Genomic DNA, 72089 nt, shown 5'->3' on the forward strand with positions numbered 1-72089 from the left:
CCTGCTAAAATTAATTCTCAACACTGCCTCTAAAAAACTGTTCTAAAAGACCCTAGTGGCCTGTCTACGTAAACTCGGAAATTCAACTTTACGCCAGTTTTGGAACAACATATCTCATCTGCTGTTTTGTTCAGAAATGAGCAAGTAATCAGTCCAAGTGGTTTTTTTTTTGTCTTTAACAGAGCTCTGAATAGTAAAAAATAATCCCTTTTATTTTTTTCAGTTAACCAGTGTATGTGTGTGTGCGTGTGTGAGGCTGAGGTAAGAAAGGGACTTTAAAAGTCGGTTCAGGTAAAAAGGGAACTTTTAAAATTTCCACCTGAGTATTTATACTTTAATTCATGACTAGTTAAATCTTGTTCGATAAGAAACTGATAATTTTGTTGTTCATTAAAGAAACCTGGTCAGTGTCTTCTATTCTGTGAAAAATAGAGTATATGATTGACTCTATCAGTGAGTGGGAAAAGTTAAAATTTTTGTTGTGACCTGTGGAAAAGTGGTATAAGAATAAATAGTAACCACCTCTGATTTCAATTGTTGCACCATTTGTGAACTGGCTCTGTAGCTTAGCTGGTTAAAGCACCTATCTAATAAACAGGCGATTGTGGGTTCAACGGCCAGCCAAGCCTTATTTTGCATTAGTGATGGGCTTTATCAGTTTCCATATCAACATTTACATCAGTGTCACTTGAACTTAGAATTCAAATTTCATGATGAATTTCAGTCACAGGAGAAAACAGCCTATGTGAAGGAAGTGAGTTTGGAATGGCTGTTCCTCCTTGTACAGAAATTCAGTGCTGATAGTCCAAAGGCAACTTCTTTGATACAAATTTGTTCACAGTTGCATTCAACCTGGAAAACAGCTCGACATTAATCTCACTGAAGGAAAGTGTGACCATGTTGTATGTTTCGGAGTGTTTGTGTCATTATGTGTTGCTTGTAACTGAGACTGGGACATGAGGTAAGCAGGAGGATTGATCCAAGGTTTGGAATATTAGTCAATCAGGAACAAGAAAAATAAAAGGAACCAAATAAGAAAACCTATGTCTCGTGGTTACCGAGAGACAGTGAGAAGATATTAAATCTTGTTCTACTCAATACAGCTGTGATTAACTTTGACCTTTTCTGCCTTTTATCAACAGTATTTGAAGGGTCTCGGTAACAATGTTCAGTGTTGATGAGAGTGGGGTCTGGGTGAGCAGCTGCTGAGTGTGACAGGGTCAGGACTGGATGCAGGAAGTTCTCTGACAGTCTCTCTCTCTCTCTCTCTCTCTCTGATGGGATTGAGTTGATTTTTAACTGGCGGCTGTTGATGTTTCAATAAATGAAGGAAGTTCCTTCTAACCATTTTTTTTGACTTACAGTGTAATATAAGGATGTAAAGGGTTAATGTTGAAGACACAGTGGTGCAGTGGTTAACACCGCAGCCTCACAGCTCCATGGACCCGGGTTTGACTCTGGGTACTGCCTGTGTGGAGTTTGCAAGTTCTCCCTGTGACCGTGTGGGTTTTTGCCGGGTGCTCTGGTTTCCTCCCACAGCCCAAGACTTGCAGGTTGATAGATAAATAGGTCATTGTAAATTGCCCCGCGTGTAGGTAGGTGGTAGGGAATATGGGATTATTGCAGGGTTAGTATAAATGGATGGTTGTTGGTCGGCACAGACTTGGTGGGCCGAAGGGCCTGTTTCAGTGCTGTATCTCTGAATAAAAAATAAAATAAACAGTGGAAACAACCCCTCCCACTGTCAGAGTGATGATGCAACAGTCACATGAGATGAGGTTTGGGAGAAGAGAGAGCAGCACCAAGGATGCTAGTTTAGGAGGCTTGATGAGTGTGTAGATAGTATTGTGTAAATTAGAAAAGAGTTCTTAGTTCTTTCAGCAGGAAATGTGTCCAAAAAATATCAAGAAACTCACAATTTTATTATTCAGGATTTGAAACACAGATATTAACACCAAGTGACAGTTCTGGGTTTATTTAACAAAAGAAAAGAAGAGAATAATATTGCTCACTGATTGAAATCCCCTAGTGAGGAGACAGTTAAACAGGTGATCTGTTGGGGCATCCTTCGATCCAAGGTTTCGACAGTATTTAATCTCCCTTTTTGTTGAAATTCTCTGTTATTTGCAATTTTTTTTTATCCAGCATTGATGGGCGAGTGAAAAAACTGAAACAAGTGAACAGTTCCATCCTTTCTTTTCTTCCTTCTTCCCTTCTTTCAATCAGTTTCTCTTTTCTGTCCCAGATCAATATAATGATGAGAATCCCAATTTAACCTGCTGTTTCTGCTGTTTTATCCATTCCAATCAAAATTCAACATTCCAATCAAATCGATTTGTTATTCCACAGTGTCTCTCCATGTGTTTTATTCTGTTGTATTCTCTCACAGTCTGTTTTATGATCAACATTACATCTCACTCTCTGTTCTGGTGAAGATCAGAAGCAGTGATATCCATTTGCACCACCCACCAAGTCAGCCTGAGGCTGTGCCTCACCGGTCATGTGAAGTTAGGAACATAGAAACATAGCTCATCGCCAGAACTTTCAAACAAGCACCAAGATGTAGCTTGGCTGGTGGTGAGAAGGGCCTGCCCTGTCAGATCTTTCCTGCATGCCCAGAATCTCACAGCCTCCACACGCTGCCCTCGAGGTGGCTGTGGTGGGGAAGAGACAGTTGCCCACCTCCTTCTGGAATGTGCCTTTGCAAAGCAGGTGTGGAAAGAGATGCAGTGGTTTTTGTCGAGGTTCATCTCAAGCAGCTCTGTAACACAGGAGTCTGTGCTCTATGGGCTGTTCCCAGACACACACCGAGATAAACATCAACTGCTGCTGAATGACCATCAATTCAGTGAAAGACGCTCTTTGGTCTGCTCGAAACTTGCTCGTCTTCCAGTGGAAAGAGTTGTCCACGACCGAGTGTTGCAGACTGGCACATTCCGAGGTCCAGGACTACGTGCTGTGGGGCGCACTAAAGCTTGGGGCAGCCGCTGAAAAGTCTCAATGGGGAAAGACCTCTGTGTAAGGTCCTCCCACCAAAATGAACTGAGGGGCTGGACCCATGGGAAACCCCTCGGGCTGTATACACCAAATATGGGTTTGCTGTAAAATGTACATGGTATGGAAAATGGGATGGAAGGGTTGTCAAAGTCGAGGAAGGAGAGTTACTCCATCTACATCAACAAAGTGATGAAGCAGGTTCACCCCGACACCACCATCTCCTCCAGGGCCATGAGCATCATGAATTCGTTTGTGAACGATATTTTGAATTTATGGCTTTTAATGTAAAATATTTTTCCGGCAGATTGTGATTCCATTTTTGAATCGTTTTTCTATCCGGTGGTAAGTTTCTGGGAAATGCAGTTTCACTACCCAGCAGAATATTTGTCTCCCGATTCACTGTTGGTGATTTAAACTGAACACTGTTCCCTGATCCTTTGTCATTTTCTGGTCTGACCCGTTCATGTTCCGCCTCTTCCCAGACTATGGTCAGTAAGAGCTGATTTAAAGGGAATGGCTCAGTCTTCAGTCACTCGTTTCTCTTTTTCCAGTTTGTTTACTTATTGGGGAATATTAATTCATTAACCGTAAACCGCTGGGAGTGTAACAACCTTAATGTCACTTTTACTTCTTACACCAGAAGTCTGGGCTCAGGTTTAGCTCCCTTGGCAGCTCCTGTTACCAGCCATCAATCTATAATCTGTGATGTGTTTTCTTTACACAGATTGAGCTGGAATGTGTCCCGTTACAGAATGCTGTGAATGGGGCTTTATACCCGCCCGTTACAGACAGTGTCAAATAGAAGGGTCAATAAACCCGAATACAGACCGGATTTTAAAAGCAAGTCATAGAGTCATGGAGTTATACAGCACAGAAACAGGCCCTTCAGCCCATCGTGTCTGTGCCGGCCATCAAGCACCTAACTATTCTAATCCCATTTTCCAGCACTTGGGATGTAGCCTTGTATCCTATGGCATTTCAAGTGCTCATTGAAATACTTCTTAAATGTTGTGATGGTCCCTGCCTCTACCACCTCTTCAGGTAGTGTTTTCTAGATTCGAACCACCCTCTGAGTGAAAGAAAATGTCCTCAAATCCCCTCTAAACCTCCTGTCCCTTATCTTAAATCTATGCCCCCTGGTTATTGACCCCTCCGCTAAGGGAAAAAGTTTCTTCCTATCTAAACTATCAATGCTCCTCATAATTTTGTATACCTCAATCATGTCCCTCCTCAGCCTTCTCTGCTCTAAGGAAAACAACCCTAGCCTTTTCAGTCTCTCTTCATAGCTGAAATGCTCCAGCCCAGGCAACATCCTGGTGAATCTCCTCTGCACCCTGTCTGGGGCAATCACATCCCTCCTTTAGTGTGGTGCCCAGACCTGTACACAGTACTCCAGCTGTGGCCTAACTAGCATTTTATACAGCTCCATCATAACCTCCCTGCTCTTATATTATATGCCTCGGCTAATAAAGGCAACTATCCCATATGCCTTCCTAACCAGCTTATCGAGCTGTGCTGCTGCCTTCAGTGATCTATGACAAGTACACCAAGGTCCGTCTGACCCTCTGTACTTCCTAGTGTCCTACCATCCATTGTATATTCCCTTGCCTTGTTAGTCCTCCCAAAATGCAAGGCCTCACACTTCTCAGGATTGAATTCCATTTGCCACTGCTCCGCCCATCTTACCAGCCCATCTATATTGTCCTGTAATCGAAGGCTTTCCTCCTTATTATTTATGATACCACCAATTTTCATGTCATCTGCAAACTTACTTATCATACCTGCTGTATTCACTTCTAAATCATTAATGTCCACTAAAAACAGCAAGGGTCCCAGCACCGATCCCTGGTCACAGTCTTCCACTCGCAAAAACAACCCTTGACCATTACCCTCTGCCTCCTGCCACGAAGCTAATTTTGGATCAAATTTGCCCAATTGGCCTGTATCCCATGGGCTCTTATCTTCTTAACCAATCTCCCATGTGAGACTTTATCAAAAGCCTTAGTGAAGTCCATGTAGACTACATCAACTGCTTGACCCTCATCTACACATCTAGTCACCGCCTCGAAAAATTCAATCAAGTTAGTTAGAAACGCGCTCCCCCTGACAGAGCCATGCTGACTATCCCTGATTAATCCCTGCCTCTCCAAGTGGAGATTAATCCTGTCCCTCAGAACTTTTCCCAATACAGTTTCCCTACCACTGATGTTAGACTCACCGGCCTGTAATTACCTGGTTTATCCCTGCTACCCTTCTTGAATAAAGGAACCACATTTGCTGTCCTCCAATCTTCTGGTACCTCTCCTGTGGCCAGAGAGGATTTGAAAATTTGTGTCAGAGCCCCTGCTATTTCCTCCCTTGCCTCACATAACAGCCTGGGATACATCTCATCTGGGCCTGAGGATTTATCCACTTTTAAGCCCACTAAAACAGTTAATACTTCCTCCCTTTTAATGCTAATATGTTCAAGTATATCACAATCCCCCTCCCTGATTGCTACACCTACATCATCCTTCTCCATAGTGAACACAGATGAAAAGAAATCATTTAAAACCTCACCTATGTCCTCCGTTCTCCCACACAGGTCTGCTCCACTCCCGGAAGGTAAGTGACTGGGCCGCGATCCTTGGGCTCAATTTATCAGCTCCACTCTCGGTGTTCTCCCCACAGGTCTGCTCCTCTCCGCTCTGTTCCCGGAAGGAAAGTAAGTCTGGTATCTGTGACGGACAATGAGGAGAAACACAATATCAGGAGAGAGTGAAATACATTTTACTCTTTAGACGATATTATTTATTATATTTCAGCTGTTCCTTGTTTTACAAATATTTTGGCGGGCTTTTCAGATTTGAGAATGGATTTCAGCTCTGACAATTTGTCAATCTCCACCCCATTTTCTCATTGCCCTTTGATGATTGGCGAAATAGCAGCTACCTGATTGGTGACATGAACCAGCCAATGAGATTCAGCAGACAGTAACCAATCAGAAGTAGCCGGACTGCATTCCTCCAGAAGGTAAAGCAGGGAAGTGCGGGAGGAATTCCTCACTCTTTGTGAAAGTATTTGTGAGATTGTGGAAATGTCTGGAAGAGGAGCAGGGGAGAGACCATGATCCTGTCTCAGGTAAGTTTTTGAGTAAAATGGCTGTAACCAATTCTGTAACTTCAGGGCAGGGAGTGTGTAACACCGTTCGGGTGGCAGTGAAGGATAATGATGGAGATGCACCGGTTGATAGTACCTTCTTCATTAAGAAAATCCTTATTGATTGCTGTGGATTCCAAGCTGTAAACATCTTCTGCCTGCAGGACTTCCCCAGCTGTGGATATTTTGACGTGACGTTCAAGTACGTGGCGGATGCATCAAGTTCCTGAAGGTGTTCAAGGAGAAGGGAAACCAGGCGCCGCTGTCGATCCTCACAGTGGAGCCGCTCTTCACACTGCCATCGCAATGTGACCGGGTGGTGAGAATCCACCTCTACAACCCCCATGTTCCTGTCGTGGATGTACTCACCTTCCTCACCAGGTATGTTGAGGTGGCCGGTGGCAGCACTGATGTCAAGGACCCATTTGGATTTGGACCAGCTTGCGGCAGGTCAAGGTGACCTTGAAGGTCAATGCCAATGGAGCCATCATCCATCCTCCCTCCAGCTTCACTTTCGGGGGAAGTCGAGGCTTCATGGTCTATGCGGAGCAGCCCAGAGTTTGTCGTACCTGCGGCAAATCTGGTCACGTGGCAGCTAACTGCAGCACAGTCGTCTGCAAGAACTGCAAGAAGGAAGGCCATCACACCAAGGACTGTAAACAGAGTAAGTACTGCAACCTGTGAGGTGGGGCAGGCCACCTCTACAAAACCTGCCCCAAACACTGCCTCAGTTATGCTCAGGCAGCAAGGACCAATGAAAGACCGGGTTAAGGAACGGTGAACATGTCTGGTGCTGGGAGGGAAACAAGCAATCCTCCCCACAGCGATGAAAGTCTATCTGAGAAAGAGAAGAAAGGGGAGGCAGCTGCAACCAGAGACCCAACACCTACTCTGTGCCTGGAAACTCCTCCTCTACAGACAGAATCAATGGAGGAGGAGGCAGCAGATGGACAAACAGGTCAGTGGCAGGTGGTACAAAGGAAGACCACAAAGAAAAAACCTCCAAAAAAAGAACAGGTCACCACCCAAACCAATGGCAAGAGGAGGCTACCGTCTGAGACAGACTACAGCAGCTCCTCCTCACTGGACGAGGAAGGGCTGGAACGATGGCACCTCCAAAAGAAGCAGCAGAACTCAAAGGAGCTGGAAGATAAAGCCCCCCAGCTCCAGGGCACTGGAAGCTGTGGCACGCCCAGCGCACCCCAAAGCAAAAGCATGGAACCCAAGGAGATGCTCAGTGCACCCCAGCTCCGGGAGACCGAGAGCAGTGAAGTGTCCTGCGCACTCCAGCTCCAGCTCCGGAAGTCAGGAACAGTGATGTCTTCGAGGAGGGACCGAGGGGAAAGACACCAACAGCAGAGGACAACCCAAGCCTTGCTGCCTACAAGACCCGCCCCCCACCCGCCGATGTCACCCCAGTGGAACAAAACCCTCATGAATAACCATGAGGGGTTTCTGGGCTCAACGAATGTGAAACAGCTTGCGGACACGATGGGTATGCAGGAACATACTCAAGGACTGGGACCAGCAAGGACACCTGGTGTGGTAAGCAACACCCAACTTTATAGTGGATATAAAGAATGCTTCGATTAACATGCATTGTGTTAAATCCACCACGTGATGTGTTTCAACCTTGGATGACTTCGCAAAGGTCAAAGCCGGCGTACTGTTTCATCAGGAGTGTGGAATCCTGCACCGCAGCACTTACAGGCAATGGTCCCACGGGCCATCGATCTGGTCCAGAGGAAATGATTCCTGTTCCTCCGGCCTGGGTATTCTGCGGCGGGGAGGCAACTTAACCATCTCTGAAGTTAAGATGCTGTTGGGCGGTCGCCTTCTCATAGCAGATGTAATGTACAACAATGCTCCGCTCCAGTTAAGCAACGTATATGCCCCGGTCCAATGCAGCGAGTGGCTGACCATCCTCCAGCAACTCACACTGCTGCTGGCGACATCCAGGCCGGTCATTCTTGGAGGTGACTTCAACTGCATCATTGATGCAGCTGGACAATCTGGCAGTGACGACAGAAAACTGGACGCTACGCCCAGATTCTTAAATGAAACAGTAAAAAATGCCAAACTGCACAATGTCTTCAGCAAACCTGCAGACAGAGAGCAGCGTAGATACACATGGTCAAGATTGGACGGGTCTGCCCATTCCAGGATTGACTTCCTGTATGTGTCCCCTGCTTTCACGGTCAGATCCACCGACGTCAAGCCGGTGTTCTTCTCCGACCACTGCCTCTTACTGGTTGACTGTCACTTACAGGATGACCAGCGGGTTAGCAGGGGGACATGGAAGCTCAATGCTACACTGCGAACCTCAGAGAACATTGCGCAACTCAAAAGAGATTGAAAAAGTTGGAGAACAGTGAGACCCTCTTTGAGTATCCGGTGAACTGGTGGGAAGCGATCAAGGTGAATATCAAGAGGTTCTTTATCTCCAAAGGTGTTCAGAGGGCGAGAGAGAGACAAAGGGAAATGTCCCAACTCCAGAAAAGTATGCAAAATCTGCTCCGGCTGCAGTCGATGGGGGTCGAGGTCAAGGAGGATCTCCAAGAGGTGAAGAGCCAGCAGGCCTCGCTCTTTGCCACGGAGGCCTCCAAGATCATCTTCCGGTCCAGAGTCCGCTCCATTGAGCAGGATGAGACGTGCTCACGTTTCTTCTTCCAAAAGGTACACAGAGAGAGCTCTGTTATCAGCAGCCTGAAGGAAGAGGATGGCTCGGTCACAACTTCACACTCCGACATACTAAGGATTAGCAAATCCTTGAATGCTCGGCTGGAAGACGTGAAGTCTATGGACAGCATGGCCTCCCAGTCCTTCCTGTCATCGATCACAGAGGTCTTAGATGACAGCATGCAGGAGAATCTGGACAAACCGCTAACTCTGGACAAGCTGACAAAGGCCATCAAGTCTTTTGAGACGAAGAAAACTCCCGGAAGCGACGGCTTACCAGTTGAGTTGTATTCGGCCCTGTGGTACTGGGTCAGCCCAGACCTGCTGGAAGTATACGAGAGTACGCTCCTGGCCGGCAGCATGTCAGAATCCATGAGGAAAGGCATCATCACCCTCATCTACAAGCAGAAGGGAGAGAGGGCAGAAATCAGAAATTGGCGGCCCATCTCACTGCTTAATGTAGACTACAAGATTCTGTCCAAAGTCATCGCCAATCGAGTCAAGTCTGCTCTGGAGTTGGTGATTCACCCTGACCAGACCTGTACTGTACCCAGCAGGAAGATCTCTGATAGTCTCGTGCTACTCAGGGATACGATCGCCTATGTACGGGTCAGGAGGGTGGACACCTGCCTCATCAGCCTGGACCAGGAGAAGGCTTTTGACAGGATATCGCACACATACATGATGGACGTGCTCTCCAAAATGGGGTTTGGGGAGGGAATCTGCAATTGGATCAAACTGCTCTACACAAACATCAGTAGTACAGTCCAAAAAATTGGGTGGGAATCAGAAAGTTTCCAATCAAATCTGGAGTCAGACAGGGCTGTCCTCTTTCCCCTGCCTTGTGTGGTTGCTGTATTGAACCCTTTGCTGAGTCTATTTGGAAGGATGCGGGCATAAGAGGGGTGACAATCACAGGCAGTGGAGTCACTCAGGTCAAAGCCTCCCTGTACATGGATGATATTGCAGTATTCTGATCGGATCCGCTGTCCATTCGCAGACTGATCAGCATCTGCGACCAGTTCGAACTGGATTCGGGAGCCAATGTTAACCATGGCAAGAGCGAGGCCATGTTCCTTGGAAACTGGGCTGACCGATCCTTTGTCCCCTTCACCGTCAGGTCAGACTACCTGAAGGTGCTGGGGATATGGTTTGTAAGGGCCAGGACGTGCACCAAAACCTGGGAGGAGCGAGTAGCCAGGGTACAACATAAACTGAGCAAGTGGGAGCAGCGATCTCTCTCTATTATGGGTAAGAACCTGGTCATCAGGTGCAAGGTGCTCACGTTGTTGCTGTAAGTGGCACAGGTCTGGCCCATACCCCACTCCTGTGCTGTGGCGATCACCCGAGCCATTTCCCGCTTTATCTGAAGACGCAAAATGGACAGGGTCCAGAGGGACACGATGTTCAAACCTCTGGATAAAGGCGAAAAAATGTACTCAACGTCGCCCTCAACCTGATGGCCGCCTTAGTATGTGGCTGCATCAAGCTGTGCGTAGAGCCCCAGTATGCAAACACCAAGTGTCACTACGTGCTGAGGTTCTATCTGACCCCGGTGTTGCGAAGGATGGATCTGGTCACATTGCCACGGAACGCTCCATCCAGTTGGACTGTGCCTTCGTGGAAATGTTTGTGTGGAAAAACACCTTTAACCACCAATCCATCAGGCAGTGGTCTGCACGGAATGTCCTCAAGTATATTTTTGGAAAAGAAATGTCTGGAAGAGGAAAGACCGGCGGGAAAGCTCGGTCCAAGGCCAAGTCTCGCTCCTCCCGGGCTGGACTGCAGTTCCCGGTGGGCCGTGTTCACAGGCTCCTGAGAAAGGGCAACTATGCTGAGCGTGTGGGTGCCGGAGCCCCGGTCTATCTGGCTGCTGTGCTCGAGTATCTGACCGCTGAAATCCTCGAGTTGGCCAGTAACACGGCCCAGGACAACAAGAAGACCCACAACATCCTCAGACACCTACAGCTGGCTGTCCAGAATGACGAGGAGCTCACCAAGCTGCTGGGAGGGGTGACCATCACTCAGGGCTGGGTGCTGCCTAATATCTAGGCCATGCTGCTGCCCAAGAAAACCAGCGCTCCGGGCACCAAAACCAAGGCAATCTGCCAGGATTTTATCAAATACCCAAAGGTTCTTTTCAGAGCCACCCACAGTATCATTCTTGTAAATCTCCTCTGTACTCTCTCCACAGCAATTATGTCCTTTCTGTAATGTGATGACCAGAACTGTACGCAATACTCCAGCTGTGGCCAAACCACCGTTTTAAACAGTTCTCGCATTACATCCCTGCTTTTGTCAACCAAGAAAGGAAAGCATTCTATATGCCTTCTGCACCACTCTATCTACCTATCCTGTCACTTTCAGGGACCTGTGGACATGCACTCCAAAGTCTCTCACTTTTTCTACCCCTCTCAATATCTTCCCGTTTATTGTGTATCCCCTTGCTTTGTTTGCCCTCCCCAAATGCATTACCTCACACTTCTCCAGATTGAATTCCATTTGCCACTTTTCCGCCCACTCAACTAATCCATTCTTAAGTCTACAGCCATCCTCCTCACTATCAATTACACGGCCAATTTTTGTGTCATCAGCAAATTTCCCAATCATACCTCCCACATTTAATTCCAAATAATTAATTTTTTTTTTAACGAGATACAGCACTGAAACAGGCCCTTTGGCCCACCGAGTCTGTGCCGACCATCAACCATCCATGTTACACTAATCCTACACTAATTCCATATTCCTACCACATCCCCACCTGTCCCTATATTTCTCTACCACCTACCTATACTAGGGACAATTTATAATGGCCAATTAACCTATCAACCAACAAGTCTTTGGCATGTGGGAGGAAACTGGAGCACCCAGAGGAAACCCATGCAGACACAGGGAGAACTTGCATACTCCACACAGGCAGTACCCAGAATTGAACTCGGGTCGCTGGAGCTGTGAGGCTGCGGTGCTAACCGCTGCGCCACTGTGCTGCCCGTGTGGTAATATACACCACAAACAGCAAGGGACCCAACACTGAGCCCTGTGGAACGCCACTGAAAACCGCTTTCCATTCGCAAAAACATCCGTTGACTACTATCCTTTGTTTCCTGCCACTGAGTCAATTTTGGATCCAACCTGCCACATTCCCCTGTATCCCATGGGCTTTCATTTTACTGACCAGACTGCCATGTGGGACCTTATCAAATGCCTTACTAAAATCCATGTAAACCACATCCACCGCACTATCCTCATCAATGTTCCTTGTTACCTCCTCAAAAAACTCAATCAAGTTAGTCAGACATGACCTTCCCTTAACAAATCCATGCTGACTATCCCTGATTAATCCATGTCTTTCCAAGTGGTAGTTTATCCTGTCCCTCAGAATTGATTCGAATAATTTACCCACCACTGAGGTCAGACTTACCACATCCTTTTAAAATAATAGTACAATGTTCGCAGAACTCCAATCCTCCGGCACCTCCCCCATATCCAGTGAGGATTTGAAGATGATCCTCAGCGCATCCACTATTTACTCCTTGGCTTCCTTTAACAACCTCAGATGCAAACCATCTGGCCCTGGTGATTTATTCATTTTCAAGGATGTCAGACTCTCTAGTACTTCCACTCTCATTATGCTTATCGTATCTAATATTTCACACTCCTCTTCTTTTACTACAATGTCTGCATCATCCCTCTCCTTTGTGAAGGCAGAGACAAAAAACTCATTAAGAACCCCACCCACATCTTCTGGATCCACACAGAAGTTCCCTTGTACATCTCTGATAGGCCATACCCATTCCTTAGTTATCCTCTTGCTCTTAATGGACTGATAAAACATCCTTGGGTTCCCTTCAAGTAGTTGTATCCAGTCCACATCCACCAAATCACCTCTCAGTTTTGTAAAATTTGCCTTCCCCCAATTTCGAACTTTTACTTTTCGAGCTGCCCTGCCGTTACTTAGCTTTACAAACTCATTATTGCTCGTGTAATAAGTGTAATAAGTAGAATAATTTACCAGTTACTCACCGATCAGCTTCTTCCCCTGTATCATGGAGGCTGAAAAGGCAGAAAAGAAAAGAGAGACCAAAGAGCACCTCCTTCCCCTAGTCAGTGAAGTCCCTCACACATCAACTCACAGCTTTACACTCTGTCCAAACAGCACTTTCTAATTAGTAATTATTAATAAATTACACGAACTAAAACATTAGTAACCTGACCAATTACAAGGTAGCTATTTGAGGGTTTTTAAACAAAGAGCTTTTTCCCCTATCCTGATTTCAGGCCCCACTCTGGACACTTGCTTTTGATTCCAGGACACTGAGGACAGGGTGCTGCCGAATATCCAGGCCGTGTTGCTGCCCAAGAAAACCAGCGCTCTGGGCACCAAAACCAAGTCAATCTGCCATGATTTTATCAAATACCCAAAGTCTCTTTTCAGATCCACCCACAGTATCTGAAAGGGCTGATTACTGTCTGAAGTCTGCTGTACCCACACCTCTGTCTATCCCTCTTCATCTAGAACAACCAGCGTCATCTTCCATTCCTTTCACCATCATGTGTTTAACTTGCTTCTCCTTATAGACAGTCAGATATCAATGTAATAATGAAATGATCTGTGTCAGTGCTGGCCATTTCCCTGTCCTGATTTCAGACCCCACTCTGGACACTTGTTTCCCATTCCAGGACCTTCTTGTATTAATATTCAGCACCACCTGTCAGTCAGAAACTTGTCTCAATGAACCGATCCTTTTACTGAACTTCCAACTGCTGCTGTCTATTTCTCGAGGGAAAGAGCTGCTCACTGTGTAAGGATGTGAGGGGAATGGAACCCGGCTGCTGGTGAGAAGGTCCCGTCTTCTCAATCAAAAGCCTTTTATTTTACTACAGTGATTCCCAGATTCCCAGCTGGTCCGTTGAGGATTTTGTTTTCACAGAAATATCTTGTTAAATACAAATCTGATTCCAACACATCAGTAACAGGACAGAATGGGAACCTTTTAAAAGGATGAAGCAACTATTTCAGTGGCTTCTCACTGTCCCCCTGAAGCCTGTGTGAAGGGGAATTACCAATAGTCTGTAATTTATTACTTCCACACCGAGTTTGAGTTATTTGTCGTGTGAAAGATTGCTGAACGGAGTCTTTTACTGTCAGTTACGGATGAGAGTTGACAACAATTAGCAAAATAAAGCTGTTCATAAAATAGCACCAGCAATTTGAGTCGGTAAAAGCAAAATTGTGTTTTAAAAGTTTATTTAAACCGCTACGGGAAAATAGATTTTTATGTACTTTTCCAGTCGATCACTTCTTTTCCACAGTGAAATTGGCGGCTTTCACAAATTCAAATATTCTGCCAGGTTGACAGGTTCAACCAATGATTTTTTTGTATTTTGTGCTTCGAGGTTCTCTGATTGAATCATTAATATGAACTAATGGCCGTGTGGCCTAATGGATAAGGCGTCTGACTTCGATATATTCTATGATGTTATCAGAAAATTGCAGGTTCGAGTCCTGCCACGGTCATTTTGACCCAAAGGGATTATGCAGGGCTTTGGGGATCGAGTCGGGGACTGAACAGATTGGAAACCCGACATGGACTTAATGGGGCGAATGGCCTCCTCATGTTCTGTCACTGACTTTTTGAGAAGAGGGTGACCAATCAGAAGTGGGCTGGGGTGACAGCGGGCTCAAACTGCAGGAATTCCAGGTCCCTGAATGACTGAGCTGAAACTGATCAGTTTCACAAACCCTGTCAGTTTCACTGCAGGAAACACCGTCTCGGGGGAAATAACATCACAAATAATTCCATTTGACTAATTATTCAATTATAAAACAATGGGCAGATGTGACGGTGCGATGTTACTTTTCACTGTGAGGGGAGAATCCGCCATCTGGGTAAATCAGCAACTTTATAACATCGTCTGTACGTTTGGAAAAGAAACGATGAAAACTCTCCCCATAACCCTGGTGTGGTGGAAAGGCTCAATTCAGAGATTGGAATATAACGAGAGCACAACATAAATCATTAACTGATATTTCCGGCATAAAACACACCCCAGCTCCCGTTCCCAGGTCACTGCTGTCCCTATGAGGCGGTGGGTGACTCTGAAAAGAGACTTTGTTTTGTGTTTCTGCAGGAAAACCACAAAGATCCTCCCAGGCAGTGAAACTCATCTTCCCAGAATCTCCATACCAGATTGAAACAGAAAACACAAAGACAGTGAGAAAGTTCCAGAGAGTTACTGAGCATTAAAACCAATGAAATAAACCAATTCTAGAGAGATGTTGGTGCAGCTTTTTCAGAGAGATTGTGGGTGGCTCTTAAAAGAGCCGTTGTGTTTCGAGTGTTTTCACTACATGGTGGAGTTTTACTTGGAGTTGATGTACTTGGTCACTCACTTTGTCCCTTCTCACATTCCGAGCGCTTTGTTGGGTGGAAATATTTATTCAGGCAGTTTCAACAGCTCAGAGCCGACATTGAGTGAGAAACCAGAAATGGGAGTACGGGACACAGACAAGGAATTGAGGCTGAACCTTTCTAAATCTCACTGGTTATAGGCCTCAGCTAGAGCATTGTGTCTAATTCCATGCTCCACACTTTAGCAGGAATGTCAAGGCCTTAGAGAGGGTGCAGAGGAGATTTGCTAGAATGTATCAGAGATGCAGGAATTCAGCTAATGTGGAAAGAATAGGGGTCTGGGGTGTGTGAAGCTGGGGTCCTTCTTCTTAGAGCAGAGATGTTAATGGGGCAGTTAATAGTTGTGTTCAACATTGTGAAGAGTTTTTATAAGAATAAAGAAGTTTGACTACAATTAGACAGAGCCTCGGTGAGATCACACCTGAAGCACTGTGTACAGTTTTGGCCCCCTTATCTAAGGAAGGATATACTTGCCTTAAAGGAAGTGTATCAAAGTGTCACTCGATTGCTTCCTGGGATGAGGGGATTGTCCGATGAGAAGAGATTGAATAGACGAGGCCGATATTCCTCAGAATTTAAAAGAGTGAGAGGTAATCTTACTGGCACCTAAAAATCTTAAGGGATTTAACAGGGTAAATGCTGGGAGGATGTTTCCTCTGGCTGGGGAATCTAGAACTAGGGATCTCAGTCTCAGTATAAATGGCTCCATCATTTAGGACTGAGAAGAGGAGAATTTTTTTTCACTCAAAGTATTGTGAATCTTTGGAATTCTCTACGCGCAGTGGTTAGCACCGCAGCCTCACAGCTCCAGTGACCTCGGTTCCGTTCAGGGTATTGCCTGTGCGGAGTTTGCAAGTTCTCTCTGTGACCACGTGGGTTTCCGCCGGGTGCTCCAGTTTCCTCCCACAGCCAAAGACTTGCAGGTTGATAGGTAAATTGACCATTGTAAATTGCCCCTAGTGTAGATAGGTGGTAGGAGAATGGTGGGAATGTGGTAGGGAATATGGGATGAATGTGGGATTAGTATAAATGGGTGGTTGTTGGTCGGCACAGACTCAGTGGGCCGAAGGGCCTTTTTCAGTGCTGTATCTCTCTGTGACTGTAGAGACGGAAATGCTCAATCATTGGGTATATCCAAGAGAGAGATCGATAGGTTTTTGGATACTAAGGGAATCAAGGGATCTGTGCCAGTGTGGTCAGATGGAGTTGATGTAGGAGATCAGCTGTGATCTTATTGAATGGCAGAGCTATTTCGATGGGCCGAATGGCCTACTCCTATTTTTTATGTAAAGTTCTATTCCTCTCAGGGAATATTTTATTTTCAAACAGAGAAATACTGCACACACTGGAAATCTGAATAATAACAGAAGATTCTGGAAACACTCAGCAGTTCCAGCAGTATCTGTGGAGAGAGGAAGGTAGGAGCAATGTTTCAGGTCTATAGAAGGGTCACAGAACTGGACCACTAACCCGAGCTTCTCTTCGCTACAGTTGTTTCCGGACTGGCTGAGTGTTTTCAGTATTTTAGGCTTTTTCTTTCTGTATTTCATCCTTTTCCCATTTGACTATTTGCTGTGAAACTTTCAGCGTTGTGCTCAGTTCTTTGTGTCGTTGTGTTTTCTTTATTTGAAGTAATGTAAATAGTATCCTGAAATGAATTTGCCAAATGGTTGGGCAAATTGTTACAACCAGTTTTTGAGCAAGTTCTCCACATGCACAGTGAAGGATTCCTTCACATTTGTGAAGACCATACAGGACTTGCATATCGATAGCAATGCCGTGTCCATGTGTCATTTGACATTGCTAGCCTATTCACCAATGTACCACTTCAGGAAGCCATAGATATTTGCACTGCAGTGCTATATCATGGCGATCTAGACCCGTCACCATTGTGTGAATCCGTATTCATTGAACTTATGAACTCGGCAACTTGCACAGTTGGGTTCAGTTTTATTGACACCATGTTTCGCTGGTGTTGCCATGGGATCACCTCTAGGCCCAGCTCTCACAAACATCTTTGTTGGATTCCATGACAAAACTGTTTTTAAGGGAATGACACCTAACCTCCGACCTCTTGCATATTTCCAATATGTAGATGATATGTTTGCTATATTTGAATCCGCAGCTGCATGAAATAATTTCCTTGCACGTCTTCATGGGCTCCATCCTACACTCAAATTCACCTTTGGAATGGAGCAGTCAAATGAGCTCCCTTTCCTTGATGTACTAGTTGAGAAATCTGCTAAGGGGTTTTCCACCACGGTCTACCGCAAACCTACCTTCACTGGTCAATACACGCGTTGGGATTATTACAGTTCCACGCGCTATAAGATTGGTCTTATCGACAACCTCATAAATAGGGCTGAGCCATTTGCTCACCATGCAAGCTTGATGCTGAAATAGGGCGAATCAAAGACATCCTGCATTACAATGGCTACACTGATCAGATCATTTCTCACTGCATATCGCACAAACCTATAAATGGGCTGAAGGCCGTCATTTTGAGCCCTGAAAAGTGTCCAGTCTCCCTCAAATTACCCTGGAAGGGTAATTTATCCCCAGTATTTGAGTAACAGGTGAAGCGAGCTGTTTCCTGCTGTTACTATGCAGGAGCAACAAGTGTGGTGTTCGCCACTAACAGGATGCTGCTGTCAAGCAAAAGAGACGTCCTGCCTATCACACAAATAAGTAACGTGATATATGAATTTCAATACCAGTGTGATGCTAGGTTTCTAGACCGTACATCCCAAAACTGGCGGATTGTATCAAATAACATGTCCCTTCCGCTGTTCGCAATGGGCCCTACCCAACCAACCCGTGCTTGCAAAACTCAAAACACAGTATCCAACATGAGATGTGATTCCACAATAGGACAACATTTGCTAAATAATTCTCAGTGTGCTAAGAATTACGTTGACAACCAATTTAAGACTGTCAGTAGGGCTCGCAGTGTGGTGCATTGGTGTGTACTGTAAGCTACATATATTAATACACAGGGCCCTGTTCTTTGCAGACAGAAAGAACACGCACACATGTTGTGCCAGTTTCAGCTAAACAAAATAAGTGACAGCCATTCACTGGCTCATTCCACAGGGCAATGCCTTGACCAATCAGAGTCAAGCTGCCTGGTTTAAATTACAAACAAAGCTGGGCAGTTATCTGTCAGTTACCATAAACTGATGCATTCTGAATGGCAATGCCTCGCCCAATCAGAGTTCACTTGCCAACCAATCAGCACTCTCTTCTCATACAGAAGAAAGTTGTTGTTTTCCCTTAAATTGGTATTCTTGCGGATTGCCCTGCTGAGTGCAAGACGAAAACAACTGGCTACCAAAGTTTGGACAACATGTCACTATTTTCACGAAATGATTACTTTTATTTTCAATATAAAAATATAAAGCAATATGAGTGTAACATTTACAGACAAATTCTATTACCTCACATTGCCTGATTCTTTCACACTGACAGACTATGTGAACTACTGTCCCGATTTTGCAGTTCTCACTTCCAGTTAGCAAATGTCAGCAATCTGTGATACAGTGCAGTTTACAGACCAGACCGTCAATCACAACATGCAATAATTGTTCAGCTTATGTTGGACTGGTGGGATTTAGAAATACTAGGAATTGAGATGAGCTGTTATTGTATTTAATTATTTGTTTCATGGGATGTGGACGTCGCCAGCCAGGCCAGCATTTATTGCCCATCCCTAATTGCCCATGAGAAGGTGGTGGTGAGCTTCCTTCTTGAACCACTGCAGTCCATGTGGGGTAGGTACACCCACAGTGCTATTAGGAAGGGAGTTCCAGGATTTTTACCCAGCGACAGTGAAGGAATGGCGATATAGTTCCAAGTCAGGATGATGTGTAGCTTGGAGGAGAACTTTCAGGTGGTGGTATTCCCATGCATCTGCTGCCCTTGTCCTTCTAGGCAGCAGAGGATGCAGGTTTGGAAGGTGCTGCCTGAGTAGCCTTGGTGCATTGTTGCAGTGCATCTTGTAGATGGTACACACTGCTGCCACTGTACGTCAGTGGTGGAGGGAGTGAATGTTGTGGACGGGGTGCCAATCAAGCGTGTTGCTTTGTCCTGGATGGTGTCGAGCTTCTTGAATGTTGTTGGAGCTGCACCCATCCGGGCAAGTGGATAGTATTCCATCACACTCCAGACTTGTGCCTTGTAAATGGTGGACAGGCTTGGGGAGTCAGGAGGTGAGTTACTCACCGCATGCTTCCTACCCTCTGACCAGCTCATGTAGTCACACTATTTATAAGGCTACTCCAGTTCAGTTTCTGGTCAATGGGAACCCCCAGGAAGTTGATAGTGGGGGATTCAGCGATCGTAATGCCGTTGAATGTCAATGGGAGATCGTTAGATTCTCTCTTGTTCGAGATGGTCATTGCCTGGCACTTGTGTGGCGCGAATGTTACTTGCCACTTATCAGCCCAAGCCTGGATATTGTCCAGGTCTTGCTGCATTTCTACATGGACTGCTTCAGTATCTGAGGAGTCGCGAATGGTGCTAAATTTTGCAATCATCAGTGAACATCCCCACTTCTGACCTTATGATTGAAGGAAGGTCACTGATGAAGTAGTGAAGAAGGTTGGGCCGAGGATACTACCCTGAGGAACTCCAGCAGTAATGTCCTGGAGCTGAGATGATTGACCTCCAACAATCACAACCATTTTCCTTTGTGCTAGGTACGATTCCAACCAGTGGAGAGTTTTCCTCTTGATTCCCATTGACTCCAGTTTTGCTCTGGCTCCTTGATGCCATACTCAGTCAAATGCTACCTTGATGTCAAGGGCAGACACTCTCACCTCACCTCTTGAGTTCAGCTCTTTTGTCCTTGTTTGAACCAAGGCTGTAATGAGGTCAGGAGCTGAATGGCCCTGGCAGAACCCAACTGAGCGTCACTGAACAGGTTATTGCAAAGCAAGTGCCCCGTCGATGACATCTTCCATCACTATACTGATGATTGAGAGTAGACTGATGAGGCAGCAATTGGCTGGGTTGGATTTGTCCTGCTATTTGTGTACAGGACATACCTGGGCAATTTTCCACATTGCCGGGTAGATGCCTGTGTTGTAGCTGTACTGGAACAGCTTGGCTAGGGGCGCGGCAAGTTCTGGAGCATATGTCTTCAGTACAATTGCCGGAATATTGTCAGGGCCCGTAGCCTTTGCTGTATCCAGAGCCTTCAGTCATTTCTTGATATCACGTTGAGTGAATCGAATTGGCTGAAGACTGGCATCTGTGATGCTGGGGACTTCAGGAGGAGGTCGAGATGGATCATCAACCCGGCACTTCTGGCTGAAGATTGTTTCAAATTCTTCATCCTTGTCTTTTGCACTGATGTGCTGGGCTGCCCCATCATTGATTTAGGGATATTTGTGGAGCCACCTCCTCCTGTTGGTTGTTTAATTGTCCACCACCATTCATCATTGGATGTGGCAGGGTGTAGATCTGATCCGTTGGTTGTGGGATCACTTAGCCCTGTCTATTACATGCTGCTTCTGCTGTTTGGCATGAAAGTAGTCCTGGGCTGTAGCTTCATCAGGCTGACGCCTCATTTCAAGGTATGCCTGGTGCTGCTCCTGGCATGCCCTCCTGCACTCTTCATTGAATTAGGGTTGATCCCCCAGCTTGTTGGTAATGTTAGAGTGGGGGAATATGCCGGGCCATGAGTTTATAGAATGTGGTTGACTACAATTCTGCTGCTGCTCATGGTCCACAGCACCTCATGGATGCCCAGTTATACATTGCTAGATCTGTTCAAAATCTATCCCATTTAGCACAGTGGTAGTGGCACACAACACGATGGAGGGTATCCTCAATGTGAAGACGGGACATCATCTCCACAAGGACTGTGCAGTGGTCACTCCTACCAATACTGTCGTGGACTGATGCATCTGCGGCAGGCAGATTGGTGAGGATGAGGTCAAGTATGTTTTTCCCTCTTGTTAGTTCCCTCACCACCTACTGCAGACCCAATCGAGCAGCTATGTCCATTGGGACTCGGCCAGCATGGTCAGTAGTGGTGCTACCGAGAGACTCATGGTGATGGACATTGAAATCCCCCATCAGACTACATTCTGTGCCGTTGCCACCCTCAGTGCTCCCTCCAAGTGGTGTTCATCAGTCTCTCGCTGTCTCTTGCTGGTTTGCTCAGTACCTTTCTCTGTCTGTTCCTTTTTGGATCCTGATAATATCTTCCTGGTTTTCTGTGTGTCTTTCTCTGTCTGTTCCTTTCTGAGTCCTGATAATCTCTTCCTGGTTTTCTGTGTGTCTTTCTCTGTCTGTTCCCTTCTGGGTCCTGATAATATCTCCCTGGTTTTCTGTGTATCTTTCTCTGTCTGTTCCTTTCTGGGTCCTGATAATCTCTTCCTGGTTTTCTGTGTGTCTTTCTCTGCCTGCCTCATTTTCGGTGCTGTTACTCAGTGTCCTTGTGTCATTGTGCAGTGAGGGTGAGTCCGTCAGCACGTGTGTTGCTGAGTCCGGGATTCTTAAGAAATCCGACAACAATCCTATTTTTATAAAAACATTGGGGAAATGAACATATTTCACTAACGGGCAGCTAAAATTTAAAACAGCAGTTAGCAGAGTAGCGCAGCGGAAGCGTGCTGGGCCCATAACCCAGAGGTTGATGGATTGAAACCATTCTCTGCTATTTATGTTTTTGTAGTAACACAAATTGTTTCCTTTCAAAACATCAAGTATTTTACCCATAATAACAAGATGCTTCCAAAGGCACTCTATTGCAATCAGCTTCTTCCTTCTACTGAACACATCAATCAGTAACAACTCACTTTTGCTCACACGAACACAAGCTGCAAACACGGACCAGCCGAGTCTCTCCCACTTTGTCAACCCCTTCCTGCAGAGCCTCCTCTCCACCACCAGATGGTGATGTTGGCCACAATAAAACCAGGACAAATGGTCACAGTGAGGAGACGGTCAGCAACAGAAAATAAAACAATAACAGGGAAAACCTTTGCACAACAACAGGGTACATCTTTGCACAACAGAAAACATATTTACACACCAGGAAATACCTTTAGACAACAGGGAGAATACAATCATACAAATGCCTTGTTTCTCCATCTGAGTCTCGTTGTCTCTCTCTCTGTCCCTCACTTTTGCTTCCTCACAGTCTATTGGTTTTCTGTGTGTTTTTCTCTCTGTCCCGTTGTCGATGGTGTTACTCAGCGTCCTTGTAACATTGTGTAGCCAGGCTGAGCCTCCCAACACCTGTGTTGCTGTAATAAAACCAGAAAATGCTGGAAATGCTCAGTTGGTCTGGCAGCATCTGTGCAGAGAGAAACAGTTAACAGTTCACTTCTGTTTCCTTAGCTCACATTAACTTTGTTTCTTTCTCCACAGATGCTGCCAGACCTGCTGAGTATTTCAAGCATTTTCTGTTTATGTTTCAGATTTCCAGCATCTGCAGTATTTTGCTTTTGTACGTGTGTTGCTATGTCTGGGACTGTTTGAGTGCAATGCTATTGCTTTATAAACAGCGTTGAAACAAACATTTATCTCACTAACACACGGCACTAATACACAGCTGGATATAAACAGCAGCCTGCAGCAGAGGGTGCAGTGGAAGTTTATTAACACAAATAATTCACCAACACAATATTTACTGCTATCCACAATCACACCACGCTTCATCTTAACACGTTTTACTCTTTATTTACATCAACTTCTTCCTTCCAGTAAACACTTCAATTTGGAACACAGCTTCCAAATCACCTTTATTCACAAACCCGAACACACACCAGCCCAGACTTTCCCCTTTCTGTCAACCCATTCCTGCATCACTGCCTCTCCACCAACAGTTGTTGCTAGAATCATACAATCATAGAATGGCTACAGCACAGAAGGAGGCCATTCGGCCTGTCGAACCCGTGCTGGCTCTCTGTTAGAGCAACTTACCTCATTTCACTCCCCAGTCAGTTCAATTTTGGAGGTGGGAAAACTTCTCGAAAGAATAATTCGGGACAAAATTAATAGTCCCATGGACAAATGTGGGTTAATTCAAGAAAGCCAGCATGGATTTCTTAAGGGAAAATCATGTTTAACTGTCCTGCTGGAGTTTTTTGATGAGGTAACAGAAAAAGTTGATGAGGGCAATGCTGTTGATGTGGTGTACATGGACTTTCAAAAGGTCTGGCAGCATCTGAAAGGTCACTGACCTGAAACGTTAACTTTGCTTCTCTCTGTACAGATGCTGCCTGACCTGCTGAGTATTTCCAGCATTTCTTGTTTTCATTATGGCACAGAGTTCCCTTTTCAAACTTACAGAATTAACCACAATAATGTACTCTGAGATTCAAGTGAAATATCAGCCCAATATTTACACACATTATGAGTTTATAAGTTTCAGTATTAATTCCCATAGTGCATCCTGACATATACATTAGATATAACATAACATAAGAACAGAAGAAATAGGAGCAGGAGTAGGCCATTCGGCCCCTCAAGCCTGCCCCGCCATTCAGTAAGATCATGGCTGATCTGCCCCAGACCTCAACTCCTCTTTCATGCCAGCTCTTCATAGCCCTCAACTTTCCAATATTTCAAAAATCAATTTACATCCTCTTTAAATACTTTCAGTGATTTAGCCTCCAATACTGTCTGGGGTAGAGAATTCCAGACATTCACTACCCTCTGAGAGAAGAAATTCCTTTGTATCTCAGTTTTAAATGAGTGTCCCCTTATTCTGTAACTATGTTGCCTAGTTTGAGATTCCCCCACTAGTGGAAACATCTTCTCAACATCGACCCTGTTAATAAAAACAAGAAATGCTGGAAATACTCAGCAGGTCTGGCAGCATCTGTGAAGAGAGAAGCAGAGTTAATGTTTCAGGTCAGAGACCCTTCTTCACCCTGTTAAGCCCCCTCAGAATCTTGTACGTTTCAAAAAGATCACCCCTCATTCTTCTAAACACGAATGAATAACCTGTTTAGCCGTTCTTCATAAGTCAACCCCTTCATCTCAGGAATCAGCTGAGTGAATCTCTTTTGAACTCCTCCAATGCCAGTACATCCTTTCTTAAGTCTAAATCTCAAGTGCGATATCAGATTGAGAGAATCTGAAAGATAGTATAACCTGAGATACAAACTGAGATTTCAGTTTAAAACTCCCCCGGATTGTGAAACTAAAAGATACAATAGCAATTCAATTTGTATAGACTGTGCTTTGGATCATATTCCAGCCCTCATCCAGTATCAGACTGGAAGATACTGTAGCAATTCCATTAGTGCAGACTCAGCTCTACATTACAGAGCAGGGAACATATTTAAACAACCCGGAACACTTTTACACAAGACGGATCATATTTACACAACTGAGAAGATCTTTCCCCAACAGGGAACCATTTTACACAATAACAGAGAACATCTTTACACAACAGCGAATATAGTTACACAACAGAGAACATATTACACAGCAGGAAATATCTTTAAAAGAACACAGGGAACATCTTTACACAACAGAGAACACAATTACATAAATCATCAGTCTTTCGCTGTCTCTTGCTGGTTTGCTCAGTACCTTTCTCTGTCTGTTCCTTTCTGGGTCCTGATAATCTCTGCCTTGTTTTCTGTGTGTCTTTCTCTGCCTGCCTCATTGTCGGTGCTGTTACTCTGTGTCCTTGTGTCATTGTGCAGTGAGGGTGAGTCCGTCAGCACGTGTGTTGCTGAGTCTGGGATTCTTGAGCATTCAGATGACAATCCTATTTTGATAAAAACATTGGGGAAATGAACATATTTCACTAACAGGCAGCTAAAATTTAAACCCACAGTTAGCAGAGTGGCGCAGCGGAAGCGAGCTGGGCCCATAACCCAGAGGTCGATGGATCAAAACCATTCTCTGCTATTTATGTTTGGTAGTAACACAAACAGTTCACTATCAAAATATCAAGTGTTTCCCGATAATTACAAGATGCGCTCGATTGCGATCAACTTTTTCCTTCTCGTGAACACATCAATCAGTAACAAATCACTTTTGCTCACACGAACACAAGCTGCAAACACGGACCAGCCGAGTCTCTCCCACTTTGTCAACCCCTTCCTGCAGAGCCTCCTCTCCACCACCAGATGGTGATGTTGGCCACAATAAAAGCAGGACAAATGGTCACAGTGAGGAGACGGTGAGTAACAGAAAATAAAACAATAACAGGGAAAACCTTTACACAACAACAGGGTACATCTTTACACAACAGAAAACATATTTACACAACAGGAAATACCGTTACACAACAGGGAGAACACAATCATACAAATGCCTTGTTTCTCCATCTCAGTTTCGTTGTCTGTCTCTCTCCGTTCCTCACTTTTGCTTCCTCACAGTCTATTAGTTTTCTGTGTGTTTTTCTCTCTGTCCCGTTGTCGATGGTGTTACTCAGCGTCCTTGTAACATTGCGTAGCCAGGCTGAGCCTCCCATCACCTGTGTTATAGAACATAGAACAGTACAGCACAGAACAGGCCCTTCGGCCCACGATGTTGTGCCGAACCTTTAACCTACTCTCAGATCAAAACTGCCTACGTACCCTTCATTCTACTATCATCCATGTACCTATCCAAGAGACGCTTAAATGTCCCTAATGTATCTGCTTCTACTACCACCACTGGCAGTGCATTCCACGCACCCACCACTCTCTGTGTAAAGAACCTACCTTTGACATCTCCCCGAAACCTTCCTCTATCACCTTAAAATTATGCCCCCTGGTGATAGCCCTTTCCACCCTGGGAAAAAGTCTCTGGCTATCCACTCTATCTATGCCTCTCATCATCTTGTAACCCTCTATCAAGTCACCTCTCATCCTTCTTCGTTCCAATGGGAAAAGCCCCAGCTCCCTCAATCTTTCTTCGTAGGACATGCCCTCCAGTCCAGGCAGCATCCTGATAAATCTCCTCTGCACCCTCTCTAAAGCTTCCACATCCTTCCTATAATGAGACGACCAGAACTGAACACAATATTCCAAGTCAGGTCTAACCAAGGCTTTATAGAGCTGCAGCATAACCTCGCGGCTCTTAAACTCAATCCCCCTGTTAATGAAAGCCAACACACCATACGCCTTCTTAACAACCCTATCAATTTGGGTGGCAGCTTTGAGCAATCTATGGACATGGGCCCCAAGATCCCTCTGTTCCTCCACACTACCAAGAATCCTGTCTTTTAGCCTGTATTCTGCATTCAAATTCGACCTTCCAAAATGAATCACTTCACACTTTTCTAGGTTGAACTCCATCTGCCACTTCTCAGCCCAGCTCTGCATCCTGTCAATGTCCCGTTGCAACCTACAACAGCCTTCCACACTGTCCACAACTCCAGCAACCTTCGTGTCATCGGCAAACTTGCTAACCCAGACTTCCACTTCCTCATCCAAGTCATTTATAAAAATCACAAAGAGCAGAGGTCCCAGAACAGATCCTTGTGGAACACCACTGGTCACCGAGCTCCATGCTGAATACTTTCCATCTACTACCACCCTCTGTCTTCTATGGGCCAGCCAATTCTGTATCCAGACAGCCAACTCTCCCTGTATCCCATGCCTCCTTACTTTCTGAATGAGCCTACCATGGGGAACCTTATTAAACGCCTTGCTGAAATCCATATACACCACATCCACTGCTCTTCCTTCATCAATGTGTTTTGTCACATCTTCAAAGAATTCAGTAAGGCTTGTGAGGCATGACCTGCCCCTCACAAAGCCATGCTGACTGTCTCTAATCAAACTATGCTTTTCCAAATAATCATAAATCCTGTCTCTCAGAATCCTCTCCAATAATTTGCCCACTACCTACGTAAGACTGACTGGTCTATAATTCCCAGGGTTATCCCTATTCCCTTTCTTGAACAAGGGAATAACATTTGCCACCCTCCAATCATCTGGTACTACTCCAGTGGACAGTGAGGACGCAAAGATCATCACCAAAGGCGCGGCAATCTCTTCCCTCGCTTCCCGTAATATCCTTGGATATATCCCGTCTGGCCCCAGGGACTTATCTGTCCTCATGTCTTTCAAAATTTCCAGCACATCCTCCCTCTTAACATCAACCTGTTCAAGCATATCAGCCTGTTTCACGCTGTCCTCACAAACGACCAGGTCCCTCTCACTAGTGAATACTGAAGCAAAGTATTCATTTAGGACCTCCCCTACCTCCTCCGACTCCAGGCACAAGTTCCCTCCACTATCCCTGATCGGCCCTACCCTCACTCTGGCCATCCTCTTGTTCCTCACATAATTGTAGAACGCATTGGGATTTTCCTTAATCCTACCCGCCAATACTTTTTCATGTCCCCTTCTAGCTCTCCTAAGTCCATTCTTCAGTTCCTTCCTGGCTACCTTGTAACCCTCTAGAGCCCTGTCTGATCCTTGCTTCCTCAACCTTAAGTAAGCTTCCTTCTTCCTCTTGACTAGCTGTTCCACATTTCTTGTCATCCAAGGTTCCTTCACCCTACCATCTCTTCCTTGCCTCATCAGGACAAACCTATCCAGCAGTCGCAGCAAGTGCTCCCTGAACAAACTCCACATTTCTGTCATGCATTTCCCTGAGAACATCTGTTCCCAATTTATGCACCCCAGTTCCTGCCTAATAGCATTGTAATTCCCCCTCCCCCAATTAAATATTTTCCCATCCCGTCTGCTCCTGTCCCTCTCCATGACGATAGTAAAGGTCAGGGAGTTGTGATCACTATCACCGAAATGTTCTCCCGCCGAGTGATCTGCCACCTGGCCTGGTTCGTTGCCAAGCACCAAATCCAACATAGCCTCCCCTCTAGTCGGCTTATCTACATATAGAGTCAGGAACCCTTCCTGGACACACCTGACAAAAACTGCTCCATCCAAACTATTTGCACTAAGGAGGTTCCAATCAATATTAGGGAAGTTGAAGTCACCCATGACAACAACCCTGTTACTTCTGCACCTTTCCAAAATCTGCCTCCCAATCTGTTCCTCCGTGTCTCTGTTGCTATTGGGGGGTCTATAGAAAACTCCCAATAAAGTGACTGCTCCTTTCCTGTTTCTGACTTCCACCCATAATGACTCAGTAGACAAACCCTCCTCGATGACCTCCCTGTCTGCAGCTGTGATACTATCCCTGATTAACAATGTCACTCCCCCACCTCTTTTACCTCCCTCCCTATTCCTTTTGAAACATCTAAACCCCGGAACATCCAACATCCATTCCTGCCCCTGTGATCGCCAACTGTCCGTAATGGCCACAACATCGTAGCTCGAAGTACTGATCCATGCTCTAAGTTCATCACCCTTATTCCTGACACTTCTTGCATTAAAATAGACACACTTCAACCCATCATACTGGCTGAAACTTTGCCCTGTCAACTGTCTAACCTTCATCACAGACTCTCTGCACTCAGTATCTGCCTGATCAACAGCTACCCCATCCACTTATCCATAGCTCCGGTTCCCATCCCCCTGCCAAACTAGTTTAAACCCTCCCGAAGAGCTCTAGCAAACCTCCCGCCCAGGATATTGCTGCCCCTCCAGTTCAGATGCAACCCGTTCTTCTTGTACAGGTCCCACCTTCCCCAGAAGGTATCCCAATGATCCACATAACTGAAGCCCTCCCTGCTACACCAGCTCTGTAGCCACGTGTTCAGCTGCACTCGCTCTCTGTTTCTAGCCTCACTAGCACGTGGCACCGGTATCAATCCTGAGATTACTACTCTGCTCGTCCTGCCTTTTAGCTTCCAACCTAACTCCTATATTTGCTTTTCAGGTCCTCATCCCTTTTCCTAGCTATGTCATTGGTACCGATATGTACCACGACTTCTGGCTGCTCCCCCTCCCCCTTAAGAATCCTATAGACTCGATCCGAGATATCCCTAACCCTGGCACCCGGGAGGCAACATACCATCTGGGAGTCTCGTTCGCGACCACAGAATCTCCTGTCTGTTCCTCTAACCATTGAATCTCCTATCACTATCGCTCTCCTATTCTCCACCCTTCCCTTCTGAGCCGCAGAGCCAGGCTCAGTGCCAGAGACCTGGCCACTGTGGCTTTCCCCTGGTAGGTCCCCCCCCCCCTCCGCCAACCACAGGGGATCCCTGCACAGTGCGCCTATTCCCTTTCCCTCCCCTGACGGTCACCCAGCTACCTTTATCCTGTGACTTCGGTGTCAGTACTTCCCTATAACTGCTCTCTATCATCCCCTCTGCCTCCCGCATGATCCGAAGTTCATCCAGCTCCAGCTCCAGTTCCCTAACGCGGTCTGTGAGGAGCTGGAGTTGGGTGCACTTCTCACAGGTGAAGTCAGCAGGGACACAAGTGGTGACCCTTACCTCCCACATCCTGCAAGAGGAGCATGCAACTGCCCTAGCTTCCATCCCCTCTGCTCGAAATTGACAACAGAGAATAAAAAAATATAAAGGAAAACCTTACCTTACCAAACCCTCCACACAAGAGTCCTTTTTTTTGGTTGGAGGAGGAGGATGGGTGGGAGACACTACACGTGTAGTGTTTCGGGTTTAGCCACTGCCCGAATATATAAGTTCACTTACCCAGCAGTCCCCGTGTCCGCGTCCGCCGAATCGCCAGGTAAGTACTTTATAGTGAAACGTACCTTCCCAGCTGCCCCCTGGCTCGCACTATCACCGCTACTGCTGATCAAAGGTGTTGCTGTAATAAAAACAGAAAATGCTGGAAATGCTCAGTACGTCTGGCAGCATCTGTGCAGAGAGAAACAGTTAACAGTTCACTTCTGTTTCCTTAGCTCACATTAACTTTGTTTCTTTCTCCACAGATGCTGCCAGACCTGCTAACTATTTCAAGCATTTTCTGTTTATGTTTCAGATTTCCAGCATCTGCAGTATTTTGCTTTTGTACATGTGTTGCTATGTCTGGGACTGTTTGAGTGCAATGCTATTGCTTTATAAACAGCGTTGAAACAAACATTTATCTAGTTAACACACAGCACTAATACACAGCTGGATATAAACAGCAGCCTGCAGCAGAGGGTGCAGTGGAAGTTTATTAACACAAATAATTCACCAGCACTATATTTACTGCTATCCACAATCACACCACCCTTCATCTTAACATGTTTTATTCTTCATTGACATCAACTTCTTGCTTCCAATAAACACTTCAATTTGGAACACAGCTTCCAAATCACCTTCATTCACAAACCCGAACACAAGCTGCAAATGCTGCAAACACACACCAGCCCAGACTTTCCCCTTTCTGTCAACCCATTCCTGCATCACTGCCTCTCCACCAACAGTTGTCGCTAGAATCATACAATCATAGAATGGCTAAAGCACAGAAGGAGGCCATTCGGCCTGACGAACCCATGTTGGCTCTCTGCTAAAGCAACTCACCTCGTCTCACTCCCCAGTCAGTTCAATTTCGGTGGTGGGAAAACTTCTCGAAAGAATAATTCAGACAAAATTAACAGTCCCATGGACAAATGTGGTTAATTCTGGAAAGACAGCATGGATTTCTTCAGGGAAAATCATGTTTAACTGCCCTGCTGGAGTTTTTTGATGAGGTAACAGAGAGGGATGATGAGGGCAATGCTGTTGATGTGGTGTACATGGACTTTCAAAAGGTCTGGCAGCATCTGAATGGTCACTGACCTGAAACATTAACTCTGTTTCTCTCTCCACAGATGCTGCCAGACCTGCTGAGTATTTCCAGCACTTTTTGTTTATATTTCAGATTTCTAGCATCTGCAGTATTTTGCTTTTATTGACTTTCAAAAGGAGTTTGATACAGTGCAACACAACAGACTTGTGAGCAAAGTTATAACTCATGGAATAAAAGGGACAGTAGTAACATGGATATGGAATTGGCTGAGTGACAGGAAACAAAGAGTAGTGAGCAATGGATGTTCTTCAGGCTAGAGGAAGGTTTGTAGTGGAGTTCCCCAGGAGTTAGTGTTGGGACCCTTGCCTTTCCTGATATATATTAATGACCTAGACCTTGGTGTACAGGGCAGAATTTCAAAGTTTATGGATGATACGAAAATTGGAAGCATTGTGAACTGTAAGGATGATAGTGTAGAACTTCAAAAGGACACAGACAAGTTGGTGGAATGGGAGGACAGATAACAGGTGAAGTTCAATGCAGAGAAATGTGAATTGATTCATTTTGGTCAGAAGAACATGGAGTGACAATGTAGAATAAAGGGTACAATTCTAAAGGGGGTGCAGGAGCAGAGGGACCTGGGGGTATAAGTCATTGGTTGAGAGAGCGGTTAATAAAGCATACAGTATCCTCGGCTTTAGTAATAGAGGCATAGAATACAAGAACAAGGAGGTCATGTTGAACTTGTATAAGACACTAGCCTCAGCTGAAGTACTGCGTCCAGTTCTGGGTGCCACACTTTAGGAAAGATGTGAAGGCATTGGAGAGATTATGGAAAAGATTCATGAGAATGGTTCCAGGGATGAGGAACTTCAGTTATGAAGATAGATTGGAGAAGTTAGGACTGTTTTCCTTGGAGAAAAGAAGGCTAAGAGGAGATTTCATAGTGGTATTCAAAATGATGAGGGGTGTGGACAGAGTGGATAGGGAGAAACTGTTCCCACTTGTGAAAGGATCGAGAACGAGAGGGCACAGATTTAAAGTAATTGGTAAAAGAAGCAAAAGCGACATGGGGTAAAAGTTTTTCACACAGCGAGTGGTTAAAGTATGAACTGCCTGAGAATGTGATGGAGGCAGGTTTAATTGAAGCATTCATAGGGGAATTAGACTGTTATCTGAAAAGGAAGAATGTGCAGGATTATGGGGAGAAGACGGGGAAGTGACATGAGGTGAATTGCTCATTTGGAGAGTCAGTGCAGACACGATGGGCCAAATGGCCTCCTTCTGTGTAGTAACAATTCTGTGATTCCAATATTCAAGTCATTTATATATATGGTGGTCCTGACACTGACCCTTGTGGACATCACTGTTCAGCATCTTCCATTCTGAAAAACAACCACATACCACAACTCGCTTTTCTTGATATTTCATACATTTTTTAATCTAAGCAGATACTGACCCTCCTATTCCAGGAGCCTCAGTTTTGTTACCCAGCCTTTTATGTGGTAGTTTGTCAAACGCTTTCTGAAAATCCATATAGACAACATCCATTGCTTTCCCTTCATCAACCTTTTCTGTTATTTCATCAAAAAAATCAGTTATTTATTAATAGATGCAGCACTGAAACAGGCCCTTCGGCCCACCAAGTCTCTGCCGACCAACAACCACCCATTTATACTAATCCTACATCAATGCCATATTCTCGACCACATCCCCCACCACCGACAAACACTCGGGGCAATTCACAACGGTCAATTTACCAATCAATCTGCAAGTCTTTGGCTGTGCGAGGAAACACACGCAGTTACAGGGAGAACTCAAACTGCGCACAGACATTAGCCAGAACTGAACACGGGTCGCTGGAGCTGTGAGGCTGCGGTGCGAAACAGTGATCGCCCAAAATGACCATAGCAGGACTCGAACCTACAATCTTCTGATAACTTCATTAAATACACTGAAATCAGACACCTTACCCATTAGGCCACACGGCCAATAGAGAAAGATTGGAGAGGTGCTGAATCTCTCAGTTTTCGGTCTACCCAAACCAAGTTCAAGACCTGAATAATGAACCGATTGCCTCATTAGTTCTGTGAATAATACAATGATTTAATAGACAAAGTTTTGAAACATTCCTGCCCATAAATCTTGATAACAGAGAGTGTGTGGATCTCCTGACTCAGAATGTTTAATGGATACAGTCCTCAGATCCGACAAGGAACCCCTGAACATCCACAGTAAAGACAGTGTGGATGAGGAAATGTAAGAGCCGGGAGCTGAAACTCAGGGACGGCCGAGCTCTCCTGTCATTGAGCTTGTGTGTCTGCTCTGCTCGCCGCACTTCCGGCTCTACTTTGTTTCCAATGAAAAGATGAAAAGGGCCGTTCGGTTTTCCTCTCACTGACAGCGTGTTTCACTCGGGTTAATATAACCCGGGACTTTTGCTGCTGAAATGAATTCTGCAAGGTCCCAGCAAACACACTGGCTCCCTCCTTTCTCCCCTCTTTCTACCGGATTGTTTTACCAGGAGGGGCTCAATAATAACAAACCCCCTGCAGGGAATGACCGCAAATTGAGCATCTAAATGGGGCAAGTGGGCAGCTTTCTGGGTTCTAGGTTCCCCCTACCCCGCCCCTCCCTCCCTCCAGTCCAAGCCCCTCTTCACTTTCTTTGGGACTTTGATGAGGGTGAAATGGGGAAAGTTCCCATTGATGTTTGAATGCTGAATTGCTGCAAAGATCTGCGCACGCGCGGTGTTGCTCCGCCCCCTGTGGGACGTCACTATGAGGAGTGGAGCGCATGCGCAGCCTTTCCCCAACCCAGTCTGTGAGGCCATTCACTCAATCAGGGGAAGATGCTTTAAATCAGCTGCTAATGGAGACTTCCCGGGCCCGGGGAAAGGGAACAAACAGCATCTGCTTCCAGCAGCCACTGCTTTGGGAGCGTGTCCGCAGATGTGCTCAGAGATTAGCATTGAGTGGTGGGAAGTTGAGGGGGAGTCGGGGAGTGTTTGGAACAGACACTGTGGAGCAGGAGCTGCTCCCGGAACATGGAGTGAGCCGGGGACACGGGGAAGGGAGAGTTCATTCTCGGACAGTGTCTGTACAGGCTCAGGGAGACACAATGGGAAGAAATCACTATTGAAAATCACTGACAATTTCACCACCCAAAGGAGAGGGAATTTTCCTGCTTTAGTTCCAGTCTCTCACTGTTTGTTGGATCGTGAACAGTGACGGAAAAATAGCCGCAAAATAACGAGCGTTTATTGCAGACACCAGGTGAGAAGTGTGAAAGGCACATTTTAAATAGTGGCTGCTTGTTTTCCGTTGAAATAGAAATGTGACTGTGTAAAGGTCACTGCTCTATCGGACAGTCCCAGTCATTGAGCAGTGCAGGGCTTGTGTTGTTTCTGAATGTCACAAACTTGTTGTAAAACCACTGCAAACACCTGGTAAACAGAAGCTGAATACTGCAGTACTGCAGTGGAGTCAGACACTGACACTGTTTGTGTTCCTGGTTTTCATTTCGCGATTGTTCATAATGATTATTATTGGGACGATTACATTGATCGCTTTTGTATCTTCTATCTCACCAGTTCTTTCATTCCTGCAGGAAAATACATGAAGGAACCTGACTGGATGTGGTGATTCTTGGACACAAGGAAAAGTGCAGCGAGCTCGTTCCAACACACAGTCGGTACAGGATCACTCCCAAAGCACAGAGATACTGCCAGCTCATCAGTTCCACTGGAACAAACAAAAGAAGTAGTCAGACAGACACTGATCCCAAAGTCGAGAGACACATTTTCAATCCAACAGTCAAACAACAGCAGGAGAGACAGAAGTTGTTTCCATTTCACTCCAATTCAATACAGCTGACAGGTTGAGACATCAATCACAGTCCAAAAACAAACCCATCATCAGATCTAAATAAACTCTGTCACCATGGTTACATTTTAAATATAAACCTTGAAACAGAACAGACAAAATTTGCATGATTGAAAGGTACAGAATGAATGCAAGGAGGCTTCAAGGGGATTTGGACAGGGTAAGTGAATGGGCAAGAACATGGCAGATGGAATATAATGTGAATAAGTGTGAATTTCTCCACTTTGGGAGAATAAACAGAAAGACAGAGTATTTCTTAAATGGTGAGAGGTTGAGAAGTGTCGATGTCCAAAGGTACCTGGGTGTCCTTGTTCATGAGACACTAAAAGCTAGTGTGCAGGTGCAGAAAGCAATTAGGAAGGCAAATGGTATGTTGGCTTCATTGAAAGGGGATTTGAGTACATGGTTAAAGATGTATTGCTTCAATTGTATAAAGTCTGGCTGAGACTGCACCTGGAATATTCTGTACTATTTTGGTTTCCTTATTGAAGGAAGGATAGACTTGTCACAGAGGGAGTGCAACAGAGATTCACCGGACTAATCCCCTGGGATGGTGGGATTGTCTTATGATGAGAGACTGCAGAAACTGGGCCGAAATTCTCTGGAGTTTCGGAGAATGAAAGGTGATCTCATTGAAACTTACAAAATTCTTACAGGGTGTGACAGGGTAGATATGGATAGGATGTTTCCTTTGTCTAGTGAGTCTAGAACAAGGGGACACAGTCTCAGAATAAGGGCAGGCCATTTGAGACTGAGATGAGCAGGAATTTCTTTACTCAGAGTGTGGGAAATCTGTGGAATTCTTTATCCCAGTGGGCTGTGGAAGATCAATCATTGAACATATTCAAGACAGAAATCGATAGATTTCTAAATACTAACAGGATCAAGGGATATGGAGATCGCAGGAAAAATGGCGTAGAGGTAGATGATCAGTCACGATCTGTTTGAATGTTGGAGCAGGCTTGATGGGCTGAATGGCCTAATGCCCCTATTTCCTATCATCCTTTGAATCCCAATAATGTACATCAGAACGTTAGACCAAGTTATGCATTACATACCAGTTCAAAAATCCCACAGAGATTAAGACTGAAAGATACAGTATCAATTCCATTACTACAAAATGAAGGACTTGGAGCTTGCAGACCAGCCCATGTAAAAGATTGAAAGTTATATTTTCATTCACAATCGTTTTCACAGAGCTAAATATTAAATACCAATCCACAACTTGTACAGGACTACCAAATAAAACCTACAACTGTAAAATACAGTTAATCCATATTTTAAATTAAACACAAGGCAAACAAATATTGATACATTAAGAGAGTAGGAAACAGTGAGAGCAGAGTGGAGCATCAAGAGCCCAGGAGAGAGAGGGAGCAAGAGTTCACTCGGAGAGCAGGGAACAGCGAGAGCACGCGTCAAAAAAGGCAAAGGAATCCACAATTAATGGGAAAACACTGAATGGTGTAGAGGAAGTGAGGGACGTTGGAGTGAATGTCCACAGATCCCTGAAGTAGCAGTACAGGTCAATAAGGTGGTTCAGCAGGTATATGGAATCCTTTCCTTTATTAACTGAGTTATAGAATATAAGGGTGATCTGGGTGTCCATGTCAATAAGTCACTGACAGCTAACATGCAGGTGCAGCAAGCAATTAGGAAGGCTAATAGTATGTTAGCCTTTATCACAAGAGGATTTGACTACAGGAGTAGTGAATTCTTGCTTCAATTGTATAGAACCCTGGTTAGACCGCACTTGGAGTACTGTGTGCAGTTTTGGTCTCCTTACCTTAGGCAGGATATTATTGCCATGGAGGGAGTTCAACGAAGGTTCATCAGACTTGTTCCTGGGATGGTGGGACTGTCCTATGAAGAGAGATTGGGGAAATTGGGGCTGTATTCTCTAGAGTTTTGAAGAATGAGAGGTGATCCCATTGAAACCCACAAAATACTTAAAGGACAGTCAGGGTAGATGCAGCTAAGATGTTTCTCCTGGTTGGGGAGTCGAAAATCAGGGGACACAATTTCAAAATAAGGGGGAAGCCACTTAGGACAGAGATGAGGAGAAATGTTGTTACTCAGAGGGTTGTGAATCTTTGGAATTCTCTACCCCAGAGGGCTGTGGAAGCTCAGTCGTTGAGTATGTTTAAAGCAGAGATTGACAGATTTGTAAATACAAATGACATAAGGGAATATGAGGAAAGTGTGGGAAAAAGGGCATTGAAGTGGATGTTCAGCCAAGATCATATTGAATGGCGGGGCAGTCTCGATGGGCTGAATGGCCGACTCCTGCTCCTATGTTTCGATGTTCCTAACTCCACATTATCGATGAGACACAGCCTCAGGCCGACTTGTCGGGTGGTGCAAACAGATAACACTGCTTCTGATCTTCACCAGAACAGAGACTGAGATGTAACATTGATCATCAAACAGACTGTGAGAGAATACAACAGAATAAAACACATGGAGAGACACTGTGGAATAACAAATAGATTTGATTGGAATGTTGAATTTTGATTGGAATGGATAAAACACCAGAAACAGCAGATTAAATTGGGATTCTCATCATTATATTGATCTGAGACAGAAAAGAGAAACTGATGGGAAGAAGGAAGAATGGAACTGTTAAGTTTTTTTGAGTTTTTCACTCACCCATGAAAGCTGATTAAAAAAAGATGCAAATAACAGAGAATTTCACCAAAAAGGGAGATTAAATGCTGCCGAAACCTTGGATCGAAGGATGCCCCAACAGATCACCTGTTTAACTGTCTCCTCACTGGGGGATTTCAATCAGTGAGCAATATTATTCGCTACCTTTTTTTTGTTAAATGAACCCAGAACTGTCACTTGGAATTAATATCTGCATTCCGACTCCTGAATATTTTCTGGACACATTTCCTGCTGAAAGAACTAAGAACTCTTTTCTAATTTACACAATACTATATACACATTCATCAAACCTCTTAAGCTAGCATCCTTGGTGCTGCTCTCTCTTCTCCCAAACCTCATCTCATGTGACTGTTACATCATCACTCTGACAGTGGGAGGGGTTGATCCCACTATCTTCAGCATTAACCCTTTACATCCTTATACTACACTGTCTGTCCAAACAAATGGGTGGAGGGAACTTCCTTCATTTATTCAAACACTTGAAAATCAACTCAAAGCCATCAGAGAGAGAGAGGGAGAGAGAGTGTCAGAGAACTTCCTGCATCCAGTCCTGACCCTGTCACACTCAGCAGCTGCTCACCCAGACCCCACTCTCCTCAACACTGAACATTGTTACAGAGACCCTTCAAATAATGTTTATAAAAGGCGGAAAAATTCAAAGTTCATCGCAGCCGGATTGAATGGAACAAAGTTTAATATCTTCTCACCGTCTCTCAATACCCACGAGACATAGGTTTTCTTATTTGGTTCCTTTGATTTTTCTTGTTCCTGATTGACAAATATTCCAAACCTCGGATCAACCTTCCCACTCGTGTCATGTCCCCAGTCTCGGTTAAAAGCAACACATAACGACACAAACACTCTGAAACATACAACGCAGTCACACTTTCCTTCAGTGAGATTAATGTCGAGCTGTTTTCCAGATCGAATGTAACCGTGAACAAATTTGTATCAAAGAAGTTGCCTTTGGCGTATCAGCACTGAATTTCTGGACAAGGAGGAACAGCCATTCCCAACTCACATCCTTCACAAAGGCTGTTTTCTCCTGTGACTGAAATTCATCATGTAATTTGAATTCCAAGTTCAAGTTCACAAAACAGAGATATAAATGATTGACAAGGAAACTTCTAAAGCATATCACAAATGTGAAATAAGGCTCTGCTGGGAGTTGAACCCAGGCTCTTCTGTTTACTAGACAGGTGCTTTAACCAACTAAGCTACAGAGCCAAATCACAAATGCTTGTGTAGTTGAAATCAGAGGAGGATCTGTTTATTCTCATCACACGTCTCCACTGGTCACAACATATTTTAACTTTTCCTACTTACTGATACAGTCATATACTCTATTTTTCCCAAAACTGAGAATGGAGGTGGAGGGGCGACATGATAGAGGTTGACAAAGTTATGAGTGGCAGAGACAGAGTGGATAGTCAGAAGCTTTTTCACAGGGTGACAGAGTCAGTTACGAGGGGACATAGGTTTAAGGCGAGGGGGGCAAAGTTTAGAGGGGATGTGCGAGGCAAGTTCTTTACACAGAGGGTGGTGAGTGCCTGGAACTTGCTGCCGGGGAAGGTGGTGGAAGCAGGGAAGATAGCGACGTTTAAGAGGCATCTTGACAAATACATGAATAGGATGGGAAGAGAGGGATACGGTCCCCTGAAGTGCAGAAGGTTTTAGTTTGGACAGGCATCAAGATCGGCGCGGGCTTGGAGGGCCGAATGGCCTGTTCCTGTGCTGTACTGTTGTTTGTTCTTTGTACATAGATAACACGTTTATAGATGTGGTCACCCCACAGCTTAAGAGTATGCAGGGAGAGAGGGAATGGGTGACCACCAGGCAGTCAAAAGGAATCAGGCAGGTCGTGCAGGACACCCCGAGTGCGTCTCACTCTCCAGCAGGTATTCAGTTCTGAATACAGAGGACAATGATGCTTCACCTGGGGAGTGCAGCCGGAGCCAAGTCCATGACACCATGGGTGACTCAGCAGCAAAGGGGAGTACAGGGAAGACTGGAAAAGCCATAGTTGTAGGTGATTCAATCGTCAAGGGAACAATCAGGTGTTTCTATGGCCACAGACGTGAATCCAGGAATGGAGTGTTGGCTCCCTGGTGCCAGGGTCAAGGATGTCATTGAGCAGTTACAGAGCACCCTGAAGCGGGAGGGTGAACAGCCAGCAGTGGTAGTCCACATCAGAACCAACAACATAGGTAGATATAAGGATGTTGTGCTGCAGTCAGAACTTAGGGAGTGAGGTAAGAAATTAGCAAGCAGGACATCAAAAGTAATAATCTCTGGATTACTCCCAGTGCCACGTGCAAGTGAGTACAGGAATAGATGGATAAGACAGATGAATGTACAGGAATAGATGGATAAGACAGATGAACGTGTGGCTGGAAAAATGGTGCAGGAGGGAGGACTTTCGATTTTTGGGACAGGTTGGACGGGTTGCACCTGAACCGAGCCAGGACGGAGTTCCTTGCAGGATGTTTTGCTAGTGCTGTTGGGGAGGGTTTAAACTAGTTTGGCAGGGAGATGGGGACTGGAAGGTAGAGTCAGATCAGAAATGAAAATGGAAGGCAGAAAATTAATGGAGTCTGGAAGAGAGAGGAAACACTGATTAGAAAATTCAAAACAAAAAATGTTGGCAGTGCTCAAGGATATCTAAATCAATGCAAGGAGTATAGCAAATGAAGCAGATGAGCTCAGGGCACAGTTAGACACACGGCAGTATGATATCATAGCTATTACACAAACATGGCTAAAGGAGGGACAGGCATGGCAGCTCAATCTTCCTGGTTACAGGGTTTTCAGACGTGAGAGGGAAGGGGATAAAAAAGGAGGGGGAGTGGCAATTTTGGTCAAAGAAATTATTACAGCTGTGAGGAGGGATGATATGTTGGAAGGTTTATCAAATGAGACCGTATAGATTGAGCTGAGGAACAAAAAAGAGGCAATCACACTGCTGGGAGTGTACTATAGACCCCTAAACAGTCAGAGGGAGATGGAAGAGCAGATATGCAGGCAAATATCTGAGAAGTGCAAGAACAATAGGGCAGTAACAGTGGGGGATTTGTTCCACCCAAACATTAACTGGGATACTTTTTGTGTAGAGGGAATTGAGGGAGCAGAATTCTTGAGGTGCATTCAGGAGTACTTTTTTAGCCAATATGTAGCAAGTCCAACAAGAGAGGGTGAAGTTTTAGACTTAGTTTTAGGAAATGAAGAGGGGCAGGTGGAAGGAGCGGCAGTGGGACAGCAATTTGGTGGTAGTGATCATAATTCAGTCAGTTTTAATATAATTATGGAAAGGACAAGGACAGAACAGGAGTTAGAGTTCTCAATTGGGGTAAGACCAACTTTACTAAGGTGAAGATTGATTTACCGAAAGTGGACTGAAAACAGGTAGTTGAAGGTAAATCAGTGTCAGAGCAGTGGGAAGAATTCAAAGGGGAGATTCCAGGGGTTCAGAGTCAACATGTTCCCACAAAGAAAAAGGGTGGGAAGGCCAAATCTAGAGCCCCATGGATGTCAAGGAGTTTACGGGTATAATAAGGCAGTAAAGGAAAGTTTATGCCCAACACAGAGAACTGAATACTACAGAAAGCCGAGAGGAGTATAGAATGTGGAGGGGGGAAATCAACATTGAAATTAGGAAAGTTAAGCGACAGCATAAAAGAATATTGGCAATCAAAATTATGGTGAACCCAAAGATGTTTTATCAATACATTGAGAGTAAAAGGATAAATAAGGAAAGAATAGGGCACAGAAAAGACCAAAAAGGTAACCTATGTGTAGGGCAGAAGATGCTGGCATTGTTCTGAATAAATACTTTGCATCTGTCTTCACAAAAGAGGGGGAAGATGCATATATTGTAGATAAGGAAGAGGGGTGTGAAGTATGGATGTGATCCATACAGAGGGAGAGAGGACATATTAATGGGATTAGTGTATATGAAAGTTGATAAATCACGAGCGCCGGATGGAATGCACCTCAGGCTGTTAAAAAGAAGCAAGAGAGGAAATAGCAGAAGAGCTGATCATCATTTTCCAGACCTCACTGGATACAGGTTTTGTGATGGAGGATTGGAGGACTGCTAACGTTGTACCTTTGTTTAAAAAGGGAGTGAGGGAGACCAAATAATTACAGGCCAGTCAGTCTAACATCAGTAGTGGGCAAATTATTGGAATCTATTCTGAGAGACAGGATAAAATGTTACTTCGAAAGGCACAGATTAATCAAGGATAGTCAGCATGGATTTGTTAAGGGAAGATCTTGTCTAACCAACTTGATCGAAATTTTGAAGAATTAAGAAGGAAGATAGATGAGGGTAGTGCAGTTGATGTAGTCTTCACGGATGTAAATGTAGGGGGTATGAGTTTGCAGATGGCACAAAGATTGGCTGTGTGGTAAATAGCAAGGAGGATAGCTGTAGACTGCAGGAAGATCTTCATGGTCTGGTCAGATGGACAGAAAAATGGCAAATGGAATTCAATTCAGAAGTGTGAGTTGATGCACTTGGGGAGGTTAAACAAGGCAAAGGAATACACAATTAATTGGAGAAGACTGAGAGGTGTAGAGGAAGTGAGGGACCTTGGAGTAAATGTCCACAGATCCCTGAAGGTAGCAGGACAGGTCGTTAAGGTGGTAAGAAGGCATATGGAATCCTTTCCTTTATTAGCCGAGGTATAGATTTAAGAGCAGGGAGGTTATGCTGGAACAGTATAAATCATTAGTCAGGCCACAACGAGTACTGTATGCAGTTCTGATCACCTTATTACAGAAAGGATGTAATTGCACTAGAGAGGGTGCAGAGGAGATTCACGAGGATGTTGCCGGGATTGGAAAAATGCAGCTATGAGGAAAGACTGGATAGGCTGGGGCTGTTCTCCTTGGCACAGAGAAGGCTGAGGGGAAATCTCATTGAAACATACAAAATTTTGAGGTGCCTGGATAGAGTTGAAGTGAAGGGCCTATTTACCTTAGCAGAGAGGTCAGTGACTGGGGGAAACAGATTTAAAGTGATCTACACTAATGGAATTGATTCTGTATCTTTCCATTTCACAGTGTGGGTGAGTTCTGAACTGGTATCTAATTTGTGTCTCAGGTTACAATATCTTTCAGCACCTTAGAAACTTTCTCTGTAATGAATGTTGAACTTGTATGTAACTTGTATCTCAGGGTACACTATGGGGATGTTTAAACATCCTTTATCATGAATGGATGTGAGCTTTGAGTATGGTATTTAATTTAAATCTCAGGGTACAGCATTACGTTAGATTCTGTGCCATTCAATCAATACTGTGTGCCAATTCTATCTGATATTTAATTGATAGCTAAGTCTGCATTATATTTAGATTGACACATTGTATTTCAATCTGTTAATGTGTGTGATTTTGACTTGGGATTGATGTATCTGACTGTCAATGGGACTGAATTGGGGTGAAATGGAAACAACTTATTTCTCTCTTGCTTTGTTTGATTGTTGGATTGAAAATGTGTCTCTGGAACTCGGGATCAATGTGGGCCTGACTACTTCTGCAGTCTGAGACTAGGGAACTGATGAACTGTCTATCCCTCTGTACTCTGAGTGATAATGTACCTACTGTGTGTGAGAGGAGCTGGCTGCACTGTTCCTTGTGCCTCGAGTGCAGCAACCATCACATTCATCACGATTCCTTCAAGTATTTGCCTGTATGAAGAAAAAATATGTCCTAACTCAAGAACAGGGGAGGTGCAAAATATCAAAGAGGTGAATTTAATTTCGCAATTAATAATCATTAAAAACACCCACAAATGAAAACCAGTGTCAGTATCTGTCTCCACTGAAGTACTGAAGTTCCCAGCTCCTGCATCACAAGTATTCTGGGCAGATCCATCCAGACAAAACACTGCACTGGGATCATCCCAACTGCTCGATGCTCGACACATATTTCCAGCCACCCTGCTTCATATGCACAAATAAAGAAAAATAAAGCCCCATATGTATATCCCTCAATTCCTTTCTTCCCATACAGTTGTTCCACCTCCCCTTAAATGCATCGATATTATCGCCTCGACCTCTCCCTGTGGTTGCAAATTCCAGATTCTAACCACTCACTACATTAATACCTTTTTCATGAATTCCTCATTGGTTTTATGAATGTCGATTTTATATTTTTGGCTCTTGTTTCAGACACCACCACAAGAGGAAACATATCTGCATGTATTCTATAGAAGTCCTTCACTATTTCCTCACTTTTTTCATTTGTTAGTGTGATGTAGGCATCACTGGCTATGCCAGCATTTATTGCCCATTCCAAATTGCCCTTGACAAAATGGTGGTGAGCTGCCTTCTTGAGCTGCTGCAGTCCTTGAGATGTAGGAATTCCAACGGTGCTGTTTGGAAGGGAGTTCCAGGATTTTGACCCAGCGACAGTGCAGGAATGGTGACATAGTTCCAAGTCAGGATGGTGTGTGGCTTGGAGGGGAACTTGCAGGTGGTAGTGTTCCCATGCATCTGCTGCCCTTGTCCTTGTTGGTGGTAGAGGTTCCAGGTTTGGAAGGTACTGTCGAAGAAGCCTTGGTGTGTTGCTGCAGTGCATCTTTTAGCTGGTACGCACTGCTGCCACTGTGCATCAGTGGTGAATGGAGTGAATATTGAAGGTGGTGGATGTGGGCAATCAAACAGGCTACTTGAGTGTTGTTGGAGCTGCACTCATCCAGGCAAGTGGGCAGTATTCCATCACACTCCTGACTTGTGCCTTGTGAATGGTGGACGGATGTGGGGAAACAGGAGGTCAGTTACTCGCCGCAAAATTCCTAGCCTCTGACCTTGCTCTTGCAGTCACAGCACTTATATGGCTGGTCCAGTTCAGTTTCTGGTCAATGGTAACCAATGGTCAATGTTAATGGTGGGGGATTCAGTGATGGTAATGCCATTGAACATCAAGGGGAGATGATTAGATTCTCTCTTGTTTGAGATGGTCATTGCCTGGCACTTATCTGATGCCAATGTTACTTGCCACTTATCAGCCCAAGCCTGGATGTTGTGCAGGTCTTGCTGCATCTGGACATGGGCTGCTTCAGTATCTGAGGAGTCATGAATGGTGCTGAACATTGGGCAATCATCAGAAAACATCCACACTTCTGGCCTTGTGATGGAGGGAAGGTCGATGATGAAGCTGCTGAAGATGGTTGGGCCTAGAACACGAGCCTAAGGAATTCCAGCTGTAATGTCCTGAGACTGAGATGATTGACCTGAACAACCACAGCCATCTTCCTTAGTGCTAGGTATGACTGCAAACAGCAGAGCATTTTGCCCCGATTTCTATTTACATTGGTTTTGCTAGGGCTGCCTTGTTGCCATACACGTCAAAGGCTGCCTTGATGTCAAGGGCAGTCACTCCCACCTCACAATGCAATGTTTCTTTAACTCTAAAATAAAAGCAAAAGTCTGCAGATGCTGGAAATCTGAAATAAACAAAAGTGCTGGAAATACTCAGCAGTTCAGGCAGCATTTGTGGAGGGAGAAACACAATTAACATTTCAGGTCTGTGTCCTTTCATTTTACAATATGCTTTATGTCCTGGCAGATAACAGTGCATTCAGTTTGCAGTAATGGAATTAATACTGTATCCTCCAGTCTGACCACTTGTGAGATTTGTGGAGTGGTGTGTAACATGTAGCTCAGTCTGCAGTCTGGGTACATTATTGAGATTAATTCTGTACTTTACAATCAGGGACTGTTGTGTCTGTTCTATCTGACATTGAATTTGTAGTTCAGGCTGCTGTCTTGTGAGAGCGACACAGTGCCTTGCAATCTGATAGTGGGTGTGATTTTGGACTGGGATTGATGTATCTACCTGTCAATGGGACGGAGTTGGGGTGAAATGGAAACAACTTCAGTCTGTCATGCTCTGTGTGACTGTTGGATTGACTGTTAGTCTCTGGAACTTGGGATCAGTGCCAGTCTGACTAGTACTGCTGGCAGTGATTGTGGAACTGATGTCTCTTTTCTCTCTGAGTGATACTGTCCTTACTGTGTGTGAGAAGCCGGCTGCACTTCCCCTTGTGCTGAGGCATCATTCTATTTATTCTGCTTCCTTCAAGTATTTGCCTGTAGAAAGAAAAAGTATTTATTATAATTCAGGAAGAGGTGTGGTGGAAGTTACAAGAGAGACCAAAACAATCTTTGAATGAATAATCATTGTGAACAATCACAAAGGAAACCCAGCAATACAGAGTCAGTGTCTGATTCCACTGCAGTCTGCACACCAGCTACTGCACACCAGGGGTTTTGGCCGTTTTACAACAATTAAATGACATCCAGAAACAATCCACTGGGCCATGAATGGGACTCACCGACGGAACAGGGACTTTTACACAGGTCAGATTTCCAGTTCCCGCTCCCATGGTCTAACCGTTCAAGCGAAACCAAACAGCCGCTGTTCAAAATGTGTCCTTCACACTTCTCACCTGGTGCCTATAATAGATTCTCTTTGAGTAAATCCCCACATCCTGACTGTCCGCTTCTGTTTCCACACTTCACTGTCCAATAACAATAAACTGCGGGACCAGGCTGGATCGCTCTCTTTGAGCTGGCACGGACATGTTGGGCCGAATGGCCTCATTCTGCGCCGGAAATTTTCTATGTTTCTGTTTGCTGAATTGTTGCCTGAATCTGCGCCTCCGCTCCCCTCCCCCAGCACTGCCTGTGAGCGGAAGAAGATGGTTTAAAACAGTCGCGAATGGAGAGATCCTGTTCCCGGGGGAAGGAAGCAAACAGCAGCCTCCTTCCAGCAGCACATCGCTTTGGGAGCGTGTCCGCAGATAGACTCAGAGATCAGCATCGAGTCCGGGGCAAGTTCAGGGGCAGGCGGGGGCTGTTTGTAAGAGGCGGAATGGAGAATCAACTGGTCCCGGAACATGGGGTGAGTGGGGGAAGGGAGAGGCCATTCTCAGGCTGTGTGTCGACGGGGAAAGGAGACAGAATGGGAAGAACCTGTTACTGCAGTGCAGTCAAACAATGATAATATTTGTATGACTGGGCTTCCTTTGTGGGGGCTCATTATTATTCGAGAGATTAAATTCATTAAAATCCTGTATCTTCTATCTCACCTGTATTTTAGTTATAAACATACTTTTGTTCAAACAGACAAATAATTGAATGAACCAGAATAAATGTGATGTTTCCTCCACCCAAGTTACAAGGAAGAGTGTCACCAGCTCCTTCTCACACAGTCCGTACATTATCATTCACAGAGCGCAGAGACACAGACAGGTCATCAGTTCCACAGTCTCAGACAGCAGAAATAGATCCAGAGACACATTTTCAATCCATCAATCAAACAGAACAGGAGAGACGGACGTTGTTTCCATGCCACCCCAACTCAGTACCACTGACAGGTAGATTCATAAATCCCAGTCCAAATTCTCACCCACTATCAAATTATCAGTGTGTCAATCCCACAATAGTGCAACCTCAGCTACAAATTAAATACACATAGAACTGACACATGGTTCCCTTTTCAAAGTTATAGAATTAAGGGCGGTGCAGTGGTTAGCACCGCAGCCTCACAGCTCCAGCGACCCGGGTTCAATTCTAGGTACTGCCTGTGTGGAGTTTGCAAGTTTTCCCTGTGTCTGCGTGGGTTTCCTCCAGGTGCTCCGGTTTCCTCCCACATGACCAAAAGATTTACAGGTTGATAGGTAAATTGGCCATTATAAATTGCCCCTAGTATAGGTAGGTGGTAGGAAAATATCGGGACAGGTGGGGATGTGGTAGGAATATGGAATTAGTGTAGGATTAGTATAAATGGGTGGTTGATGGTCGGCACAGACTCGGTGGCCGAAGGGCCTGTTTCAGTGCTGTATCTCTAAACTAAACTAATATAATCTGAGATTCAAGTTAAATACCAGCCCAATATTTACATGTGATCAGTTTATTATCAGTATTAATTCCCATAATGTGTCCAGACATATACATTAGATACTAGTCCAAATCTCAAGTGCATAATCAGATTGAGAGATTCTGAAATATCGTATAACCTGAGATACAAACTCAGATTCCAGTTTAAAACTCATCCGGATTGTGAAACTAAAAGATACATTATAAATTTGATGAGTTTAGTCTGAGCTATAAATTACATACCAGTCCTGAAACCTCGTAGTGTCAGATGGAAGATACTGTACAATTCCAGACTGAGCTCATTTTACACACAAGTCCAAGATTCTCCCTCAGAGTCAGACTGAATGGCATTGATCAAATTGATTAGTACAGCCTGAGTTACATTTGCACATCAATCCTGTATCAGATTGAAAGATACATTATCTTTCACTATTATGTTCACAGTGACAGATATTTAATACTTGGCAAAACTTCAAACATATTGTCTGCTTAAAACCAACCACATCAGTGGCCTGTTGCTGTGCTGACATTTTATGCAGAATGAATCCAGACTTGCAAACAGTCCCAGGGACGGAAGGTTATAGAATGAATCCCCCACTCACACAGAGTACCAGATACTGACAGATAGATAGTGATTCTGAAACACATGCTCAGTGCCAGATGCTGAAAAGTATAGGTTGATTATTGCACTCACTCACAGTACCTCAGCCTGAGTCATCTAAAGCAACCTAACACACAAATAGTAGCACTGAGAGATTGAGAACGAGTCCAAAACTCACATAGAGTACCAGACACTGACAGATACAAACTGAAAACTACACACACATGGATATGGGATTGGCTAACTCACAGAAAACAGAGAGTGGGGATAATTGGAGCATTTTCAGATTGGCAAACTGTAACTAATGGAGTGCCACAGGTACAGTGCTGGGGCCTCAACTATTTATGGTCTATATTAATAACTTGCATGAAGGGACCAAGTATATTGTTGCGAAATTTGTAGATGGTACAAAGATAGGTAGGAAAGCAAGTTGTGAGGAGGACACAATGTGTCTGCAAAGAGATATAGATAGGTTAAGTCAGTGGGAAAACATTTGGCAGATGGAGTATAATATGGGGAAATGTGAGATTGTCTACTTTGGCAGGTAGAATAGAAAAACAGAATATTATTTACATAGAGAGAGACTGCAGAATGCTGCTGTACCAAGGAATCTGGGTGTCCAGGTACATGAATTACAAAAATGTTAGCATGAAGGTATAGCAAGTAATTAGGAAGGCAAATGGAATGTTGGCATTTTTAGCGTGGGGAATGGAGTTTAAAAGTAAGGAAGTTTTGCTATAACTTTACAGGGCATTAGTGACATCCCAATTCCATACAGTTTTGGTCTCCTTACATAAGGAGGAATATACTTGCATTGGAATCAGTTCAAAGAAGGTTCACTCGACTGATTGCTGGGATGTTGGATTGTCTTATGAGAAAAAGTTGAGCAGTTTGGGCCTATACTCACTGGAGTTTAGAAGATTGAGAGGTGATCTTATTGAAACCTGTAAGATTCTCAGTGGGCTGGACAGGTAGATGCTGAGAGGATGTTTCTCCTTGTGGGGGATTATAGAATTAGGGGCCAGAGTTTAAGATAAGCAGTCTCTCTTTCAAGAAGGAGATGAGGAGGAATTTCTTCTCTGAGAGGGTTGTTAATCTTTGGAATTCTGCTCTCCAGAGGACTGTGGAGGCTGTGTCATTGAATATATTCAACGCAGCGATAGACAGGTTTTTGATCGACAACAGAGTCAATGGTTATGGGGGCAGGCAGGAAAGTGAAGTTATGGCCACAATCAGAACAGCCATGATCTTATTGAGTGGCAGAGCAGGCTTGATGGGCCAAATGGTCTACTCCTGTCCTATTTCGTATCTTCTTATGTTCTTACACACACACACACACACACACAACCAATGTGTGGCGGATCTAGAATTAATCCCACTTTCATACACAATACCAGTGACTGAAAGGTACAGAATTAATCCCACAGATAGATACAGTACCACCGACAGGTACAGAATGAATCCCATGCTCACAGTCAGCACCCGGGATCGAAAGATACACGTGATTCCTACCCTCACATAACAATATCAGACTGAGTTACAGAATGATTTACACATTCATACTGGGCACCAACGACTGCGAATTAATTCATCCCACAATCACACACACTACCAAAGGCTGACAGATACAGAATTAATCCCACACTCCTATGTAGTAGCAAAGACTGACACATACAAAATCATTCTCAAATACTCCTACAGTACCTGGCAGATTCAGTGACTGCCAAACTCACATAAATCACCAGAGACTGACAGAGAAAGAATGAACTCACACACACACACTGAGATACTGACAGGTATAGCTTGAATTCCACACATACAGAACCACTGACAGATTCAGACTAAGTCCCAAATCACATAACATTCCAGAGACTGACAGAATGAATCAAATACTCACACACAGTGCCACTGACAGAATGTATTCCACACTCACATACAATACCGAAGACTGCCAGATACAGAATGTATCTCCCACTTACACAAAGTACCAGTGAGTGACAGGTACAGAATTAATCCCACATTCACACATGACGTTAGAGATGGACAGCCAAAAAACAATAAGACTGCCAGAATAGATAGAATTCACATCAAAATTCTAAAATATGGCAGAGAAACACTCGACACAAAAACATGTCTCATTTCCCTCATCTGGAAGGAGGAGAGGGGATCGCCGTGATGCGGTAATTGTGATCATCTTTAAAAAAAGTTGACAAGACCGACTGTGTTAACTATAGAGGGGTATCCCTGCTGTCCACCACAGGGAAGGTCATCACAAGAGTCCTTCTCAACTGCCTCCTCCCCGTGGCTGAAGAGCTCCTACTGGAATCACAATGTGGATTCTGTCCATCAACAGGCACAGTGAACATAATCTTCACAGCAAGACAACTTCAAGAAAATGTAGGGAGCAGCAGCAACTTTTATACATGGCCTTCTCTGACCTGACAAAGGACTTCGACTCTACCAACCGAGAGGGATTATGGAATGTCCTCCTCAAACATACTGCACTACGACATGCAAGCTGTAATCCTTGCCAACGGATCTATCACTGACCCAATCCGAGTGCAAACTGGGGTCAAGTAAGGCTGTGTCATCGGCACCAATGCTCTTTTCCATCTTCCTTGCTGCAACACTCCACCTCATCTCCTCACACTCAAACACAGTACCTGACAGAGACAGAATGAATCCATACAGCACCAGAGACTGAGTTACCAAATTACATAAAACACTCAAACACAGTAGCCTAGACTAAAAATGAAATTAATTGCACACTCACATGCAATAGCAGAGACACAACGACACAGAATCAGTCAATAAGTGTCCTCCTAACAACAGCCAGGACATTTCCAGGAAGCTCCACACAGGCAGCAGCTCTTTCAATACAAACTGGGGCTGGAGAGAGTCTTTGTGCAATATACTTCCTGATTGCTGTACGGGGATTTGTGATTGGTTGCAAATATTTAATCTGATTGGATGGCGAAAGAGACCAAATGTCGATTTGCAATATTATATCGTGGGGACATCATTCCAAATCACCCAATCACAATCTTTACTTTCCCCCATCCCTCATTAGCATAGAGCTGTGGGATTGTCTATTTAATCCGCACTCGGAAGGGGTTTGGTTTATTTCTGTGTCTGAAATTGAAACTAAAGATGGTTGAGGAGAAGAAGAAAGCAGCTGCTAAGAAGGGCTCCAAGAAAACTGTGAGTAAACCATCAGCAAAGGGCGGCAAGAAGCGGAGAAAGTCGAGGAAGGAGAGTTACTCCATCTACATCTACAAAGTGATGAAGCAGGTTCACCCCGACACCGGCATCTCCTCCAAGGCCATGAGCATCATGAACTCGTTTGTGAACGATATTTTCGAGCGCATCGCGGGTGAGGCTTCCCGCCTGGCCCATTACAACAAGCGCAGCACCATCAGCTCCCGGGAGATCCAGACCGCCGTGCGCCTGCTGCTGCCCGGGGAGCTGGCCAAGCACGCCGTGTCGGAAGGGACAAAGGCGGTGACCAAGTACACCAGCTCCAAGTAAAACTGCACAATGGACTGAATAACATCCCAAACACAACGGCTCTTTTAAGAGCCACCCACAATCTCTCTGAAAAAGCTGCATCCGAACATCTCTATGAAATCATTTTAAGACAATGTGTAACATAATAAATGTCCCACTGCTGTGTTTTTGTCTGCTGTCCCATAAACCGAACTCAAACCCATAATCCGCTCATCCGCCTTTACTTTTTTGCTTAAAGCTGTTATTGTGGTTTTGCACAGCCCCTGAATGACCGCATTAACAGCTGCTTTCAGCGGCAAGAGTCAGACATCAGTCCCTTCACTCTATTCCTGAAATGTGAACTGATTCATCATTTTATTAACAGTAACTCTCCGCACTGTAACAGCCCGGAATGGGATTATTACACAGCAGACTAAGGGCTGTTTGAGGACTCGATCCGGCTCCCTCTTTTCAGAGAAGGACACTGATTGAAGATAAACTGAATGTTTCCCTTCAGGGAAATGCTGTGAACAGGGATTTAGTACCTCCCGGGACAGTTTGAAAGCAATTGTAGAAAGATCCACAATTTAAATAACATTTTAAACCCGCGTCTGTAATTCGTGACGGAAAAAGTTGAATAAAGCAAAATAAAGAGAAGGGATTTTAAATATTTGACGAAGGATGACATTTATTTTAATCCGCTCCTTTCTGACAATGAAATTGGCGGTCTTTTTGAAATTGACAAATTTTCTGCTTCTGATGTTTTGGCGATAAACCCCGCCCTCTTCTGTTGTCAGTGACCTGATTGGTGAAGAATATAGGCAAATGAGGTGAATTAAGTACCGGCCAATGGGGAGAGTTTTCAGTCTATAAGTAAAGTAAATGCGGCGGAAATTATCCATTCTTTGTGAAAGTATTTGCGAGATTGTGGAAATGTCTGGAAGAGGAAAGACCAGCGGCAAAGCTCGGGCCAAGGCCAAGTCTCGCTCCTCCCGGGCTGGATTGCAGTTCCCGGTGGGCCGTGTTCACAGGCTCCTGAGAAAGGGTAACTATGCTGAGCGTGTGGGTGCCGGAGCCCCGGTCTATCTGGCTGCTGTGCTCGAGTATCTGACCGCTGAAATCCTCGAGCTGGCTGGCAACGCGGCCCGAGACAACAAGAAGACCCGCATCATCCCCAGACACCTGCAGTTGGCCGTCCGCAACGATGAGGAGCTCAACAAGTTGCTGGGGGGAGTGACCATCGCTCAGGGTGGGGTGCTGCCTAATATCCAGGCCGTGCTGCTGCCTAAGAAAACCAGCGCTCAGAGCTCCCAGAAAAAGTAAAGCGGCCAAAATGTCACCTAATAAACCAAAGGCTCTTTTCAGAGCCACCCACAGTCTCTGTGAAAGGGCTGATTACTGTCTGATTCCAGAATGCCAGTAACAGGACCGAATGAGAACTATTTCAAATGTTTAAGCATCTGTTTCAGTGATTTCTCACTGTCACCCCAAAGCCTGTCTAATTTATTACTTCCACACTGAGTGAGTTATTTGTCCCGTTACAGATTGCTGAATAGAGTCTTACCGCCATGTACAGATAAGTAGACAAAAAATTACAGATTAAAACTTCGTAATATATATAACCCATCAAAAGCTTTTCTTATTCCGCTTTTATCAGCACAAAGTCCTGGCCCGATTTTACGAACAGCTTTAAACTAACGCCAGATTTACCATTAATTCGCTTCTTTCCGACACTGAAATTGACGGCTTTTTCGAATTCAAACTTTCTGCCAATTTAAGCCAGTGATTTGCTGTATTTTCTAATTCGAGGCTCGGCAATTGGTTAAGACATGTGAATGAGACGTGGGTGACCAATCAGAAGTGGGCTCTGGACAGCGCGGGCTCAAATTGCGGGAATTCCAGGTCCCTGAATGATTGAGCTGAAACTGATCAGTTTCACAAACCCTGTCAGTTTCAGTGCAGGAAACACCGTCTCGGGGGAAATAACATCACAAGTGGGTCTGGTTCCAGTGGCCGATTCAACGGCTGCTGCAAAACTCCCGGATTCCCTCATTGCAGCGAAATCATTTTGAAATTCTATGAAAACAATGAGTGATTCTGGAGGAGTGATGTGGCTTTTCACTGAGGGCATGTGTCGACTGGGGAAATAACCAACTGGAGAGTCTCGGGCACTGTTTACACAGCCTGTTTTGAAAATCAAATCCACTGCACATCCTTGCTGCAAATGAAATGTCAAATTCGGGGATTCCAGTTTTTTTCATCCCGAACACAGCAGATTGATTGAACAAACAATTAAAAGTAAAATACTGCGAATGCTGCAAATCTGAAATATTTCAGATTGATTGAACTGTTCTGAACAGCCTATCCCAGCTCCCATTTCTCGGTCAATGCTCTCTCTGTGAGGCGGTGGGTGGCTCTGGAAGAGCCTTTGTTTTGTGTTTGCTGGAAATGGTCAAATTGTTCAACCGCCGAATCCGTAGAGAGTGCGGCCCTGCCGTTTCAGAGCGTACACCACATCCATGGCAGTGACCGTCTTGCGCTTGGCGTGCTCAGTGTAGGTGACCGCATCCCTGATCACATTCTCCAGGAAAACCTTCAACACCCCGCGAGTCTCCTCATAGATCAAACCCGAGATCCGCTTGACCCCGCCACGGCGAGCCAGGCGGCGGATTGCTGGTTTGGTGATGCCTTGGATATTATCACGAAGCACTTTCCGGTGCCGCTTTGCTCCGCCTTTACCCAGTCCTTTGCCTCCTTTACCTCTGCCAGACATGATGATTCTTCACTCAGGTCACTACACAATATAAGAAGCAGACTCTTGCAGGCTCTACTTTACACAGACTGCCCGGACCTGCCTGAGAATGGCAGAGAGAGAGCAGGAAGGGGAGGAGACAGAGTGAAGATTGAACAGAGAGCAGATGGGGAGGAGACACCCAGAGTGACAGACGGAGAGAGAACGGCCCCTCATCTTTCAGCTCCACCTCCAGTTTCCTCTGGTTCGCCAATTTCAAACCCTTTATTAACAGTGGAACTGAAACCCAGCTCTCCACACAAACCCTTCCAGACTCGGCCTTCATAGTCAAGGCTTTCCAGAAAGCCGAAGCTTTTAAATATGGTTCCGCTACAATTAACACTCAGTAATATTCCCACCTAAACACAGTCCATTCTACAACAAATAACCTACTCAGTAACATCACCATTTCCACACACATCCTCTTCCAGCAGTTTACAAACACCTTATTGCAGCTGTTTGGGGAATCTCCTGTGTTAAGATTGGAGTTGGAAAGCGGCCTTTACCCGGCAGTGTTACCGTCTCACACTGAATCTGCCAGACATCCTGTTGATCTGCCTAGTTCCCCACTGTCTCTCTTGACTATTACATGGCACGGGTAGTACTTCAGAAAGTACTGCAATGGAGGGAGTGCTGGAGACTCCAGGCCAATCCTGGAGGGATGGGGGAAATATCTTTAGAAATTCCCTGGAGAGAATCGTGATATGACAGGTCTCCAGGGACAGACCAAGGAGAGAGTGTGGACATTGAATGGAAACATGGCAAAAAGAGTTGGGGATTCAGGAACACAATACTCTCTGATAGGTTACAGCCTCCCCTCTGCTCCTGCTCTTTACGAGACACTTTTCCAGTTTAAATTTATGGACAAGGTGGGTTAGTTGCTCTCAGGGTGGGTGGGGGGAGAGGAGCCTCAGTGGCCATGGGTGGGACAGGGAAAATGGAGACAGAGAACCAGGACTCCGGTCACTCCCCAGCGATGTCTGCTGGAAAGTATCTGTGGATCGGATGATGCCGGGGTCCCATGGAGAGGGGAAGGGGGTGGGGTGATGGAGTGAGGAGGTGGAGAGGGAGTGTTCGTGGTGTCACAGCCAACCCCCTGCCCAAACCAAACTCCCACATCCCAGCATTATATTGTCCAATTCCTGGAGGCGGAGGATGGCGATTCCCGTTGGATTAATTTCTAATGTTCGGCATCTTATCCTGATAAAATCACCAGTTCTGAAGGAGGCCATTCTGTACTTATTCTCAGGTCATCGAGGGGTCATCTTTCCCTTTTCAGCTCCTGACTGCTGGTATTTTTGCTGTTAAATGTGAAATGCAACGTATGTTCGCAGCTGTTTCTGCCCTGTTGCAGCCATAGGAACATAGAAATGGGGGTCGGCCATTCAGCCCCTCGAGCCTGCTGCACCTTTCAATTAGATCCTTGCTCACCTGTCTCTTAACTCCAGCTACCTGCTGTGATTTCATAAACCCTCAGACCGTCACTGGATAAACATCTCTCAATCTCAGGTTGGAAATTGTCAATTGACCCTCTGGTTTATCTTATTTTTCGGAGAGAATTCCAGGTTCCCGCTCCCCTTTGTGTGAAAAAGTGCTTCCCGGCAATATTCCTGAAAGGCAGAACTCTAATTTTTGAGTTCTCTCCCTTTGTTGTGGAACTGCTTGTTTACAGATCTGACCGAAGTCCACACTGCAGAACAAACAGCTGTTCCTCTGATCCTGTCACTTCAGCTTTGGATTTGAAGCTCATGCCTCTTTCCATGATGATTCTTTGTGCCCTATCTCTGTAAATGGTTATGCCTGTCTTTTTGTGGGGTATGTCAAACATTCTTTTTTCCAGTCCTACTCAGGACCCCACCCCCAGCTCTTTTTCCGGTACAATGATGACTGGATCAGTGTCATTTCCTGCTCCCGCTCCGAACTGGAAAATTTCATCAACTTCGTTTCCGATTTCCCCCTCACTGTGGTTGACAGGGCTCTCAACCCTTTTTATTATTTTATTTTATCTTTTTTTTAACCATGTGCCTGCCTTAAACTTGGTTTTTCAAGTATGTGCTTTTGGACAGAACTATTGATTATTCTGTCATTAACACTCTCTCTGCACTAATATTTTGTCTTTCACTACACCATTAGCACACTCCCCTTGCCTTTGCCCCATGACCTCCTTGTCAGTTAATGTCTCCTGCCCTCTGCCCTATTACACACCTTCCCTTTTCTTCTCTTCCCCACCTCCCCCCACCCCCGCTTCACTTGCTTAAAACCTATTACATTGAGTGTGGGACAAATTCAATCCATCTTTTGTACTGTATGAGATTAATTTTGACACACTTTCTGGTACATTATGTGACAGCGAGTATAATTCTACATCTATCTGTCTGTGGTACTGTGTCTGAGTGTGAGATTATTTCAGTGTCAGTCTATGAAACTAAATGTGATTGTGTGATTCATTCTGTATGTCAATCATGAGTATTGTATGTGAATGTGTGGCAGCTTCTGTATCTATCTGCTACTGTGGGTGAATATGGATATCATTCTGTATCTGTCAGTGTCCAGAACTAAATGTGAGTGTGAGATTCATTGTGTATGCATCAATCTTACAGTCAGAATGTGACTGTATGGTTCATTCTCTATGTGTCAGTCTAAGGTACTATATATGCCAGTGGTTTTAATTATGTGTCTGTCATTGTATGTGAGTCATTTTATGGTCTCACTGTATATCTGTCAATCTCTGGTTCTTTCTGTGAGAGTGAGATTAATTCTCTATTTGCTGGTCTCTGAAATTAATTGATTTTGTGACTCACTCTGTGCCTGTCAGTCTATGATACTGTGAATAAGAGGGGAATATATATGGTGTCTGCCTGAACTTGGTATCGAGTATGATTGTAGGATTCATTGTGCATCTATCAGTATCCAGACTGAATGAGAAATAAGGTTCATTCTGTACGTGAAAATCTCTGGTATTCTAGCCACGTGAACTCGAATGTGCCTGTCAGTCTTTGACACAGTATCTGATTATGGGATTGACTCAATACCTTTCAGACTTTGGTACTATGCATATGTGTGGTTCAAGTTCTGCATGTCAGTCTCTGTTACTCCATGTGAGTGTCGATATCCTTTATGTATCTGTCAGTCTCTCGCAATGAATGCAAGTGTGGGATTAACTCTCTTTTCAACAGTATCTGGTACTGACTGTGAGCATGTGACTCCTACAGTATCTGTCAGTGTTTTCTATTGTATGTGAATGTGCAATTCCTCCTATGTCTTTCAGTGCCTAGTACAGTGTGCATGGGATTCATTCTGTACCTGTCAGTATCTGGTACTGAATGAGATTGTGGGATTCATTCTGTTGTCTGTCAATCTCTGCTAATGTACGTGAGTGATATCTGTTATGCATATATTATTTTCTGGTACTGGAAGTGTATATTGTATTTATTCTTTACTTGTTAGCCTCTGGTACCGCGTATGAGTATGGGTCTCATCCTGTATCAGTCAGTTTCTGGTACAGTCTGCGTGTGCATATCCACGGCTCATTTTGCATTTGGCAGTCTCTGGTACGAAATATGCGTTACAATTCATTTTTTATGTGTCTGTCTCTTGGACAGTCCATTACAGTGGGATTAATTTTGTACCTCTCAGCTGCTGGTTATGTCTGCAAGTGTACATTCTGTATCTATGTGACGCTGGTGCTGTATGAGTGTGGAATTCTTCTGTACCTGTACTTAATATGTATCTACGGGATGGTATTGAGAACTATTTGTTTAATGCCATAATGTATCACCATTTTCTTGTCTCACTAGTATTTTAAAATATAGATCACTGCACATTTTAACTGTGTGCATTACTGAGTTGTGGTTTGAGCTTTTTGGACTAGTATTCAGTCTGTAACTGTATGAACACATTTGTGAATGACAACATATATTTCAAACTCACACATGGCATGCTCAGTATAATCAGAATCATTCAATTGATAAGATATCATTCAGTACAGCTCTTGGAGAGATTATTGGATTGGTATGTAATGTGTAGTGCAGTGTGCACTAATTGACATAATACTGTAACTTTCCTTTTGATACTGTATCAGATGTTTGTACTACATTGTAATCTGTCACTCAGTCTGCAGTCTGGGCTACATTATTAGGATTCATTCTGTACCTTTCCATCAGCTGCTCTACCTCATATTTAATTTGTAGTTTCGGGTGCACTCTTGTGGGATTGATCCGGTGCTTTTCAATATGATAGTGGGTGTGATTTTGAACTAAGATTGATGTACCTAGCTTTCAGCAGTACTGAGTTGGGGTGAATTGGAAACAACTTCTGCCTCTCCTGCTTTGTTTGATTGTCTGCTGGATTGAAAATGTGTCTCTGGAACTTGGGATCAGTGTGAGCCTGACTGCTTCTGCTCTCTGTGACTGTGGAACTCATGGCCTGTCTGTGTCTCTGAGCTCTGGGAGTGATAATGTACCTACTCTGTGTTAGAAGGAGTGGACTGTACATATCCTTGTGCCGGGGAATCATCACAATCCTTCTGGTTCCTTCAAGTATTTGCTGACAGAAAGAAAGAAAAATATCTCTTGTAACTCATGATCAATTGAGGTGGAAGCTTGAAAAGACATGAATATACTATTTCAATTAATAATCATTATGACCAACCACAAAGGATGATCAGTAATACAAAGAGTGTCAGTGTCTGATTCCACTGCAGCACTCAGCTTCTGCTGATCAGGTTTTCTTTGGTAGTTTTATAACAATTTAGTGGCAGCCAGGAACAACCCAACATCTGCACTGCTCCATGAATGGGAATACCTGCTGGAGCAGGGATATTTGCACAAGTCAAGTTTTTAATTCCACCTGGCATTATAATGCAAGAACATAATAACTAGGAGCAGGATTAGGCCATTCCGCCACTCGAGTCTGTTCCAACATTTAATAAGATCATGGCAGATCTGATCATAGTCTCAACTCCACTATCCTGCCTGTCCCAATAACACTTCACTCCCTTGTAAATCAAAAGTCAGTCTAACTCAGCCTTGAATATATTCAATGACCAGCTTCCACCATCCTCTTGGGTGGAGAATTCCAAAGAACAACAACCCTTTGAGAGAAGAAATTCCTCTTCAATTCCATCGAAAATGGGTGCCCCCTTATGTTGAAACTGTTCCCCCTAGTTCTTGATTCCCTCATGAGGGGAAACATCATCTCAGTAAATACCCTGTCAAGCCCCTTCAGTATCTTATATGTTTCATCAGATCACCTATCATTCTTCTAAACTCCAATGAGTGTAGCACAACCAGGTCAAACGTTCCTCATAAGACAACATCTTCATCCCTGGAATCAAGCCAGTGATGTTTGCCTGAACTACCTTCAATGCAAGTATTTTCCTCCTTAAATAAGAAGACAAAAACTGTATACACACTCAAGGTGTGGTCTCACCAACACGCTGTACAGTTGTAGCAAGACTTCCCTACATTTCTACTCCATCCCCATTGCAATAAAGGCCAAAATTCCAATAGCCTTCCTAATTACTTGCTGTACTTCCATGCTAACTTTTTGTGATTCATATAAGAGGACACTCAGATCCCTCTATACCACAGCATTCTGCAGTCTCTCCTTATTTAAATAATATTCTTCTTTTCTCTACATCATACCAAAGTGGATAACCTCACATTTTCCCACATTATACTTAAAATGCCAAATTTTTCCCACACACTTAACTTGTCTTTATCTCTTTGCAGACTCATTGTGTCCTCCGCACAACTTGCTTTCACACCTTTCTTTGTATCAACAGCAAATTTAGTTACAATACACTCGATCCCTTCATCCAAATCATTAATATAGACTGGAAGTAGTTGAGGCCCCAGCACTGATCCCTGTGGCACTCCACGAGTTCCAGTTTGCAAACCTGAAAATGACACATTTATCCTAATTCTCTGTTTCTTGTTAGTAAGCATGTACCAGCGACCTGGGTTCGATTCTGGGTACTACCTGTGCAGAGTTTGCAAGTTTTCCCTGTGACCGCGTGGGTTTTCGCCGGGTGCTCCGGTTTCCTCCCACAGCCAAAGACTTGCAGGTTGATAGGTAAATTGGCCGTTATAAATTGCCCCTAGTATAGGTAGGTGGTAGGGGAATTGAGGGAAGTTGGGGATGTGAGAGGGTAATGGGATTAATGTAGGATTAGTATAAATGGGTGGTTGATGGTCAGCACAGACTCGGTGGCTGAAGGGCCTGTTTCAGTACTGTATCTCTAAATAAATAAAATAAATAATATATTACCCGTTAACACCACAAGTGCTTACCTTGTGCAGTAACATTTTGCATGGCACTTTAGCGAATGCCTTTTCAAAATACAACTACACTACATCTACTGGTTCCCCTTCAGTTACCCTGCTTCTTACACCCTCAAAGAACGCTAATAATGTTGGCAAACTTGAAAGTGCGAGAGTCTATTATAAAGGATGTGGTAGCAGAACACCTGGAAAGCATAAACGGGTTTGGACAAAGACAGCATGGGTTAACGAAAGGGAAATCTTGCTTAACAAATCTGCTGGAGCTTTTTGAGGATGGAACTAGTGGAATAGATAAAGGAGAACCAGGGAATGTGTTGTATCTGGATTTTAAGAAGGCTTTTGATAAGGTCCCACATCAGAGGTTCGTGTGCAAAATTAAAGCAGATGGGATTGGGGGTAATATACTGGCATTGATTGAGAATTGCTTGACAGACAGGAAACAGAGAGTAGGAATAAACGGGCCTTTTGCCAGGTGGCAGGCAGTGACGTGTGGCGTACTACAGGGATCAATGCCTGGGCCCCAGCTATTCACAATATATATTAATGACTTGGGTGAGGGAACATTTCCAGGTTTGCAGACGACACAAAGCTGGGGAGGTAACTGAGTTGTGAGGAGTATGCAAAGAGGCTCCAATGTGATTTGGACAAGTTGGGTGAGTGGGCAAATGCATGGCAGATGCAGTATAACTTGGATAAATGTGAGGTTATTCACTTCGGTTGTAAAAACAGAAAGGCAGATTATTATCTGAATGGTGACAGATTGGGAAAGGGGGAGGTGCAAAGAGACCTGGGTGTCCTTGTACACCAGTCGCTGAAAGCAAATATTCAGGTGCAGCAAGCAGTTAGGAAGGCAAATGGTATGTTGGCCTTCATTGCAAGCGGATTTGAGTACAGGAGCAAGGAAGTCTTACTACAGTTATACAGGGCTTTGGTGAGAGCACATCTGAAGTATTGTGATAAAAGCAAAATACTGCGGATGCTGGAAATCTGAAACAAAAACAAGAAATGCTGGATTCACTCAGCAGGTCTGGCAGCATCTGTGGAAAGAGAAGCAGAGTTAACGTTTCGGATCAGTGACCCTTCTTCGGAAGGGTTCCGAAGAAGGGTCACTGATCCGAAACGTTAACTCTGAAGTATTGTGTGCAGTTTTGGTCTCCTTATCTGAGAAAGGATGTTCTTGCCATGGAGGGAGTGCAAAGAAGATTTACCAGGCTGATTCCTGGGATGGCAGGATTGACAATGAGGAGAGATTGGGTTGACTAGGCCTATATTCACTAGAGTTTAGAATAATGAGAGGGAATCTCATAGAAACCTATAAAATTCTAACAGCACTAGTCAGGCGATATGCAGGGAGGATGTTCCTGATGGCTGGGGAGTCCAGAATCAGGGGTCATGGTCTCAGGATATGGGTATGCCATTTAGAACCGAGATGAGGAGAAATTTCTTCACTCAGAGGGTGATGAACTTGTGGAATTCTCTACAAAGAAAATTACAGCACAGGAACAGGCCTTTCGCCCTCCAAGCCTGCGCCGATCCAGATCCTCTATCTAAACATGTCGCCTATTTTCTAAGGGTCTGTATCTCTTTGCTTCCTGCCCATTCATGTATCTGTCTAGATACATCTTAAAAGACGCTATCGTGTCCACGTCTACCACCTCCGCTGGCAACGTGTTCCAGGCACCCACCACCCTCTGCGTAAAGAACTTTCCACGCATATCCCCCCCGCAACTTTTCCCCTCTCACTTTGAACTCGTGACCCCTAATAATTGAATCCCCCACTCTGGGAAAAAGCTTCTTGCTATCCACCCTGTCTATACCTCTCATGATTTTGTACTGCAGAAGGCAGTGGAGGCCAAGTCATTAAATATATTCAAGAAGGAGATAGATATATTTCTTAATACAAAAGGGATCAAGGGATATGGGGAGAAAGCGGGAAGAGGGTACTGAATTATATGATCAGAATTGATCATTTTTGAATGGCAGAGCAGGGCCGAATGGCCTACTCCTGCTCCAATTTTTCTATGTTTTCTGCGATGACTGACTTAATCATTGGTTCCAGCATTTTCTCAATGGCAGACATTAGGCTAACAGGCCTATCGTTGCCTGCTTTCTCTTTACTGCTTTCTTGAACAGGGACATTACATTTGCAGTTTAATATCCACTGGAACTGTTGCAGGATCTAGGGAATTTAAGAAGATTACAACCAATGCATCCACTATCTATGCAGACACTTCTTTTAAACCTTAGAATGTAGGCCATCAGATCCAGGGGACTTGTCAACCTTTAGTCCCATTAGTTTTCCAAAAACATGTTTTTCTCGCGATGGTGATGTTTTAAGGTCCCCCCTCCTTACTCCCCTTGATTTTCTACTATTCTTGGGATGTTTTTTGTGTCTACTTCTGTGAAGACAGATGAAAAATTCTTGTTCAGAGTATCTGCCATTTCCTTGTTTCTCTTGGATCAATCGTTCAACGGAAACCGACAGCTGCTGTTTAAAATGTTTCCTTGACACTACTCACCTGGCGCCAGCAATAGGTGTTGTTTGCATAACTGTCCCCATCCCTACTGTCTGGCTCTGTTCCCTCTATTCACTGCTCAATAACAACACAGTGTGAAACTGGAACTAAACCATGAACATGCATTACAGGTTTGAGGAGAGAAAACAACAATGATTTTCAACAGCAGCTTCTTCCTGCTCTGTCTCCGTTACCTTGTCCACAAACAGCCTGAGAAAGGCTTCTCCTTCCGCGCTCACTCCATGTTCCTGCTCCACTCCGCCTCTTACAAACAGCCCCCAACTCCCCCTGAACTTGCTCCGTAGTCAATGCTGATCTCTGAGCCCCTCTGCGGACAGGCTCTCAAAGCAATGTGCTGCTGGAAGGAGACTGCTGTTTACTCACTTACCCCGGGGCTCTAAGTCTCCATTCCCGTCTGTTTCAAACAAACTTCTTCCGCTCACTAATTAAATGACGCAGAAGGACACGGCTGGAGGAGGCGCATCGCGCATGCGCTTCTTTCCCCACTCATTTACAAAAGAAAATAAATTGGAATAAAAGCAAAATACTGCGGATGCTGGAAATCTGAAATAAAAACAAGAAATGCTGGAACCACTCAGCAGGTCTGGCAGCATCTGTGAAAAGTGAAGCAGAGTTAACGTTTCGGGTCAGTGACCCTTCATCGGAACTGACAAAAATAAACTGGAACTTTCCCCAGTTCAGTTTTCTCCGAGTTTGAGCAAAGGAACTGGGGCTGTGGGGAAAGGTCAGAGAATGTTTCAAGCTGGGGGATTCCCCCCTTCTGAAGCTCAGTTTGAGATCATTCCCTGCAGTGTGTTTGCTCTTCATTCACCCGTCTTCTCAAAGCAATCCTCCGAGGGAGTCGCTGTGTTTGCTGCGATCGCGCAGGAGTTAATATCTGACAGTAACAGTCCCAGATTAATGTCATCACATTGAAACTGTCCCTCACTGACAGTCATATCGAACGTTGTGAGCTGAGAGATTACAGAGATCAACAGGGCCAAGAGCGTTAAATTTGGAACATTGTTCACCTCACTCTCTAACTGTTACCCAGAGTCTAGGAATAATAATGTGTCTGTTTCTGATACAATATCAGTTAGAGATGAGACTGCACCGTCTGTCTCCCACGGATCTTTCAAGATAAAATGAGGCTTCCAGGTCAGCCTGTAACTGCTGATGGGGATCTCTCTCTCTCTCTCACTTATTCACTTTCAGCTCTGTCTCTAGTGCTCCATAAAAACGTGGGACCCAGTTATTGGGTGTGATATGGACACACTAATAGAAAATGCACTATTGACACTCCCTCTCTAATGCTGTACATATGTTTGGGATACCATTATTTAGGATGATATGTATGCACTTTATTGTGTTCCTAATACTGTCTCTGATGATACATGAGAATGTGTAATACAGTGTGATATGGACACACTGTTACGAATGGTCGGACTGATTCTCTCTCTCTCTGTGGTGCTGTATATGAAAAGGGGATAATGTTAGTGAGCATCATAGAATCATAGAAGGTTTAAGGCAGAGAAAGAGACCACTTGGCCCATCATCGTATGCGGCAGCCGAAAAACAGTGAGCGTAAAGGAATGGCAGGGGGGCTTCAACCTCGAGAGTCCACCTCCTGTGCTATGTGGGAGTTCCTGGTTGCTTCCCGTGTCCTGGAGAACCATTTGGCGGTCATCACCTCGTAGCAGATGTAATGTACAACAATACTCCGCCCTCGTTGATTGACGTCTATGCCCCGGTTCAATGCAGCGAGCGGCTGACCGTCTTCCAGCATCTCCCACTGCTGCTGGCGACGTCCAGGCCGGTCATCCTAGGCAGTGACTTCAACGGCATCATCGATGCACCTGGATGATCCGGCAGAGACGACAGCAAACTGGATGCTATGTCCAGATTCTTAATAGAAACAGTTAAAGATGCCAAACTGCACGACGTCTTCAGCAAACCTGCAGACAGAGCGCAGCATAGATACACATGGTCAAGAACGGACGGGTCTGCCCATTCCAGGATTGACTTCCGATTTGTGTCCCGTGTTTTCACGGTCAGATCCACCGACGTCAAGCCGGTGTTCTTCTCCAAGCATTGCCTTTTACTGGCTGACTTTCACTTACAGGATGACCAGCGGGTTGGCAGGGGGACATGGAAGCTCAATGCTACACTGCTAACCCCAGAGAATGTTGAGGAACTCAAAAGGGATTACAAAGGTTGGAGGACTGTGAAACCCCACCTTTGAGTCTCCAGTTCAGTGGTGGGAAGCGATCAAGGAGAACATCAAGAGGTTCTTTATCTTCAAAGGGTTCAGAGGGCGAGAGAGAGAGACAGATGGAAATGTCACGACTCCAGAAAAGTATGCAAAATCTGCTCTGGCTTCAGTCGATGGGGGTCAAGGTCAAGGAGGACCTTCATGAGGTGAAGAGCCAGCAGGCCTCGCTCTTTGCGACAGAGGCCTCCAAGATCATCTTCCAGTCCAGAGTCCGCTCCATTGAGCAGGATGAGATGTGCTCGTGTTACTTCTTCCAAAAGGTACACAGAGAGAGCTCTGTTATCAGCAGCCTGAAGGAAGAGGATGGCTCGGTAACGTCTTCGCAGTCCGACATACTAAGGATCAGCAAATCCTTTTATGCTGGGTTGTATGACGCGAAGCCCACAGACAGCAGAGCCTCCCAGTCCTTCCTGTCATCTATCACAGAGGTCTTAGATGACAGCAGGAGGGAGAGACTGGACAAACCGCTAATTCTGGATGAGCTGACAAAGGCCGTCAAATCCTTCGAGATAAGTAAAACTCCTGGAAGCGACGGCTTACCAGTTGAGTTGTATTTGGTCCTGTGGGACTGGGTCGGCCCGGACCTGCTGGAAGTATACGACAGTATGCTCCTAGCCGGCAGCATGTCAGAATCCATGAGGAAAGGCATCACCCTCATCAACAAGGGGAAGGGGGAGAGGGCAGAAATCAGAAATTGGCGGCCCATCTCACTTAATGTAGACTACAAGATACTGTCAAAAGTCATAGACAGTCGAGTCAAGTCTGCTCTGGAGTTGGTGATCCACCCTGATCAGACCTGTACTTTACCCACTCAGGGACACGATCACCCACATACGGGACAGGAAGGTGGACACCTGCCTCATCAGCCTGGACCAGGAGAAGGCTTTTGACAGGATATCACACACCTACATGATGGACGTACTTTCGAAAATGGGGTTTGGGGAGGGAATCTGCAATTGGATCAAACTGCTCTCCACAAACATCAGTAGCACAGTCTCAATCAATGGGTGGGAATCAGAAAGTTTCCCGATCCAATCTGGAGTCAGACAGGGTTGTCCTCTCTCCCCTGTCTTGTTTATTTGCTGTATTGAACCCTTTGCTGAGTCTATTAGGAAGGATGCGAGCATAAGAGGGGTGACAATCCCAGACAGTGGAGGCACTCAGGTTAAAACCTCCCTGGACATGGATGACGTCGCGGCCTTCTGCTCGAACCCGCTGTCTGTGCGCAGACTGATGAGCATCTGCGACCAGTTCGCACTGGCCTTGGGAGCCAACGTTAACCACGCAAGAGAGAGGCCATGTTCTTTGGGAACTGGGCTGACCGATCCTTTGTCCCCTTCACCGTCAGGTCAGACTACCTGAAGGTGCTGGGGATATGGTTCTGAAGGGCCACGGCATGCACCAAAACCTGGAAGGAGCGAGTAGCCAGGGTACAACACAAGCTGAGCATGTGGGAGCAGCAACTCTCTCCATTTTGGGTAAGAACCTGGTCATCAGGTGCGAGGCGCTCACGTTGTTGCTGTAAGTGGCACAGGTCTGGCCCATACCCCATTCCTGCGCTGTGGCGATCACCCGAGTCATTTTCCGCTTCATCTCTGGATCCAAAATGGACCGGGTCCAAAGGGACACGATGTTCAAACCTCTGGATAAGGGCGGGCATAATGTACCCAATATCACCCTCATCCTGATGACTACCTTCGTGTGCGGCTGCATCAAGCTGTGTGCAGATCCCCAATACGCCAACACCAAGTGTCACAATGTGCTGAGATTCTCTCTGTCCCCAGTGTTGTGAAGGAAGGGCCTGGTCGCATTGCCGTGGAACGCTCCATCTAGTTGGACTGTGCCGTACCACCTATCCTTCGTGGAACAGTTTCTGTGGAAAACACCTTTGACCACCAATCCATCAGGCAGTGGTCTGCACGGAATGACCGCAAGGCCCTACGGGAAAAGGAGATGGTGGATCCTGTCGGTTACCCAAGCAGACCGCCAAATCATTTGGCGGAATGCCTCATCACCAGAACTTTCAAACAAGCACCAAGGTGTAGCTTGGCTGGTGGTGAGAAGAGCCCTCCCCGTCAGATCCTTCCTGCACGCCCGAAGTCTCACCCCCTCCGCACAATGCCCTCGAAGTGGCTGTGGTGGGGATGACATGGTTGCCCAGCTTCTTCTGGAATGTGTCTTTGCAAAGCAGGTGTGGAAAGAGATGCATTGGTTTTTGTCGAGGTTCATCCCAAGCAGCTCTGTAACACAGGGGTCTGTGCTCTACGGGCTGTTTCCAGGGACACACACCGAGATAACCACAACTGCTGCTGGAGGACTATCAATTCGGTGAAAGACACTCTTTGGTCTGCCCAAAACTTGGTAGTCTTCCAGCGCAAAGAGTTGTCCACGACCGAATGTTGCAGACTGGCACACTCCAAGGTCCAGGACTACGTGTTGAGGGACGCACTAAAGCTTGGGGCAGCCACAGCAAAGGCTCAATGGGGAAAGACCACCATGTAAGCTCCCCCCACCAAGCTGAACTGAGGGGCTGGATCCATGGAAAACCCCTCAAACTGGAGCAGGAAAATTTTCGTTTGCCATAAAATGTACATGGCATGAAAAATGAAATGGAAGGGTTGTGAGGCAACTCACTCCTGTATTGAAGTAAACTGACCTCCTTTGCACTGTTTGTATTTTTTGACTTGGTGCTGTTTGGAACTGTTTTGTAATGTATTTTTTACAGATCTTTATGAATAAAGTATATTTTGGAAATAAAAAAAACATTTGTGCAAGTAAGTGTTGTCAATTGCGGCTGCTTGAGCTCTGTGTTTGGAACTTGAGCAGCAGCTGGAGACACTGCTGTGCATTCATGAGGAGAGTTACATGGAAAGCATGTTCATAGATGTGGTCACCCCACAGCTTAAGAGTACGCAGGGAGAGAGGGAATGGGTGACCACAAGGCAGTCAAAAAGAATCAGGCAGGAAGTGCAGGACACCCCGAGTGCATCTCACTCTCCAACAGGTATTCAGTTCTGAATACGGAGGACAGTGATGCTTTACCAGGGGAGTGCAGCCAGATCCAAGTCCATGGCACCATGGGTGACTCAGCTGCAAAGGTGGGTACAGGGAAGATTGGAAAAGCCATAGTGATAGATGATTCAATAGTGAAGGGAACAATCAGCTGTTTCTGTGGCCACAGACGTGAATCCAGGAATGGTGTGTTGCCTCCCTGGTGCCAGGGTCAAGGATGTCATTGAGCAGTTACAGAGCATCCTGAAGGGTGAGGGTGAACAGCCAGCATTTGTGGTCCACATCGGAACCAACAACATAGGTAGAAATAAGGATGTTGTCCTGCAGTCAGAATTTATGAAGCTTGGTAAGAAATTAGCAAGCAGGGCATCAAAAGTAGTAATCTCCGGATTATTCCCAGTGCCACGCGCAAGTGAGTACAGGAATAAAAGGATAAGACAGATGAACGTGTGTCTGGAAAGATGGTGCAGGAGGGAGGGCTTTAGATTCTTGGGACAGGTCGCACGGATTGCAGTTGAACAGAGCCTGGACAGAGTTCCTTGCGGGACATTTTGCTAGTGCTGTTGGCGAGGGTTTAAACTCATTTAGCAGGGGGATGGGAACCGGAAGGTAGAGTCAGATGGGACAAAATCAGAAATGAAAATGGAAGGCAGAAAATTAATGGATGAGTCTGGAAGAAAGAGGAAACAAAGGTTAGAAAATTTAAAAAGAGTTTGGCAGTGCTCAAGCATATCTATTTCAATGCAAGGAGTATAGAAAATAAAGCAGATGAGCTGAGGGCACAAATAGACATGTGGCAGTATGATATCACAGCTATTACAGAAACATGGCTTAAGGAGGGATAGGAATAGCAGCTCAACATTCCTGGTTACAGGGTTTTCAGATGTGATAGGGAGGGGGATAAGAAAGGAGGGGGGGTGGCAGTTTTGCTCAAAGTAACTATTACAGCTGTGAAGACGGATGATATGTTGGAAGGTTTATCAAATGAGGCCGGATAGGTTGAGCTGAGGAACAAAAAAGGGGCAATCACACTGCTGAGAGTGTGCTATAGACCCCCAAACAGGAGATAGAAGAGCAGATATGTAGGCAAATCTCTGAGAAGTGCAAGAACAATAGAGCAGTAATAGTAGGGGATTTTAACCACCCCAACATGAACTGGGATACTTTTAGTGTGAAAGAAATTGAGGGAGCAGAATTCTTGAGGTGCATTCAGGAGAACTTTTTTAGCCAATATGTAGCAAGTCCAACAAGAGAGGGTGCAGTTTTAGATGTAGTTTTAGGAAATGAAGATAGGCAGGTGGAAGGAGTGGCAGTGGGAGAGCATTTTGGTGGTAGTGATCATAATTCAGTCAGTTTTAACATAATTATGTAAAGGACAAGGATAGAACAGGAGTTAAAGTTCTCAGTTGGGGCAAGGACAACTTTACTCAGCTGAGGAGTGAGTTAGCAAAAGTGGACTGGAAACAGCTACTTGAACGTAAATCAATGTCAAAGCAGTGGGAAGCACTCAAAGGGGAGATTCCAGGGGTTCAGAGTCAATATGTTCCCACAAAGAAAAAGGGTGGGAAGGCCAAATCTCGAGCCCCATGGATTTTATAAGGTAGTATTATAAGGCAGTAACGGAAAGCTTATGCCCGACTCAGAGAACTCAATACCACTGAAAGCCGAGAGGTGTATCGAATGTGGAGGGGGGAAATCAACATTGAAATTAGGAAAGCTAAGAGAGGGCATGAAAGAATATTGGCAATCAAAATCAAGGTTCGCACAAAGATGTTTTATCAATACATTAACAGAAAAAGGATAACTATGGAAAGAGTAGGGCACAGAAAAGATCATGAAGGTAACCTATGTGTAGGGGCAGAAGATGTTGGCACTGTTCTTAATAAATACTTTGCATCTGTCTTCACAAAAGAGGGGGATGATGCAGATATTGGAGTTAAGGAAGAAGGGTATGAAGTATTGGATGTGATCAAAAGAGGGAGAGAGGACATATTAGTGACAGGACATACAAATAGCATATTTGTAAGTTGATAAATCACTAAGGATGGATGAAATGTACCCCACGCTGTTAAAAGAAGCAAGAGAGGAAACAGCGGAAGGTTTGACCATCGTTTTCCAGACCTCACTGGATACAGGTGTGATGCTGGAGGATTGGAAGACTGCGAACATTGTACCTCTGTTTAAAAAGGGAGTGAGGGATAGACCGAATAATTACAGGACAGTCAGTCTAACCTCAGTAGTGGGCAAATTATTGGAATCTGTTCTGAGTGACAGGATAAAATGTCACTTAGAAAGGCACAGATTAATCAAGGATAGTCAGCATGGATTTGTTAAGGGAAGATCTTGTCTGCCCAACTTGATTGAAATTTTGAAGAATTAACAAGGAAAATAGATGAGGGTAGTGCAGTTGATGTCGTCTACATGGATGTAAATGTAGGGGGCATGATCAAGAAGTTTGCAGATGACACAAAGATTGGCTGTGTGAAAAATAGCAAGGAGGATAGCTGTAGGCTGCAGGAAGATCTTCATGGTCTGGTCAGATGCACAGAAAAATGACAAATGGAATTCAATCCAGAGAAGTGTGAGGTGATGCATTTGGGGAGGTCAAACAAGGCAAAGGAATACACGATTAAGAGGAAAATGTTGAGAGGTGTAGAGAAAGTGAGGTACCTTGGAGTAAATGTCCACAGATCCCTGAAGGTAGCAGGACAGGTCGATAAGGTGGTAAGAAGGCATATGGAATTCTTTCCTTTATTAGCCGAGGTATAGAATATATGAGCAGGGAGGTTATGCTGGAACTGTATAAATCATTAGTCAGGCCACAACTTGAGTACTGTGTGCAGTTCTGATCACCTCATTACAGAAAGGATGTAATTGCACTAGAGAGGGGACAGAGGAGCTTTACGAGGATGTTGCCGGGACCGGAAAAATGCAGCTTTGAGGAAAGATTGGATAGGCTGGGGCTATTCTCCTTGGCACAGAGAAGGCTGAGGGGAGATCTGACTGGCATGTACAAAATTTGTGGAGTCTGGATAGAATTGAAGTGAAGGGCCTGTTTACCTTAGCACAGAGATCAGTGACTAGGGGAATAGATTCAAAGTGATTGGCAGAAAGATCACAGGGGAGATGAGGAAAAGACTTTTTAGCCAGAGGGTGGTGGGGGTCTGGTGGAATTGATACTGTATTTTAGTTTGATATTGCATCACTTTTTAGAATGGTATGTAATGTTTATATCAATCTACACTGATGGAATTGATTCTGTCTCTTTCAATTTCACAGTGTGGGCGAGGTCTGAACTGGTATCTAATTTGTGTCTCAGCTTACAATATCTTTCAGCACCTTTGAAACATTCACTGCAATGAATGTTGTACTTGTATGTAACTTGTATCTCAGGGTACACTAGGGGGATGTTTAAACATCTTTTATAATGAATGGGTGTGAGCTTTGGGTATCATATTTAATTTAAATCTCAGGGTACATCACTAGGTTAGATTCTGTGCCATTCAATCAGTAGCGTGTGCCAATTCTATCAGATATTTAATTGCTAGCTCAGTCTGCATTATATTTGACAGGCAGAGAGGTCTGGGCGTACAGGTCCACAGGTCACTGAAAGTGGCAACGCGGGTGGATAAGGTAGTCAAGAACGCATATGGCATGCTTTCCTTCATCGGTCGGGGCATAGAGTATAAAAATAGGCAAGTCATGCTGCAGCTGTACAGAACTTTAGTTAGGCCACACTTAGAATATTGCATGCAATTCTGGTCGCGACACAACCATTAGGACGTGGAGGCTTTGGAGAGGGTACAGAAGAGGTTTACCAGGATGTTGCCTGGTCTGGAGGGCATTAGCTATGAGGAGAGGTTGGATAAACCCGGATTGTTTTCACTGGAACGACGGAGGTGG

At 44.9% G+C, this 72089-nt stretch overlaps 2 protein-coding genes and 2 non-coding genes across 4 annotated transcripts; 3 read left to right on the forward strand and 1 right to left on the reverse strand.

Moving 5' to 3' along the window:
- The first annotated feature begins 14243 nt into the window (after positions 1-14243).
- Positions 14244-14332, forward strand: trnar-ucg (transfer RNA arginine (anticodon UCG)). Its single transcript is given in 2 exon segments — positions 14244-14280; positions 14297-14332. It is a non-coding gene; the product is annotated as a tRNA-Arg (tRNA).
- Positions 14258-51353, forward strand: LOC137350404 (histone H2B 1/2-like). Its single transcript, XM_068015067.1, has 2 exons — positions 14258-14311; positions 50985-51353. The coding sequence occupies exons 1-2, from the start codon at positions 14258-14260 to the stop codon at positions 51351-51353; spliced, it is 423 nt and encodes a 140-aa protein (XP_067871168.1).
- Positions 38492-38565, reverse strand: trnat-agu (transfer RNA threonine (anticodon AGU)). The gene has a single exon. It is a non-coding gene; the product is annotated as a tRNA-Thr (tRNA).
- Positions 51354-52244: 891 nt separating the features above from the next.
- LOC137350431 (histone H2AX-like) lies at positions 52245-52634 on the forward strand. The gene has a single exon (XM_068015086.1). It carries the CDS (start codon positions 52245-52247, stop codon positions 52632-52634), a length of 390 nt encoding a protein of 129 aa, XP_067871187.1.
- The last annotated feature ends 19455 nt before the right edge of the window (positions 52635-72089 follow it).

The sequence above is a fragment of the Heterodontus francisci genome, chromosome 35 (assembly GCF_036365525.1).
Source record: "Heterodontus francisci isolate sHetFra1 chromosome 35, sHetFra1.hap1, whole genome shotgun sequence".
Classification (NCBI taxonomy): Eukaryota; Metazoa; Chordata; class Chondrichthyes; order Heterodontiformes; family Heterodontidae; genus Heterodontus; species Heterodontus francisci.

Coding starts and splice junctions, on each gene's coding strand:
- LOC137350431 (XM_068015086.1), top strand. CDS start 52,245: ATGTCTGGAAGAGGAAAGACCAGCGGCAAAGCTCGGGCCAAGGCCAAG.
- LOC137350404 (XM_068015067.1), top strand. CDS start 14,258: ATGGATAAGGCGTCTGACTTCGATATATTCTATGATGTTATCAGAAAA. Junction 14,312..50,984: donor ATGTTATCAGAAAATTGCAG/GTTCGAGTCCTG, acceptor AAGATGGTTGAG/GAGAAGAAGAAAGCAGCTGC.